General features: G+C 31.4%; 3 protein-coding genes across 3 annotated transcripts in view; 1 reads left to right on the forward strand and 2 right to left on the reverse strand.

Moving 5' to 3' along the window:
• Positions 1 to 25,694: 25,694 nt before the first annotated feature.
• On the forward strand, positions 25,695 to 27,255 carry LOC134696751 (uncharacterized). The gene has a single exon (XM_063558680.1). The coding sequence runs from the start codon at positions 25,703 to 25,705 to the stop codon at positions 26,954 to 26,956; it is 1,254 nt and encodes a 417-aa protein (XP_063414750.1). The 5' UTR covers positions 25,695 to 25,702; the 3' UTR covers positions 26,957 to 27,255.
• Positions 27,256 to 47,361: 20,106 nt separating this feature from the next.
• LOC134695846 (uncharacterized) lies at positions 47,362 to 57,673 on the reverse strand. Its single transcript, XM_063557290.1, has 8 exons — positions 57,562 to 57,673; positions 52,005 to 52,233; positions 51,440 to 51,583; positions 51,013 to 51,200; positions 50,713 to 50,747; positions 49,962 to 50,288; positions 49,564 to 49,617; positions 47,362 to 49,260 (listed from the first exon to the last, which is right to left on the reverse strand). Exons 2-8 carry the CDS (start codon positions 52,212 to 52,214, stop codon positions 49,133 to 49,135), a joined length of 1,086 nt encoding a protein of 361 aa, XP_063413360.1. The 5' UTR covers positions 52,215 to 52,233; positions 57,562 to 57,673; the 3' UTR covers positions 47,362 to 49,132.
• A 9,039-nt stretch (positions 57,674 to 66,712) lies between these two features.
• The window catches only part of LOC134696941 (uncharacterized), a 7,686-nt gene continuing 2,309 nt past the window's right edge, over positions 66,713 to 72,089 (reverse strand). Inside the window, exons 2-8 of the mRNA XM_063558912.1 lie at positions 72,004 to 72,089; positions 71,076 to 71,219; positions 69,565 to 69,752; positions 69,050 to 69,084; positions 68,306 to 68,617; positions 67,671 to 67,730; positions 66,713 to 66,840 (exon numbers count right to left, since the gene is read on the reverse strand). The exon at positions 72,004 to 72,089 is cut by the window's right edge and continues 141 nt beyond it. Coding sequence (XP_063414982.1) covers positions 66,713 to 66,840; positions 67,671 to 67,730; positions 68,306 to 68,617; positions 69,050 to 69,084; positions 69,565 to 69,752; positions 71,076 to 71,219; positions 72,004 to 72,089 — 953 coding nt within the window. The remainder of the gene's footprint in view (positions 66,841 to 67,670; positions 67,731 to 68,305; positions 68,618 to 69,049; positions 69,085 to 69,564; positions 69,753 to 71,075; positions 71,220 to 72,003) is intronic.

Consider the following 72,089-nt stretch of genomic DNA (forward strand, 5'->3'; position numbering starts at 1 on the left):
TATGGTAATACATGTTTCTTGCTATTTTTACAGTCCATTGTGCATGCGATTTTGATTAAATTTCAATTTCATGTACATATTTCCGGTGCTGAACAATTACATTTGCATTATAAATGTGTGCATTTAAAACAATATCATTTCGAAAAACAAACTTAGCAAAATGTTTATTTGAGTCCAAGTTAATTGATTTTAATCACACATATATGTCAAAACGTGAATAGGCTCACGTAGTACAAAAACCGCCTATCTGAAATGAAATAAAATGTTAGGATGATGGCAAGTCTGTTAACATAAAACTTGTCGACCAAGCTTGAAGTGGGAAGCAATATCTATATATGGCATTAGGACGTCATATTTCAAGCAGCATATTGTCAGCTTAGTATTTTGAAATAGTAAAATGGTGTTTAAAAATAATGACTGAATACCTATATTACAGGACTTGGGATTAAAAATCACAGGCATTGATTCATAATCAGTAGCAGAAAATATCTAGATATTTAGACCAAGCGATGTCTGCTTGGCTGGTTTGTGTAATTTCCTCAAACCATCAACTGCACTGGCCTAGAATTAATAGCATAATTGTAAAAGAACAGATAAAGGGAACGCAACGTTTGTCAAGCTTGTTCGTTTTGAAATGTCGATAATTTGCCCTTATACATCAGTGGTTCTGGCCTTATATGCGTTCCACATAATCATAGCGATGTAACCTCAAAAACCCTATTTCCAAGCAAGATCGTGTCTTCATCTTAGAGACATCAGCGTAGTGTTGACAATACAAGATTACAAGATAAAGAAATTCTTACAAAGCTTGTTCGTATTGTCCAATGCCTATGTTATGTTTTTCTTAATTAATTTAAACGAATGTTTTAGTATAACCCGATTAACGAAGTCAGCTATTTATTTCCTATCATTGATTGTGAATTGAAATTGTTCGGTAATATATTGATTCTTGAATGTTAAAACTAACAGGTTAAGCGGTAAAAACGTATAAAACTATTAACAATATAACGTGTCCACTTGATTGATTAAAGGAAATGAGCGTCATCAATTGTGAATACCATTTTTTATATTATGGATAATTGGTGAAGTGCAAATAAGATTACTCATTACATTTTATCAAAGCATAGAGACATGTCTATCACACCTAAGCACAATACCTATAGGACAGAACGTTAGAAATTAATGAAATGCATGCTTTATCAAATCAATGCTAATTCACGGTGTTTTTCTATATATTTGTCCATTACATTGTTATGATATCATTGTCATTTTATATACTACTTTTACTATCCTACTAACTAGTAAATGAGTCAGCGATTTATCAAATGTAAATTGCCGTTTGATTATGAATTTACCAATCAAATATTAATAGAGACGATTCCCTTGGGACACAGGTATTACGTTAGACACAATGTGAAATCTCTTATACTAATATTTGCCATGTAGCTACAAATGAATTAGATCGTTCAATGTTCTGTATTCTTCTATGTAAATCAGATAACTGTATAAGCTTTAATCATGATAACATAATATATATCAAATGAGCAATGGTCATATAACCCATGCTTTATCAAGACTTTTTGTAATGAATAACACGTATAAATCCATCGGCAGTGATGTTACATATCATAACTTGAAATTAATAATGTATAACACAAATCTAGGCAATAAAAATATGTTCTCCCAATGGTATCAAACAAAGGTAGATGCTTGATTGTTTCTTGTAACTTCGTCACAGTTTGTTAACTCAATAATATGTTTTCGTTTGATTTTCAAATGTGTCATACACTATCATGTATCATCGTTATATTTCAAATGTATGTCAGGACGTCGGTCATAAAGTCACTGGGAACAATGGATAACATTCATTGGAATATTGAAATCATATAAAGTAAATGAATGTCACCACATATTGCTTGCAATTTACAAATTTTGATCTTTTTATTTGTTGTTTTTTCTTAGAAACACAAATATAACCATAGTTAAATTATCTATATATATGTTAGCGGCAATATGTAAAATTAGGCATTAAGCTTAAATCCTAGGCAATAAGCAAACGGTTAGGCATTAAGCTTATTGCCTGAAATCTGATGATGATTATTCATCCTATTGCCGAACATAATTTTAGGCAATAAGTAAACTCTGGAATTTATGTATATTGGGTGAATTATTTTTGATATAGTTTCGTTTTTTAATTATAATTTTACATTTATAAATATACATTCATTTAACAGGTTTTCAAATTTAGTAAGTTTAATTTAGTAATTTAGCAGTTGAAAAACAGAATTAACTCATACTTTTTCATATTGTGAGGTATACTTTCACTTCATTAGTCGAGCTGGTTTGAACTGGTCAAAAGTAGACCAAATTAAAATATGATTTTTTTTATCACAACATTTTCCTTTTTTTTATTCCATAAATAAATTGTCTTTGTTAATAATTCCACAATTTAGAATAACAAAATGATTTTTTAATACAAATTTCTCTCAAGTTTTTATATTTCTAAATTAATATTTGATGCATTTTAATATAAATATTTCATAAGTGAATTTATTTCTGGTCTCTTGTGTAGATTTGTCATAATATTGGCAATCATGTCACATCTTCTTTTTTATATTTAGGATGACACTGGGCCCTGAACTTTTGCATCGTTAAAATCGGTGAAATTCGTTTTTTTTCTTCTTGTCATTTTCAAACGTATATTATTTGCAGTAATAAAATACAATAGTTGAAATATTCAGTATTTATATGAAAAATACACAAAATTTTCCTATGAACTTTTAAGTATGAAACCGTGACAGTTCGAATTCAGGTCCCTCAAAGCATAAAATGATTTTACCGATTATGTATTCAATTTTAACTATTTACAATTATTTTGTTCAATTCTAATATAAAACATAGTTATATTTTTTGACTTATATTTTGTTTCAAAGAGTTTAGATCTACAATTATAATATAATTTTTTTTTATAACCTTTCATTTAAAACTAATTGTTATTTTCTAATAATTAACCGGTTTATGAATTACAGTTTTTGGTGGAATTTAATACAATATTTCATTTTGTTTCATTTGCTGTTTTCTTTTACGCCAATACTTAGGACATCCAAACTAATATAATCCTCAGATAGCTTCGATGTGCTGCATGCTGAGAAATGTCGAAAGTCGAACCTAACTATATCATATTTACTGTCCTAAGAATATCTTATAGAACTAATCTTGGGACAGTGTCGATAAACAGGTCGTAGTTATCATAATGTAACAAATGTATTTTTATTTTAATGAATAAATGTCTTTTGTTAACTCGCATTTACATTTTAGGCATTAAGCTTAATGCCTGCACACATTTTTCAGGATTTAAGCTTAAATCCTTGGATTTAAGACTAATGCCTAACATCATTTAGGCAATAGACTTACTGCCTAGGCGTTAGCTTATTGCCTAGGTTTCAGCTTAATGCCTAGTTTTACTTATTGCCGCTAACATATACATGACTACACAAAGGTAAACTTTTAATATTGGATTAATGACTGTTTTTGGATGAGTATTCATGTTCACTAACTTTGGAATAAATTCTACTGCATATGTATGCAATCGTAATGAATAAGTGTGTATTTGTTTATCAAATATTCAGAGATATTGCATAACATTGTCAGAACTGTTTTAACCTGTTATGCAATGAACATTATATATAAATTTTCAAGGTCTCTGAAAACGAATTGTAGGTGCGATTGCAAGATAATCAGCATATACGCATTACGTGTTGCTTTATATAGTACAGTTTCCTACGAGGTCATCATCGTATAACAATTTTTATCAAATATTTTGGTTCGAGGATCACTAATGCAACAACAATTTGTCATGCTACAGCATTACGTGATGTCTAATTGGTATTGACACGACATCCCCTTTGATTCATAATTAACATTGAATAGGAACTTCCCTCTTGTTTTGTCACTCACTTCCTGAAACATATACAGTTACCAAACAAAGGTATTTCTCATGTAGCTTTGATCATACTGTGATTTGTTGGTGTAATATACATATGTATATGTATTTGCGTCTAACTATACTCCACAACTTCAGTACTAGTTGACTTTTTGTCTACATATATTTATAAAACATCTAAAGGAACGAATGAATAAGTGACAATGCGAGATAACATTTTTCGTGACGCTATCGTATTATAGCAGCAGACTTTTAAACCTTCATTACGAATAAATCAATAAATAAAGCAAAAATCTTTTACCTATATGCTGTTTTACATTTTTAACTGTATTAAACACAACTTTTTGGTCCTCAGTGCTCTTCAACTTTGTACTTGCGCGTCTAGCGCATTAAATTATACTCCTGGTACCTTTGATATCTGAGTTGATGCCACTGCTTGTGGAAAGGTTGTCCCCGAGGGTATAACAAGCCCATCAGTCAGCACTTTGGCTTTGACATCAATATCAATTATATGATCATTTTTATAAATTTCCTGTTTACAAAAGTATGAATTTCCCGAAATTCTAAGGATTTTTTTAATCTAAGCCATCAACTACCTTAGCTGTATTTGGCACAACTTTTTGCAATCTTGGGTTTTCAATGCTCTTTAACTTTGTACTTGTTTGACTCTATTACTGTTTTGGTCCTGAACGTCACAGATGAATCTAATATAGACGAAACACGCGTCTGGCGTATTTAATTTAAAGACTGGTACCTTTCAAAACTAATAAGCGTTCAATCAGAAATATATTTTTATTAGAGTAATAGATGATCAATAACAACAACATTTCGCAAATTTCATGCGTTTGCAGTCCTTTTGGGGATTTCTCTGCATTAGTTTATCAATGATGTTATAATAACTTTGAAAGTACCAACTCACTGAATAATGAGTTGATAGTACTCTCGAAATTGACATTGTACTATCAGCGTCATAGACCTAGTGCTAGTAAATATTGGTAGCATTTTATTAAACTTCTAGCGCCCAAATCGCTTTTCTTGATTTACTTTCTTTATAGAAACCCTAGAACCCGAACACAACATTCGAGTTACTTGCATTTGATGTGCATTAGTAATTCTAAGGTAAAATACGTTCATCCCATCTATATTTATACATTCAAGAATCAGACACCGTTGCCACATTTATAGTTAATGGTTAATGCTATTAGAGTTATTCTTTTGATTGTACTACATGCCATCTAAGTGAAAGAAGTTCAAATCAGCAGAGAAAATTTGACACAGATCAGTTCATTCATGCTACATAATCTTAATCTAATGAATTATCGTTCACTTAACACAACGGAAATTTAACCTGAGAATTAATAGAAATTTGCATTATACGATATTAATGAATACCAAAAATCGATGACAGCTATTAATTAAAACATCGCCAAAGCATTACAACTGACCCGTAATGTTGGTCGATCGACCTGCTGTTTTCTATTGTAATAAAACGTTATGTAATCAGTTATGTTGTCGCATGCCAGATCAAACATAAATATCAATATATATTTTTTTCTTAGAAATAACTGTTTAATACTTATTGACCTCTATATGAGATTTTTATATTTGTGTCACTGAATTCCTGTCTCGCCGGACATGTACCACAACATCCCATTTTATTTCGGATCAGTTAATAGTTATCAAAGGTACCAGGATAATAATTAAGTAAGCCAGACATGCGTTTCGTCTACATAAGACTCATCAGTGACGCTCATATCAAAATATTTATAAAGCCAAACAATTACAAAGTTGAAGAGCATTGAGGATCCAAAATTACAAAAAAGTAGTGTCAAATACGGCTAAGAAAATCTATGCCTGGAATGAGAAAATCCTTAGTTTTTCGAAAAATTTATAAACTTTTGTTAACAGGAAATTTAAAAAAAATGACCACATTATTGATATCTATGTCAACACCGAAACACCGAAGTAAAACATTAACGATAACAATTGTATATGCTAGCGATAAACAAGCGGTTAAATTCCATTCCAGTATCAAGACAATATATCGTTCCCAATGTTTATAGAAGTACATTATTTTTACATTACATGTTTATATTTACAAACAATACTTAATGTTTAAACTGCAATTACCTTGAATAACTATTTCAGGACATTAAAATCTTTCAACATTTTTTCTCTCTGTTGATTTCATTTTATCGTTTGCGGATGTGTCTGAAACATTTTTTTCTTATATTTTAATTTCATTTCACGTGTCCTGATCTTGTTTATTATGTAATCACTTCTAAAAAATAATACATCCGGTATTCCCGGAATTTTCTTATCAATCTAATCTGAAATTTACTGTGAATTTTATTAAAGTAGTTGTCATTATAAATTTTTAGAATTTTGATTTGTTTACAAGTCGTGACTTTATTCATAGAACGATCAAAACAATTGATTTGATGGAGTCGATCCTTTATTTTATATTGCAACGATTATCTTATTTGCAATGTTTACTATGGCATAAATTGGCAGTTATTGGGACTAATTATATATTTAAACACATAAACTGCAAGTTATTGCTTTAATATTGACAAGAATCCACAATACTGACAATGAAGTTTTTACATGACATCACTAGATCAGAAACGATAAATTAACAGCTATGTAGTTCTGTTTCATTGATAAGTATTTCTGTTGTGCAATTAACAGTTATTCTCAAAATTAGTGTCACAAATGGGAAATAATTGACGTTTGCGAGGGCAAATTGTTCGTTTAACATATACAAGCCGAAGTCACATAGAGTAAAATCCATTAACAAGCAACAAAATACTCAAAAAAACCTAATTCTCAAAATTAATTATTTTCTAGAAAAAAACAATTATTCAAACAAATAAACCGACCTCATGGATTAACCTTTGAATTAGTTTAAACTTTTAACCGAGATGCAATGTCATTTACTCTCAACCTACTTAGGTCATTTGCTTTTTTTCTAGCTACGATTTCTATTTTCTTTATATATATATTATGACATGATTTGTTACACTTGCAGACTATGCTTTATACGAAATTCTTAACATTACATCATCATGATCCAGACCGTTCATTTTAATATTAATTCTGAATTGTCTATAATAATATTATAGTTCGTTTTTGTGTGTGTGTTACATTTTAACGTTGCGTCGTTTGTTTTCTCTTATTTTGTAGTGTAAATTTACATTGCGATAAGACGTGTCACGGTACTTGTCTATCCCAAATTCATGTATCTGGTTTTCATGTTATATTTGTTATTCTCGTGGGGTTTTGTCTGATGCTCGGTCTGTTTCTGTGTGTGTTACATTTTAATGTCGTTGTTCTCCTCTTATATTTAATGCGTTTCCCTCGGTTTTAGTTTGTTACCCCGATTTTGTTTCTTGTCCATGGATTTATGAGTTTTGAACAGTGGTATACTACTGTTGCCTTTATATATAAAGCGATATATCTGGTCTTACCCTATTCACAGTTTAAAATATTCCAACTCAACTGTTAGAATTTTTTTTGTGTGAGGGCTTACGACCTTTTGACCTGACACTGCTTTAGTATATTCTTTATGAAGAACAAATGGACATTAGGGATATTAATTGAAGACGACTAAAATGTTTTCAAATCTGACCAAATACAATAGTTCTAGAGTGTTACTATTACTCAATTTATTTCACTTGACTGGGCGGAGTTTAACCGTTTCGTTCATAATAAACCATTCTATCTATAGATAGGTGTTTTAGGATAAACTCATCAATGACGTGTCCAGTAAATGTTTTTGTAAATTCCTTTGATGACACTGATAGGTGATTAGAAATCAGTAATAATTATAACGGAAATCATCCTAATCACACACATCTTCAAATAGACTGTCCTTATGCAAATCAAAACGTAAGCTCCGCCCGATCAGTTTAAATGACATTGGTAATATATATTGATAATACCAAATTGTCCATAAACCATATTAGTTCTTTAGCCACAATGGAATGTCCTATGGCTATTATTGGTTATGATTTGATGTAATTGCACATCCGGGAACCTTTTCAGGAGGGAACCATTTATCTCATAGCAAGTGCGTGTATTGTCAGCCACATTCATATGCAGTCTTTTAAAGATAGTTTAATTTAGTAATTACAGTATCAGATATTGTTTAGATTGTCTGTGTCATTTACGTCCTAGCACGTAGAAAATTAATTTATTAACTATCAGACTAAAACCTTATTATGGTCACAATCAAAAACAAATAAGTGTCCAAGTGTTTTTTGTCGAATGGGATAAAGAAAATCGACATTATTACAAAAACACATTGAGTGGTTTCTGCGGTTAAATACAAAACACATGTTTAACTAAATACAATAATAACAAATATTGCCCAAAAACACTGAATGCAAAATCATAGTACATAACTCGGTGATATGAAATCATACCGTCCTTTATCTAATGGTAAATTTTGTATATTTGTCTTAAAGTATTATCCTAGTCTGTATATAACGATCAATAGAGCTTTAAGTTGAATACCGATTAACCTAATACAGACATACATCGGATGCGCCAATTAAATTGCCCTCGACAAACAGTGCTACAAAACATTACAGACACATAATGACGTCCAAGTATTATATGGTTGTCTTATTTAAATCTTATGGTTATGAGAAAAGCGAAAAACAGTGTAAACCATGTCCTAGAATTTTTGTATAACAAATAGTTGACCATTAATGCATTCCTATTATATACAAGTTTGGTTGTAGTTTATAATAAGGACGTTCACACGAACATCATAAGAAGATATGTTGGAAGAATTGTTTTTGACTGTAATGTTTAACTCAGCTATATTATTCTATTGATATCAAAACATTATAAAACACGGTTTTTGCTATAACTTCAAATATAATATATACCGATGTATGCATTGTCTTTTCTGAAGTGCGTAGCGGGTACAATATTCATTTTTGAAGCATTATTATGTTATAAAGGGAATGCATGCGTTATTATGGAATGATTAATCCACCTCACCTACACCTGCTTTGTCATTTAGTTCAATCAAATTGGAATATCATTTATAATAGAATAATAGTATTACTTACTATAAGTAACTAATTGGAAAGATTTACTATAGAGTGCGAGAAAGGGTTTATAATACACAAACCATATCGATGTAAAGTATGTCTAGACAAAGGACAATACCTTGCAACACTATTTACAAATAATGGATAGAGACAATGTCAGATTCATACAGCTAAGCCTAATACTATACTGTTCATGAAGTTATAATAATTGTAAAAAAGTACAAATGAAACTAATGGACATAGTGATTTTACAGTAACTTTCATTACTTACTTTAGTTTACTATTGGAAAAAGTGATTTTACAGTACATTTCATTACTTACTTTAAAATTAAGAATGGGAATGGGGAATGTATCAAAGAGACAACAACCCGAACATAGAAGAAACAACAGCAGAAGGTCACCAACTGGTCTTCAATGTAACGAGAAATTCCCGCACCAGGAGGCGTCATTTAGCTGGCCCCTAAACAAAATATATACTAGTTCAGTGATAAAGAACGCCATACTAATTTTTAGTTTACTATTGGAATAAGTGATTTTACAATACATTTCATGACTCGCTTTAGTTTACTATTGACATGATTTGATAAGCTACAGTTCGAATAATGCATATGATCAAATTTCGTTCTTGTTTCGATTCATTAAAGTTTAGAGACGTACATGAACAATCAAAGGATAATAAACGTTGCACTCAAATTATGTTTGGTTAGCATATAGACAATAAACAACGTAGAAGAATCGTCTATATTGTAAACTAAATATATAATCAGCGTGAACATGCCCTCATCCTCTCCTAAATACATCGAAAAGACCAACAAAAACGTAGATTAAACAACAAAACAAAAGTAAAGTTTCAATCCTATAGATTCGGGTAAATACTTCCTATCGGATTGTCATTATTCATTACAATCACTCAGCTTCGTTACCTGTGCATCTCAAGGTGTATAATATCATATTTATAAACACTTTTTGAAGAACATATAATACAACCGTTCATTTACTGAATATATATGATAAGCCAATGCTGAAAGAATTATTGTTGGTCTAACATTTTAAAGATACCGATATGCTTTAAAATTATCTAAAACAATGTTTAATTACGTTCACCATGTTTATCGTTATTGAATCTTTTATCTGTATACATAAAAACTGGGTAATAATAGATGACGACCTGTCTGTTCTCTGTCTTTATCGTTAACTCATTTACATATCGAACAGCAAACCAATTTGTTTTAATTCATCAAATTGAATATGCGTCAGCTTGTCCTTTAATCACCCTGAACTGACAATATAATTGAAATATGTTTGCTTTGGTACCCTGTAAAATGATCGTCTGTCTAATTGTCTTCGAAAAACGTGCCGATCTTCTAACCTAATAACTTCCGTTAATTGCCGACTTAAGTGATTATCAATACTTTTTACAAGTTTTCTAGAAGTTTAATGTTCTGTATTCTTTGTAGTGGTAGAACGGAGTATAATAACATGGTTTTCTTCTTAAATATTAATTTCATTTCACAGAGGCAAATATAAATTGCATTAAATGATAAAAAATATCCGGATTTTTTTTTTAGATAATATGAAAAAACCCATGATTTAATTTTTAGTTTTTAATAGTGCTACATTACAAGCACATTTTTTTTCAATTTTTCTTATTAGGTCTCGGAACGATACGAATGTGTTGATTCATTCATATTTATTGTAGCATTGTTCGTTGTGTTAGAGTGTCTCACATGCAATTTTCATTATGTGATTTGAAAGGTTTCGTTGTTCAAAATTATATTTTTATAATTATAATTAAATTAATATTTTAAATCAACACGTGCCTAGACTTAGTTCTATTAGTTGATTGACATATTAAGGCGACAGTAGTTTTCTATGTTCAAGTGTTGCAAATCGATTAGGAACAAACAAATCAAGGTACCAAACAAAAAACTGAGCTTATCGCATAAATTCAAAAAGAGCGGGATCAGAACTTCCCTAGGTTCCATAGTCCCTTACAGCGCATGTTTAAAACAAAGGTTTCAGCTCCCTCAGACAAAGTTGGTCATTTGTGTATTTTGCTACTTTATAGGTCCTTTTCAATAGGATAGCTCTTAAAGTGCTTGTCTTCTTATACATTCTAGGCTTTCAAATATGTGGCATTGGGCGTTCCTAAATGGTGATGATAAATCAAACAAGCGCTTCGAACGCATGGAATTTATAACGTGTTGATTTCATTTGTTTAGATACTGATCTGCATTAAAACAGGACTATTCAGCTTTCCGTTTTCCCTTTTTGAACCAATCACGCTTACGTATCAACGCTGATTCAGTATATCAAGGAATGGTCACATTATTGCAATGTTAATAACATGTTAAACTCATGAACTACTGTCAAGAAACTTTTAAAATAACAAAAATACCAAATTCCAAGAAAAATTCAAAACGGACAGTCCATTATCAGAATGCAAAAGCAAAAACTCATACACATCAAGCGAATTGATCAGAATAAACTCATCATAGCGACCAGAATTAAAATATAAATTTGCACCAAAAATGTTTAACCGGTCAAATAAAGTACGAACTTAAAAACAACAGACATATCCTGATTTTGAACAGGCATTTTGTTATATAGATTGATTTATATCTTATGATTTCTCCATTTGACACCCGTTTAAAGTTGGACAACAAAAATCTTTAACAACTTATGACTCTCTTTCCGATTTGTTTCGATGTTTGATAATTTTGTCTACTTTTGTTAACATAGCATTATGTGTGGTATTGTTCTGGTTCTGTTGTCGAAGCGACACGGTCTACGTATGTAAAATCAGATTTGACTAGGACATTGAAAAGTACGAGATGAATACCCTATTGAATCTGCTGTCAACTTTATTTTATTTAGGAAGGTAGATGTTATTGTGATGGGAATACACGGTGTTAAATAAAGTTGTTACAAATGAAACTCATGATTTCCGGGCATTTTGACGCATTTCATGTTTTAACAATATAACCATAATTAATGAAAAGTTTTCAAGCGTCAATAATATTTTCATAGCAGTTCGCCAGACTTTTGAAATGATTCCCTAAAGTACAAAATGAAGATGTCATATGTTATGAATTTTCCATTGTCAATGCCTCCGGTACAATTGATCATTAATATAAGAATAGATGTGATAGTCTTCTGTATGAAGCCAGACATCACTAGAAATTAGGTCAATAATATCAGAAGGAGCATGTAATATGACGGGATCACTTCCTTATGTCAATCGTAATTAATCTGTTGACTTTGAAACTACAATGTCTTCGTTAAACAAGAATCAATTTACTGAAGACTTAAAACTTTGTAATCAATCTGTTCTTGTTTAATGTAAAGCAACAACCGTCATAAATTTAACTGTGTATTTAATTGTGTTTTTGTAGTCAAAAACTGTATGGACAAATTAATGTTGTGTATCATAACGTTGTTTTGAAGTACAAACTTTATATTCGTCCATTTCCAATTTTGAAGTACTTTATTTTCTTGGGATGTTACCCAAACAATACTATGAACAGTTATACATGTTCCTGTCATGTGTACATACTCCTTCGCAAAGGACAAACTTTAGTAAAACTTTTCCCTTTTGATCCTTTTTTCTATTATGGACTCCAGTTTTTCTTTGTGTATTGTATATTTCCTAATTTGTTCCCTGGGAATGTAGCTTTTACAGAACAAAATTAATAGATATATGCTTAATTATGCTGACTGTTTTGTATGTTTTCATTCTACATCTTCTTAGCGTAAGTTACTGTAAATTTTTAAAAAGAATGCGAGCATGTATTAGTTGCAATCTTGTCGTTTTAGACTAAAATGCGATTTTAATTTTTGCGATATTGAGAAAAGTAATGTTTATTCCAAATATACAAAATTTAAAATTGCGAGTTTAAATTATTGCGATTTTGACCTTGTCGCATTTATCGCAATAATTTCTGAATTTACAGTATTATCTGTTACATATTTGTCCAAGTAGATATCATAAGCTTCCATAGTACTAGTCTGAGGAATGTAGAGTTGAATTTCAATTGGCATTTAAAAATAAATCAATTTAATATCCAAAACGTCACAAATGGCATTCGAGCATTAACAATCAATGACACATATTCTTCTAATATCTTCATTATTAATAAGTCACCAATTTTTTTTATATTCTATTCGTGCTCAAGGTGGTATAGGAGTCTAAAATTAAAATGATAGAATCTGTTCATACTTTGCCAAAAGGTAGTATCTATTGATATATGTTGTAATATATAATAAAAATGATAGGTCACCGCGCATTTTCTCAAGCTACAGGACGCGACAAAATGACACATTTTGTAAGGATTATACAGGAAAAAACACCATTTTGTGGTTAGAAACTAAACAAAATGATAGAATTGTTAAATACTTAAGGAAAATATAGCTTTCAGACAATGCTTTGAGAATTTCAAAAGAAAAGATAAGGTCACCGTGAGTTTTTTCCGGCTAAAATACACAATAGGAAAATTCCATGTAGAATCCCTAAGAAATGCACTATTTTAGAGTTACTTCCCCTTAAAATGGCATTTAAAAAAATAAATTAAAAACAAACAAACATAATCAATTTTTGCAAAAATATTAATATGTATAAGGAATCTGATGTACAGTAGTTGTCGTTTGTTTATGTAATATATACGTGTTTCTCGTTTCTCGTTTTGTTTATATAGATTAGACCGTTGGTTTTCCCGTTTGAATGGTTTTACACTAGTAATTTTGGGGCCCTTTATAGCTTGTAATTCGGTGTGAGCCAAGGCTCCGTGTTGAAGGCCGTACTTTAACCTATAATGGTTTAATTTTTAAATTGTTATTTGGATGGAGAGTTGTCTCATTGGCACTCACACCACATCTTCCTATATCTATAAGTTATATTCTTATAAATTGGTTCTTTTAAATAAAAATTCATATTAAATATCTGCATTCCTGCATCAAATTTTGCTAACTTGATAGAAAATATGGACCTTTGGTTCACAGTTTTTTACAATCCAAGATGGAGGAAGACACCCAACCACCTTAATAACTAAATGATTATTTCGCTGTTTTATTGTATAGAATAAATTATTATCCTTCCATTATTGTTCTTCCAATAAAACACTGCAAATATTTCATGTTTTATATCCATAACAGAGGATAGTCCTAAGAGGTCATATCTTCAGACATGGTTTTGTCAAAAAGTATAATACATATTTTGATAATTGCTGTATTTGTTTAAAATCCTTGGAATTTGGTCTTTATTGAAAGTTTTCTCATTAAAATTTATTCTACAATCACTTATTTATAATAACTTTATAAGATTACACGAGAATGGATGCATCTATATTATCTGATATGAAATACGGGTCTCTTCTATAAATCTGCATTGAATAATTTAGAATGAAAGTGCTACCTACCCAAGCAACTAACTATCTTTAACATGTTCTTGTTCTAAATCACTTATACTTTTTTGGTCAATCAATTGTTCTGGCTGTTTGCAAGCCCTGTTCGTGTTCTCAGTGAATATATATCATACATTGCTACTACGTGCACTTGTCTTTCTAATTGGATTAACTTCTTTCGTGTGTTGTCCTAGACATTTGATGTGACTGATTTCGTGACATAGTCTTCTTCATTATAAACAGTCTTAATCTTTAAAATTTGTTTGTTCAATGTTCTTGCATAAAACCACTTATGTTTATTAGTTTAACCGTTTTTGCATGTACGATTGGTTTATTTTGGGAATTTAACAGCTTTTGACATTGCGTGTGTATAGATACTGAGTACTTTTTAATTGATTAATAATCCTACTTATTACAGATACAAACTATTATAAGATACATTTGTTCTCCTTAAGTGGAACGACAAATTAGTGCTCCAGGACGTACCATGGCTTAAAACCTAATTAGCTACTATAAAGATAAGGATATTAAATCTATTTTGGAAGAATATTGTAAACGTATTGATGTAAGCAAATATTAGTAAAACTATATGTTTAATCAAAGATTATAAAATCTTTTAAAGGTAACCACGAGGGTGATACATTCAATGCTCTAAAATGATTTCGAAAATTTATAACAGCGAATTTTAATTTACAGTCTATCTTTAGAGGAATTGACATAGTGGTAATAACAAAATTAACTGTACCAATTTTACTGCTTCTAATGGCAGTAGTTTAAAAACGTGAGACGTGTCTTTTGTTTCTCGTGAATTGTGCAATGCAACTATCGTATCAATTTGTTTGATGTGTTTGAGCTTTTGATTTTGGCATATGAGTAAAGTAAATACGTTCAGAATTTTCCTCGAAGTTCCTGCACAAGGAAAGGGAAACAACTCCCACAGTAATTGAAGAAATAGTGATTCAGTTTACTATTGTGTGACAGTTGGATAATACTAGAGACACATTTCAATAATACATACATCCTCAGTGATATATGAATACCTAACACTTAATGTAAACGTTCAAGACCTGAGTTACCAACAAGAACCAAACCAGGACAATAATTCAGAGCTATTTATGAGGGAGATATAATCATTAATTTAAAATGATAACGACTACATCAAATATAAATAGAACAATATCCGTATATTCATGGCAGTACCGAAGTATGATCTGATTCTAAGGGGTGATAATCCAAAACCATTTGAAGCATTTTATTGAAATTGAAAAATCAGGAGATAAACTAATTTTTAAGCTATTTTCATAACATACAAAAACATTTGAAATTATCATTTTAGATCTGAAAAAAGAAAAAAAAATCTACAAAAAAATGGATTTTTGAACAAATATTTTTAAAATCCGTCAAGATATGATTAAATTAGTGCCACATCAGATTGTTTTGTGAGAGTTGCTTCTTACAAGAAAGCTATTAAGCCAAAGGTTCCAGGTTGTAAAGTTGAAGTAATTCCTTCGAAAATTGTAAGGACGCCATTGAGAATTTTTTAATCGTTATAAATATCTGTTTCCTGGATGACGACGGTAATATTTTAATGCTAGTAACCATATTAGCATTCTGTTTAAACGTTTGTGTCATCACTGAATAAGAATACAACACAACGCGTGCCTAATGTTGAACATGGTATATTCAAGAACCTTCTCTGAAATAATTTCTAGTTTTTGGTGGTAAACCTGTTGCATAGACTTTAGTTATCTATGTAGTTCGAACAACTGATTAACTTGAACCAAACATAAGCATGGAGTGAACTCAACAGCAACAATAGGGTCGGTTTGTAATTGCCTGCGATACATGTTTCACTAGTGTTTCATAGATATTTTTTGTACATTATGAAAATAGCTTAAAAATTAGTTTATCTTCCAATTTTTCAATATCAAGGTAATCGAATTCGTGATTGTAACCATAATATTAATTACAAACATGTGTCTCTATAACTGTCTTGGTTCAGCTTTGTGTCAGTAGCACACCTCTGGTGATTAAATCCGTATTATTGTGAACATACACGAGCGTTACGTATCAAAAGAGGGACTTAAGATACCAGGGAGACAGTCAAAGATGTATCTATTCATCATACGAACTAATTTATATCGTTTGTTGTTTTTGTTATGGCCGTCTCTATGCTTGTGAGTCTTTCGGTTATGTCAAACATTTTTTCTGTGTTATTCCATAGTGTACAGTTGAAACCGTTTATGTTGTTATTCGTTCCCTTTATAATAACGAATCGTTTAAATTACGAGAGGAAAGCAACTACTAATCTATATAGCATTGGTTCTATTCTACAATTAAAACTTGAAGACACATACGGTCACCGGATAAATTGATGTCGTGTTAACTTTATTCATTTTATTTGTAGATCACTACTACAATGCGTCTCGTGTCAGTCTCTTAACATGAAACAAGAATTATATCTCCATTGAGGGATTGTTTATTGCGTAAATCTTTTTTGGCCTAGTTGTTTGTTTTTCTCGGCAAATGGCTATAAAACACAATTTGATTAAGTAGGTAAAAATTTTTAAGTTGTGGACGAAAATATAAAACTTTTAACATTTATAGTCAGTAATCACTATTGGTATATCAAATTGACATATTATGTCTGGCGTACACGGTACGTAAATAGAATCAATGATTAAATCTATTGTAAGATTGAGCGTATAATGGTGATGTCTTTTCTGTAAATAAATTGGTAAAACGCAATGTTACAGATATAGATTTATTTTAACAAATGATTTGTAACCAAGAAAACTCAAATAAGCAAAACCAAATAGACAAAAGAATCAAAATTTGGACAAATAAGCATCTGATGTTGAAGTTTTCAGTAAGATACTTGATTGTTTACGTCAACAGAGTTGATTCTGTAATTTTGATTACATGTACTAGTATAAACTTTCTTTTCTTTCATTCGAACATTTATCAACGTAACCTTTGTATTGTCTTTTTCTCGTAAAAAATAATTCGGTTTTTTGTTAAATCGTATGTGACGTAATAACTGCAATAGTATAAATTGTTCATATCTGATCTTTGGTCCATTAACTTGTTACTGTACCAATATAACACTATAATTATCTGTTAATGACTAGGGTTATGGCATTATACCTACTGAGTAATAGTATAATAGGTTTACAATGTATTAATTATATTTATCATCATAAAGACTATTGTTTATCTGTGTTTCAGACACGCACCTGTCAAGGCAAATATGTGAAATGAAAACGTGTAGAAAAAGGTTAGTACCATTCTACTTAATTCAATCTTATATACTAGATTTGACTCGCTATGTTTACAATCTACTTAATTCAATCTTATATACTAGATTTGACTCTTAATGTTTACAAAACATTTCTTCTTTATTATATTTGTTAAATTATTTGTATTTTTACGTTTGACGTATGTTTATTTGATCTGCAGTAGTTTGTATTGTATGTAGTAATTAGTCTGCAGGTGTTAAACTTTGAGTATTGAAAAATGTACAGAAAAACCGTATATCAATTCTGTGATTTGGACTAGCCTGGAAATTTGACAAGGCTTGGTGACATCGTTTTCTGTCGCTGTAATTACAGTTTTCATACACCTTCATTGTATACTTGAAGTTATACCCTGCTTAGATGGGAGCGTAAATTGAACGATCGTTTCTTGCTCGTAATTGATTTTTTATTTGTCTGTGGATCATGAATATGGACAGCCATTAACGAGTTGTAAGTTTTGTTAGTGAATATGCAGTTGTACAGGTATTTTCATGAAGCAGGTGCGATATTGTCATTTTTATCACTTCTAAAAATAAAATGTACAATCGTTTGAAATAGAGAGATTTTTTATGAACAAAGTTTAACATGTTTCATCAAAAGTTATGGAAAAGAATTCAAGCTGGTTAAATTGTATTACGTCAAATTTGATCACGATATAACTTAAATTTGTGAGGAAAGGGTACACTCGCTTTTATTTTAAAAATATTCGATAAAGTAACATCATAAGTGCCCGGTATTGTACGAAACGTTAAGAGTTGTTTCAACTTTAATATCATCTCGCCCATTCATAATTCTATATTGAATGTTGTAACGACTTCCTTCTAAAAAGAACTGTTACATGTATAAATAGGACAGTGTGTTCCGCAAACATATCCAAGAAGTATATATTGAAAAACATTGATTAAGTATTTCTTACTTATCATGAACGCAGATCACAATAACAAATATGTAGAAATTCATGGCGGAAAAAGAAAAGTTTGAACTCGATAGTACTTGGGTACTGTTCGTTGTTAAGGTCAAACAGTGCCATGATGAGTTTATTTACAACCACTGGGTTGATGCCACTGATGGTGGAGATGTATTTCCCCGAGGGTATCACAAGCCGTGCAGTCAACACTGTTTGTGCTGACATGAATTATCATTGATATGGTTATATTTATAAATTAACTGTTTACAAAATTTGGAATTATTTGAAATTCTAAGGCTGTTCTACCCCAGGCATATATTACCTTTGCTGTATTTGGCAAAATATTTAGGAATTTAGGTCCTCAATGCTCTTCAACTTCGTACTTTATTTGGCCTTTTGAATTTTTTAGGATTCGAGCGTCACTGATGAGTCTTTTGTAGACGAAACGCGCGTCTGGCGTATAATCAAAATTTAGTCCTGGTATCCATGATGAGTCTATTTATTGCCAAACATACCTTTTTTTGGCATCTAGTGAACAGGTTTTAGATTAATAATCATAGCTCATATTCCCATTTTATATGCAAATAATAATATAAAAAAAGGCAACAAAACCAGCGATGAACTTGAATGACCCTAGTTGCTCCAATACTGACATGTCATTTTATCGGCTGTCATTTAATTACCTTAAATATATATGCCTTATTTAAAATTTGTACTTCTGCTTTTTATCTCAAATAAATTACTATCTGCGGTGGTAACATGAAGCTTAAGTCTCAGTGGAATGGTAATTTGCAGATGGGTTCAATCTGTTTGTACTCTTCAACGATACGTTTCGATGTTTCTATGAAGTGAAAAGATTGTTATGTTTTTTTTAATTGTCATTACAATATGATAACTAGTACCTCGTTTTGTGGCATATTCACGAAAATTTGCTTATCTTGAAAAGCATATTTTCTAATACTTCTGATTACTTAGTAGGTGAAAACATATATGATAGTGACATTTTATAATTGTGTTTAACTTATATCACCAGATACCCTCTTTGTAAATTCTCATTTTTAATCAATAAGTATTTTTATGTTTGTCGAAATTAAATGTCGTTTTTGTAGAAGGTTGTTTGGTTTTTTTCTTGATAGAACAAATTATGTTTTATTTTGATAAACTAGTGGCTATCAAATGTAAAAACTGTTCTGTTGCTTAACTTGAGGTTCCTTTAGGTTTTATTAGTTCTCTGCCTTTCATTAAGAAATATATATGTTTTACCTCGACTTTACAGGCGTAAAATTAGCTGTAGAAATCGCACCTGATGTAGTTAAAATTGGCACCGTTAACAGTATTGTACATCAAGTACATGTGACTAATCTGATTCGTGATATAGATTTCATCTATGTCTGGTGTTTCAAGAATCTACACGAGTCATTCGAAATATTACATGTCTTGGCCTAAAAGGCATACTTTCAAATTAATGACATTCATTTTCCGATGAAAGTACATGGTAGTGTTAATCTACAACTGTGTTCTTTTTTTCTGTCTATTATTAATTTTGTTATTACAATTATTATAACTCACGTGTGATATACATATAATTTTCAACAATGTATAAAACCAGTACGACAACGAAAAGACAACGAAGATGATAATGACGATTTTCTCATTATGGACAGAAGGCATCGGGTTTGAATACATATTATAAACACCTACATGCAATTGTGTTTAGTAAAGCTAAATATATATACATGAAGAAGGAATTCTAAAGTAAAATGACAAAAAATAATCAATACTGTATACGTACATTGCACTTTCCATTTAACTTCATTTATGTGATTTACTGTCAAGTCTGATACTACATTACCCAATATTTGTTCAGTTTATAGCTCCTTCTTATACAATCGTGTTATAAAACAGCAGATTAATGGCTATAAAAGAATACTGTTTCCATCAACTATTCTCAAATGGCAGAAAGGAAACCCATGCAAAGTTCAAATTGAATGAGCTTGTTTCTGGTACTGTAGTATATCGCAGCGATTTATAACAAAACAGATTTATAAAGGTTTTATCTTTTTTTATATATATATTCTTCTTTGAATACTTTTATTTCTGCTGATAAAACGTAAAACATTGTATGGTTTTGCATTTGCTTACAGTAAAAAGTAAACATGATATTAACACAACTGCAACCATTATAACAAACAACACTCTGAAACTAAGAACGCCGACCAAAAGTGACAGGACAAGGCCCATTGTCTTTCATCTAAGACACGTCACACAATGAACAACAAAAACACACACAGCAGCATATAATAGTATCAACAAAACACACACAACAGTGTATAATAGTATCAACAAAACACACACAACAATATAATAGTATCAACAAAACACACACAACAGTGTATAATAGTATCAACAAAACACACACAACAGTGTATAATAGTATCAACAAAACACACACAACAGTGTATAATAGTATCAACAAAACACACACAACAATATAATAGTATCAACAAAACACACACAACAATATAATAGTATCAACAAAACACACACAACAGTGTATAATAGTATCAACAAAACACACACAACAGTGTATAATAGTATCAACAAAACACACACAACAGTATATAATAGTATCAACAAAACACACACAACAGTGTATAATAGTATCAACAAAACACACACAACAGTGTATAATAGTATCAACAAAACACACACAACAATATAATATTATCAACAAAACACACACAACAATATAATATTATCAACAAAACACACACACAACAGTGTATAATAGTATCAACAAAACACACACAACAGTGTATAATAGTATCAACAAAACACATACAACAGTGTATAATAGTATCAACAAAACACACACAACAGTGTATAATAGTATCAACAAAACACACACAACAATATAATAGTATCAACAAAACACACACAACAGTGTATAATAGTATCAACAAAACACACACAACAGTGTATAATAGTATCAACAAAACACACACAACAGTGTATAATAGTATCAACAAAACACACACAACAGTATATAATAGTATCAACAAAACACACACAACAGTGTATAATAGTATCAACAAAACACACACAACAGTGTATAATAGTATCAACAAAACACACACAACAATATAATATTATCAACAAAACACACACACAACAGTGTATAATAGTATCAACAAAACACACACAACAGTGTATAATAGTATCAACAAAACACACACAACAGTGTATAATAGTATCAACAAAACACACACAACAGCGTATAATAGTATCAACAAAACACACACAACAGTGTATAATAGTATCAACAAAACACACACAACAGTGTATAATAGTATCAACAAAACACACACAACAGTATATAATAGTATCAACAAAACACACACAACAGTGTATAATAGTATCAACAAAACACACACAACAGTGTATAATAGTATCAACAAAACACACACAACAATATAATATTATCAACAAAACACACACACAACAGTGTATAATAGTATCAACAAAACACACACAACATCGTATAATAGTATCAACAAAACACACACAACAGTGTATAATAGTATCAACAAAACACACACAACAGTGTATAATAGTATCAACAAAACACACACAACAGTGTTTAATAGTATCAACAAAACACACACAACAATATAATAGTATCAACAAAACACACACAACAATATAATAGTATCAACAAAACACACACAACAGAGTATAATAGTATCAACAAAACACACACAACAGTGTATAATAGTATCAACAAAACACACACAACAGTATATAATAGTATCAACAAAACACACACAACAGTGTATAATAGTATCAACAAAACACACACAACAGTGTATAATAGTATCAACAAAACACACACAACAATATAATATTATCAACAAAACACACACACAACAGTGTATAATAGTATCAACAAAACACACACAACAGTGTATAATAGTATCAACAAAACACATACAACAGTGTATAATAGTATCAACAAAACACACACAACAGTGTATAATAGTATCAACAAAACACACACAACAATATAATAGTATCAACAAAACACACACAACAGTGTATAATAGTATCAACAAAACACACACAACAGTGTATAATAGTATCAACAAAACACACACAACAGTGTATAATAGTATCAACAAAACACATACAACAGTGTATAATAGTATCAACAAAACACACACAACAGTGTATAATAGTATCAACAAAACACACACAACAGTGTATAATAGTATCAACAAAACACACACAACAGTGTATAATAGTATCAACAAAACACACACAACAGTGTATAATAGTATCAACAAAACACACACAACAGTGTATAATAGTATCAACAAAACACACACAACAGTATATAATAGTATCAACAAAACACACACAACAGTGTATAATAGTATCAACAAAACACACACAACAGCATATAATAGTATCAACAAAACACACACAACAGCGTATAATAGTATCAACAAAACACACACAACAATATAATAGTATCAACAAAACACACACAACAGTGTATAATATTATCAACAAATCACACACAACAGTGTATAATAGTATCAACAAAACACACACACAACAGCATATAATAGTATCAACAAAACACACACAACAGTGTATAATAGTATCAACAAAACACACACAACAGCGTATAATAATATCAACAAAACACACACAACAGTGTATAATAGTATCAACAAAACACACACAACAGTGTATAATAGTATCAACAAAACACACACACAACAGTGTATAATAGTATCAACAAAACACACACAACAGTATATAATAGTATCAACAAAACACACACAACAGTGTATAATAGTATCAACAAAACACACACAACAGTGTATAATAGTATCAACAAAACACACACAACAGTGTATAATAGTGTCAACAAAACACACACAACAGTGTATGATAGTATCAACAAAACACACACAACAGTGTATAATAGTATCAACAAAACACACACAATTGTGCATAATAGTCTCAACAAAACACACACAACAGCATATAATAGTATCAACAAAACACACACAGCAGCATATAATAGTATCAACAAAACACACACAACAGTGTATAATAGTATCAACAAAACACACACAACAGTGCATAATAGTCTCAACAAAACACACACAACAGCATATAATAGTATCAACAAAACACACACAGCAGCATATAATAGTATCAACAAAACACACACAACAGTGTATAATAGTATCAACAAAACACACACAACAGTGCATAATAGTCTCAACAAAACACACACAACAGCATATAATAGTCTCAACAAAACACACACAACAGTGTATAATAGTATCAACAAAACACACACAACAGTGTATAATAGTATCAACAAAACGCACACAACAGTGTATAATAGTATCAACAAAACACACACAACAGTGTATAATAGTATCAACAAAAAACACACAACAGTGTATAATAGTATCAACAAAACACACACAACAGTGTATAATAGTATCAACAAAACACACACAACAGTGTATAATAGTATCAACAAAACACACACAACAGTGTATAATAGTATCAACAAAACACACACAACAGTGTATAATAGTATCAACAAAACTAAGGACTGAGCAACAAGAACACTATCATAATAAAAACTAAAAAAAGAATATTGTTTATTGTAGTTATTTGGGTGAATTGCAAATAGGAAAATTGTCCCGAAATCAAACAAATTTAATGTTAAAAGCAAAGAAAATTCGGGGAACCAGTTTACTGTGTCGTCCTGCAACCAAGTTTAGTATTGCACGCATATGCGTCTTGGTGCATGAAAGTTCTGTGGCGTAATTTTGCATTGGGCCTGATTCTGTGGTATACGCAGAATTGATCAGAAATGTCGTACTTGGACAAGACAGTAATCGTGAAGATCAAAACAAAGTGCTATATGCATTGTTATCTTGTTTCACTGTCACGTGTTGTATGGCCTTCATACATTCCACGAATGTCGTGTGTTGCTGTTCGTTTTATTCTGTTTTGGAAAGCCTACATCATAATTTGGTGTCTCCTTTGTTATCCTAGGGCACTTTTAAAGTCTACCGTACATGATTTGTTAGTGCTCATTGTTGACATCCGTATGGTGGCTTTCAGAAGTTCAGACAACAGTCCTTTTTTCTTTGGCGAAAAGCTATTCTATTGTCACGCATACCACATCTCCTTACATTGTATTTTGCCACCCAATCTGCTGTCATCAGGGAAGTTCCATCTGATAAGCTTTAGATTAGTATGAGTTTAGTTACATTAATTGCTGTATTTAATCCAATTTCTGGTTTAATATGTCAATTATTGCTTTTCTATTTATTAGAGTCTTATCAAATCACTCCGGAATTCACCACATGTTTCCTCCGTCATTCGGTTCTAAAAATCAATTGTTCCTCCAATACTCATCGCCAGTAGACTAGTTAATTGTTGGATAGCAAATCTTTCAAATGCTTGTTTTTGTTCTAATCAATTAAAGTAATGCAATTATTTCCATATTTTATTGACCAAAGTTAAGGCCTTTCTTCCTGTAAGAAATTGTGATGTCTTGTTTTGATTATTTACCATTTAGTTAAGGATTCTTTTTATATGATATAATAATAGATTTTATGATTTACAGAGACTATGCATCTTCATAAGAACTTTGAAATATTTTATTGACTTTGGTAATTGCCAACAAATCCAAAAATATTTTGAGGTGATTAATTCGTTATATTTTGTGTAACGTCATATATATTGTTTGAATATAATAGTCTTGCTGTAATGACGGACAGACCAATTATTCCTATATAAGTACATACATTTGTCGTAACAATTGGCATGAGTTATGACAGCATTTTTTTCTCTTCGAATCCTCATTAAAAAAACTGTTTTATGCGAATAGTTGAGAAACTAGAAACGGGGAAAATCGTGACATTCTTTTCTCACCAGTGGGTATTTAAATGTCTTAATGTGAAACATGTCTTTTGTAACTTAGAATATCAACATTACTATGGAAACGTATTTTATAACTTGAATTCTTTTATTTTCAGCCTCATGACGAAATGAGAAGAGATGTTGTGCCTAAAAGCACAGTTCCATCTTCAATAATTTTATCGAATAATCTTGAGATTATTAACAATACATCAAGTATTAATACGAACTTACATGATTCTGACATAACAGATCAGAGATATCTACTTGAAAAGGAATTTTACAAGACTTATGATCCTAACGTGGGATTTAATACAGCACTAGTGCTCGGAGTTATGTTGAGTGCTTTACTTCTATACGTTATTTATAGAACAAAAATTAGAAAACCGCTTCTTGCATTTGTTAAGCGTCAATTTTACGAGTTTCGTCACCGTGGTATGCCACGAGAGGTAGCGTCGTTAGTTGATATAGAGGTTCGTGACAATGTGGATAATAATGACAACGATGCGGGTGATACCGCCGACGGTAATGACGAAGTGTTCTACGATGAAGTAGAAAAAACACATCATGATAAAACTTATCATTTATTGCCGACTTTTTCTATTTCTGATGACGATAAACAACTTCCAATCGTTGTTATGGATATGAAATCTGCTACGGCTGACTGGGTACAACAACAACATAACTTTTTGGAACCAGGAACTTTCATACTAAAAGTCAAGTCCGATACAATATGTCCTCAGGGAAAAGAAATTAATCCGTCCAAAGTACACACGACGTCAAATATTCCTGGTGCTAGGTCTCAGCATTGTTTGTCACACGCAAGGACACACAGACAGTATATTCATAATTGTAAATATTCAAATGCATTAAACCAAAGTCTACCTACATTAAAAACGCAAGATTCAATTCGTTCGTCGGAAAGTGACGTAAAGCCTTCGAAAAAGACTCGGCTGAAAAATACAAAGCACCAAAGTATGTCTTCAGAACCTAAATCGCCTATGCCTCATTCTCATATCAGTAAGCCAGTGCATCTGACACCCATTATTAAAATTCAAAATTACGATAAATCACAACGAACTACAATTGACAAAAGGGAGGACCGAGATTCCGTAAGCAGCAGTTCCTCGGACGATCCTCAAATCCTTCGTATCACAGCTGATAACTGGAATAAAAATAAACAGCTTAAGATGTGCAGCTCACAAAGTGTAGATAGACGGGACGACACTTGTCCCTATTGTGAAACAACAAGTAAAATACCAGTTCTTAAGCAATTTAGTTTGGATATTCCGAATGATAAACATAATATTCTTGTGCCAGTGATAGACTATACAGGGACGTCCAGATCTTGTCAAAATATCACGTCAATGGAGACAACATTATGATATACGATCAGGGGCTGTGAAACAATTGTGATATGTTTTGCAAGTGTACGAAATATTTTTGTATCCATATCATTGTGTAATTATATAAGTTTCATCCATTCCAAGTTGTTTTTGTAGATTGTAAGTTAACATATTCATTACCAAACATGATGAATAATTCAGTCAGTGGTTAACCATCATAAGATTATCTCAGAGTTATACAATGACTGTAAGGCATACACGGGATCGAAAAACAATTTACCTTGCATATTTCCATCATAGGTGGATTATGTATATGCTTTCCGTCTGGCTAACATCAAATGTTTAACATCATGCTATTTGGGATGGGATTTCTAATACAAAAGTAGATTAAATATGTGTATCTGAATTGCAAAAGAGGTAATCACGAAATGGGTTATTCACAGCAGCAGCACTGTATCGATTTAATATAATATGTTTGAAAACTTGATATAATCAACTTTTTGCAATGTACCCGATTTTTATCCAGATGGAAAAGTTTAATTTAAATTGAAAAAAGTAGATGTGCTATTATTGCCAATAAGACAAATGTATTTCAAGCAGCGACCAAAATAACTTATTAATATGAAAAATCGAAATCAATTCAAATAGCAAACTATTCAAGGCCCTGACATGACAATTGTAAAATAATGCAAACAAGATATACGTACAAAACAGAATAAATGACAACCACTAAATTAAAATTTGATGAGACTGTCATCAAAGTGAGAGGTTTAGCGCTATAAAACCAGGTTTAATCCACCGTTTTCTACATTTCAAAATGCCTGTACCAAGTCAGGAATATGACAGTTTTTGTCCATTTGTTTTTTATGTGTTTGGTTATTTGATTTTGCCATGTAATTATGAACTTTCCGAATTGATTTTCCTCTAAATTCAGTTTTTTTGTGATTTTACTTTTTACAGTTTTCAAACCTGGCTCAGTGTTGAACCAGGCAACAGGAGAACAATTTTGAAGTTAACTATTAAAGTCGGTCGAAAAGGGCTAAACTCATTAGATCTATAAAAAGTGTAGAAACAACAAACAAAACACTAGACATAACTTGTCATAAGATACAGATCTGAGAGTACTTGTAGTTTCTGAAAGCTAATTGATATCAAATATTAACTAATACAATTCATATATCGAAGACAACCAATTAGTTTACTGACAATGGAATAAATATACAGAACTCATTAACTGCCAAGGGAAACATGAACTTGACCTGCAGTGCCTACATATAGGTATCGGACTGAATGTAGGAGCTTTAATGTTTAAGGCTATATACTGTTTCGATGGGTTTTCGTTTTGTCTTTCGTCGCCCAGGAAATTAGCAATTCTCATATATAGATATAGGAAGATGTGGTGAGACAGCCAATGAGACAACTTTATATCCAAGTAACAATTTATAAAAGTAAACCATTATAGGCCAATGTACTGCCTTGCATGTATCTCAAACTGATATCGTTGTCTTGTATCGCGTATCAATACAGAACGTCCCTCGAGTCCGGTAAAAAAAACTTTATGTGAAAATTTCAGTACTGAAAGAATACAATTTTCCAATTCAATCATAAACGAGTTACTCTTATTATACTTTCTAGGGCGTGAAGTAATCTGTTCAGGATGTAATGAGAAACTTGAATAATATATATTCCAGGAAAATATAGTTCAATATTGATATTTATTAATATGATTGCTTAGTTTATGTTGGGTAGATCTCGAACACGTTCTCTTGTTGGTCTATGCCACTATTATTCAGATGAAAAAAAACATGATAATTAACCGATACTTTTCAATATGTTAAAGTATTGCCTTCCTTGACTTTATCAGACAAATTGATATTTAATCTCGCTATTGTTATTGACGCTGACTACATTTTTTTTTAATTCTTGGTTAATAAAGTGTTACATTTTGAGAATGCGTACCACCATCTACCCATCTCAAACATACCAATAAGAAAGGAAAAAAACCTTTTACTCAAATACTCTTCTTTCTCGTCATTTTAAGTTGTATAACGCATTAAGAATAAAGATGAATAGACGACAGTTCCTACCCTAATATAGATAGTTTAACTTCTAACTAGCTTCTGTATGGTGAAGAAAATCAATATCGTAGAATGGAAGAGACAACATGTTACTGATTTTAAAAGAAATGAAGTCATTAATACCAACAATAAAGATGTCGAATTCACTTCCACGATTACTGCTGAGGAAGCGGCACACATTTTTTTCTGTTTAAAGAAAGAAGATTATATGTTATACGTACATGTAAAATTGAGAATGGAAATGGGGAATGTGTCAAAGAGACAACAACCCGACCAAAATAAAAAAAAAAACACAACAGCAGAAGGTCACCAACAGGTCTTCAATGTAGCGAGAAATTCCCGCACCCGGAGGCGTCCTTCAGCTGGCCCCTAAACAAATATATACTAGTTCAGTGATAATGAACGCCATACTAATTTCCAAATTGTACACAAGAAACTAAAATTTAAAAAATACAAGACTAACAAAGGCCAGAGGCTCCTGACTTGGGACAGGCGCAAAAATGCGGCGGGTTAAACATGTTTGTGAGATCTCAACCCTCCCCCTATACCTCTAACCAGTGTAGAAAAGTAAAAGCATAACAATACGCACATTAAAATTCAGTTCAAGAGAAGTCCGAGTCTGATGTCAGAAGATGTAACCAAAGAAAATAAACAAAATGACAATAATACATAAATAACAACAGACTACTAGCAGTTAACTGACATGCCAGCTCCAGACTTCAATTAAACTGACTGAAAGATTATGATTTCATCATATGAACATCAGGCACAATCCTTCCCGTAAGGGGTTTAGTATCATACCATCATAACATATATGAGAAGAACATAACCCGTGTCATGCCAACAACTGTTTTTAGAATAAATGTGTTTAGTTCCGATGCAAAGACCTTATCAGTGACTCAATATTAACGCCAAAATATGCAATCTTTAATGACTTGACAACAGTATCGTAATTATATCCCTTCTTAATAAGTCTATTCAAAGGTTTTGTAAGTTTATGAGGTGACATTTTAACAATCTACCCTAGGGTATCGATTCACGGACACTTTTTATTTAAAGTCAAAATACATGTACATCAGAATCAAACGCCTTACTAAAAAATAATCTGTGACGTTTGTGGTCAGGAAAATTGAAATAAGACCACTAAAATTAAATTAGGTGTCATACGACCAATTACTCCCTCAAATTTAGAACGTGAAAGTAGGCCTACTCGGACAAAAAATAGTGCATTTGATGTCCTTTTTTACTTAGACTAACCGACAAATTGGCAAAAATGAAACTTTTGGTGAAAGAGAAATATATTAAGACCATTTTGAGCTAAAATTTACTTGTTTATGAGTTTGCATTCAAATTTTTTTTTTTATCAAAAGCTGAATGTTATTCAAATCTTTTATTTAAAACGCTTTCTGAGCTCACTACATTTTGTGGATAATTGGTCATACTGTTATGGCCGAAACGCCTATATACAGACAGAGTGCTGTCAAACGCATATTTCTAAAATGTCAAAATTAAAATTGCAGAATGTGTCAAAGAAACAACAGCCCGACCAAAGGGAAGTAAACAGCCGATATTGTAGGGATAATTAATATACATGAATGGTGTCTGTTGCATCAATTCTATATGACAATCCTCACAGACATGAATCTTGTTTTCGTGGTAAAACTCGTATAAACTTGTTCCTTATCCGAATAGTTGAATGAAACTTTTCTGTAATGGGAAGGATTCAAGACGGATCACAATGTCTGACGCATGTCTGTAAATAACATTGTAGAAGATAAAACAGAGATTTCGTTTCGTTTTATATTCAGACTTTAAGAACTATAGATAGATTCCTTTGTATGTAATTTTCTAAAATCAGATATTTATCTTACCAAAAGAAAAGAAAAATGATAAAATTGGTTATAACGCAATTGTATATCATGGTTGATTTATGTGTTTTTTTTATCAATATAATGATAGTAATTATTATTGATAGAAAAATGGTAAAAAATAGAAATACTTTAGTACCAAGATTCAAACTGATCCACAGCTTGTGGTTATCTGTAGGTTTTTTTTTTATTTTTGTTGCGAAATACTCGAAAAACAGTGGGATAAAAAAGGTGTAAGATCCTTCAAAAGTGTGTAGGGATATAGAAAGCTGTTTTGTTAACTAAAATTCATTGTAAGACTTTGCAAAGTAAAATCAATAAAAATAATAGTTCCGATTTAGTACTTTTCTCCCAATAAATTAAGACTTTTCTTTGGCATAATCCAAATTTGAAATGAAACTTATTTAAATGCATGTTCTGTCTGTATTTGTTCTACGTCTACAGGATGACTCACAAGAACGTACTCAGTTGTTGTATCCTAATTTTAAGAAATGTCTACCTGGCTGGTAAACATTACAGTGCTTGAATACTTCAAGAAAATCTGTCAACCTTTAAACGGATAAAGGTCAAGGAGAAAACTTCACCATGACAACAACAGTTAACCCAACTACACAGAAAAATATGTAGTGTATGTATCCTAGGACCAAAGTGGTTATATTATTTATGATACCATGTCCTTAGTAAATACTTCCATGAATGTGCCAGGCAGAATCCAATAGTAGAAAAGTATACAAGACAAAAGCATAGCACCATAAAATTGAGAATGGAAATGGGGAATGTGTCAAAGAGACAACAACCCGACCAAATAAAAACAACAGCAGAAGGTCACCAACAGGTCTTCAATGAAGCGAGAAATTCCCGCACCGGGAGGCGTCCTTCAGCTGGCCCCTAAACAAATATATACTAGTCCAGTGGTAATGAACGCCATACTAATTTCCAAATTGTACACAAGAAACTAAAATTGAAGTAATACAAGACTAACAAAGGCCAGAGGCTCCTGACTTGGGACAGGCGCAAAAATGCGGCGGGGTTAAACATGTTTGTGAGATCTCAACCCTACCCCAATACTTCTAGCCAATGTAGAAAAGTAAACGCATAACAATACGCACATTAAAATTCAGTTCAAGAGAATTCCGAGTATGATGTCAGAAGATGTAACCAAAGAAAATAAACAAAATGACAATAATACATAAATAACAACAGACTACTAGCAGTTAACTGACATGCCAGCTCCAGACTTCAATCAAACTGACTGACAGATTATGATTTCATCATATGAACATCAGGCACAATCCTTCCAGTTAGGAAGGATTGCATATTTTGGCGTTAATATTGAGTCACTGATAAGGTCTTTGCATCGGAACTAAACACATTTATTCTAAAAACAGTTGTTGGCATGACACGGGTTATGTTCTTCTCATATATGTTATGATGGTATGATACTAAACCCCTTACGGGAAGGATTGTGCCTGATGTTCATATGATGAAATCATAATCTTTCAGTCAGTTTAATTGAAGTCTGGAGCTGGCATGTCAGTTAACTGCTAGTAGTCTGTTGTTATTTATGTATTATTGTCATTTTGTTTATTTTCTTTGGTTACATCTTCTGACATCAGACTCGGACTTCTCTTGAACTGAATTTTAATGTGCGTATTGTTATGCTTTTACTTTTCTACACTGGTTAGAGGTATAGGGGGAGGGTTGAGATCTCACAAACATGTTTAACCCGCCGCATTTTTGCGCCTGTCCCAAGTCTGTTTTTTTTTTATCAAAAGCTGAATGTTATTCAAATCTTTTATTTAAAACGCTTTCTGAGCTCACTACATTTTGTGGATAATTGGTCATACTGTTATGGCCGAAACGCCTATATACAGACAGAGTGCTGTCAAACGCATATTTCTAAAATGTCAAAATTAAAATTGCAGAATGTGTCAAAGAAACAACAGCCCGACCAAAGGGAAGTAAACAGCCGATATTGTAGGGATAATTAATATACATGAATGGTGTCTGTTGCATCAATTCTATATGACAATCCTCACAGACATGAATCTTGTTTTCGTGGTAAAACTCGTATAAACTTGTTCCTTATCCGAATAGTTGAATGAAACTTTTCTGTAATGGGAAGGATTCAAGACGGATCACAATGTCTGACGCATGTCTGTAAATAACATTGTAGAAGATAAAACAGAGATTTCGTTTCGTTTTATATTCAGACTTTAAGAACTATAGATAGATTCCTTTGTATGTAATTTTCTAAAATCAGATATTTATCTTACCAAAAGAAAAGAAAAATGATAAAATTGGTTATAACGCAATTGTATATCATGGTTGATTTATGTGTTTTTTTTATCAATATAATGATAGTAATTATTATTGATAGAAAAATGGTAAAAAATAGAAATACTTTAGTACCAAGATTCAAACTGATCCACAGCTTGTGGTTATCTGTAGGTTTTTTTTTTATTTTTGTTGCGAAATACTCGAAAAACAGTGGGATAAAAAAGGTGTAAGATCCTTCAAAAGTGTGTAGGGATATAGAAAGCTGTTTTGTTAACTAAAATTCATTGTAAGACTTTGCAAAGTAAAATCAATAAAAATAATAGTTCCGATTTAGTACTTTTCTCCCAATAAATTAAGACTTTTCTTTGGCATAATCCAAATTTGAAATGAAACTTATTTAAATGCATGTTCTGTCTGTATTTGTTCTACGTCTACAGGATGACTCACAAGAACGTACTCAGTTGTTGTATCCTAATTTTAAGAAATGTCTACCTGGCTGGTAAACATTACAGTGCTTGAATACTTCAAGAAAATCTGTCAACCTTTAAACGGATAAAGGTCAAGGAGAAAACTTCACCATGACAACAACAGTTAACCCAACTACACAGAAAAATATGTAGTGTATGTATCCTAGGACCAAAGTGGTTATATTATTTATGATACCATGTCCTTAGTAAATACTTCCATGAATGTGCCAGGCAGAATCCAATAGTAGAAAAGTATACAAGACAAAAGCATAGCACCATAAAATTGAGAATGGAAATGGGGAATGTGTCAAAGAGACAACAACCCGACCAAATAAAAACAACAGCAGAAGGTCACCAACAGGTCTTCAATGTAGCGAGAAATTCCCGCACCGGGAGGCGTCCTTCAGCTGGCCCCTAAACAAATATATACTAGTCCAGTGGTAATGAACGCCATACTAATTTCCAAATTGTACACAAGAAACTAAAATTGAAGTAATACAAGACTAACAAAGGCCAGAGGCTCCTGACTTGGGACAGGCGCAAAAATGCGGCGGGGTTAAACATGTTTGTGAGATCTCAACCCTACCCCAATACTTCTAGCCAATGTAGAAAAGTAAACGCATAACAATACGCACATTAAAATTCAATTCAAGAGAATTCCGAGTATGATGTCAGAAGATGTAACCAAAGAAAATAAACAAAATGACAATAATACATAAATAACAACAGACTACTAGCAGTTAACTGACATGCCAGCTCCAGACTTCAATCAAACTGACTGACAGATTATGATTTCATCATATGAACATCAGGCACAATCCTTCCAGTTAGGGGTTTAGTATCATACCATCATAACATATATGAGAAGAACATAACCCGTGTCATGCCAACAACTGTTTTTAGAATAGATGTGTTTAGTTCCGTTGCAAATACTTTATCAGTGACTCAATATTAACGCCAAAATATGCAATCTTTAATGACCATCATATAAACATCAGGCACAATCCTTCCCGTTAGACCATGTATGCACTATGATTTGAGGGTACAAAATGTATAACTCAGTCTGGCTTGAGTAAAATCACACAAAAACAGTAGTCGATAGTCGGTAGTTGTCATACATAAGACTTAATGATTAGCGATATTTAGAGAATTGGGTTAATGCCTAATCTTTGATTGCTTCTTATAGATTTATTTACAACTTTAATAGACTCGGGAAGATTTAGTATTTAATGTTCACCTATCCTTTGTAGAATATTACGGGTTGCCCTCTAGATAATGGCATTTGTGATTGTTGTCGTTAGTTTGCTGTGACATTAAAATGTATGTATACTCCACACCTTCTCTTATTTGTGTTTTATTTTGAACGGCATTTTCGATTACATTTTTTGTTAAACCTTAATCCCTACCTTAGGAACAGAAATTGCACATATGCAACCTTTGAATTAGAACCGAATCAAATTTTGAATGTATAGGTATCATTAAAAAAAATAAACAATGACGTTTTCAAGAGCTTCATACATATTTTAATTTCTATCTTATGTAAAAGTTTACTCCTTCAACATGTTCAGATTAGTTATATAGGATATAGATTCAGATCATTCAAAGGGGATTCTTTTTGCTCAGTCTTTAGTTTTCTATGTTGCGTTTTGCAGACAGTTGTTTGCATTTTCTTCACGCTTTGGTTTTTGCAATTGTCTTCGACTTCACCTTGGTATACGTCTCCCTCTCGTGTGATGTGAGAAACACCAATGTCAAATTCCGTTCAAAGGTACTAATCACATTATTCGTTTTCCTATGTATAAAATTGAGAATGGATATGGGGAATGTGTCAAAGAGACAACAACCCGACCAAAATAAAAAAATACAACAGCAGAAGGTCACCAACAGGTCTTCAATGTAGCGAGAAATTCCCGCACCCGGAGGCGTCCTTCAGCTGGCCCCTAAACAAATATATACTAGTTCAGTGATAATGAACGCCATACTAATTTCCAAATTGTACACAAGAAACTAAAATTTAAATAATACAAGACTAACAAAGGCCAGAGGCTCCTGACTTGGGACAGGCGCAAAAATGCGGCGGGGTTAAACATGTTTGTGAGATCTCAACCCTCCCCCTATACCTCTAACCAGTGTAGAAATGTATCTATCTCCTCGATTAACTTTTAGTGGAGAAAAGTAACTAGCCAAACGTGAAATGTCAAACCGAACATAAACAAAGCGTCAGATACATGAGGAACGTAGGATCAAACTAAAGAAATGAAATGAATATGTAAACTCGAACTATAACAAAGCGTCCAGTAATGTAAACCCGAACTATAACAAAGCGTCGAGGAATGTAGGATCAAACTTTAACAGAGAGTCACCTTCACACTCATAAAAAACACAGACAGGTTACACATAGCAGTATAGTCTGCATGTTGCATGCATTGTGGTTTTATGGAACATTAACATTATCACTCAACACAGAAGTCTGTAGCATGTTATACAGACCAGATGGAACAAGCTGACTTATTTCTCACCAGGTTATGTGAGTCATAAAGAAAGAAAATGTATATTACATAACCTTAATTAACCTTATCTGATGTTTATCTGTTAATGATAGGTACCGTACAGATGTAGTATATGATATGGTGCACCGGTAATAGGATCACAAATTACCTAACACTATCATCGGATCACCTGTAAAACTTACTAAGATGAAACGCATGATTTGTATGTGTGTGTGTTTTATGATTGTTTTCTTATAACTATAATGTACTTGTGAATGGGGAGTGCATGATCAATCATCAACTATTATACAACAAAGGTATATGTCTCAATAATTCAATAATAACAGTACAGATAATGATTTTTTTTGAATTTCAATATATAGCTGTCTATTTTCAGTCCCTAGAAATTAGAAAAAGATATATAAAAAATTAATTGAAAACATATTTGTTTTACTTTATTTATTCCAAGTGCAATCTATGATCTTTTTGTCTGATGTATAAAACATATTATAACAAAATGAGATAATTAAAATACTTATATGACAGTGTGACAAAATAAACCTACATGCGAGCCACCGATTATATTCTCAAATAGTTTCCGCCAACGATTAAATTTAAAATTTGAAAAGTAATCTTTACATGGAAATTGATATTTTTCTTTTGATTTTACCATATTTTGCTAATTTTATCAATATAATGATAGTAATTATTATATAATAATTATATAGCAAAAAGTCACGAAAACAATAAACTTTATGCAATTTTTGCGACTACATGTATCTTGAAAAAACTTATTAATTTGCTATTGAGCAGGAGTTACATGTCGTTTCTGTGTGTCTACTTTTCTATTGTTTTACATAAAATGTTCAGATAACTTCTCAACCAAAGATGAAAAAAGAACAAACGAACTCACACATTGAAGCGCTTTAAAAACTTTTCATTCAACTGACTTCTACAGGACTCAATTTGTTAACATCATAATATTTTTTGTTTGATATTTGTATAATTTGTGTTCTTCCCTGGTTTGTGGTGTGATGCTACAAGGAGGATTACTTTTTTATAACAGTTATTTTGGCCAGTTTTGTTTGTGTTTCTTTGAATAACGGTGCTTTATTGACGTGTATTCGTATAAATACATTGTCGTTATTTTCTTGCGTGCTGTCGTTTTATCACAGCACTGAATAAATTATTGCTCACAAAGTAAGGAAAGAAAGTCAATTGTTAATCCTGTATGTTTATTTTATCTAACTTTATTCATGGATCTATGTGATTTTTTTCGTAGTCTACCGCTTATCGATCACTAAGATTTTTACTTGAACTTTAAATATGGCTATGCATACAATGAGGTGTAAGGCATAATACGTCCATGAGACAGCAACGAATCAATACAAAATAAAATAATTTTAACTTCACCTTATTGGTTTGTTCAGTCCGGCGACGAGTGTTAAAACAATATTCCCAGCTTCAAATTGCACAGAATATACGAGAGAATATATAATAAACACGTTGTAAAATAAATTTATCAGAAATTATCCTTCTACAAACACCAAATTGGCGTAAATACCATCATATGCAGGCGCTGCTAGAATGTTGCTACATACAAATGAAAAGTTCACATGAATGTTGTATGATTATGACAACCTCGTGTAACGCGTATGAAACATTTTTGAAAAATGCATTTAAATGAAACAATTGTTAAAATGGCACAGTCGGCTCTCGTTTTCTCAAAGTTGGACTGATTCGCAGAAAAATAATAACTGAGATGTCAAGATAAAATTTGATGCAAATCTGCATTTTACTTTGAGATGGAAGTAAATTAATGTTAAGATCAAATTAGATTGTGTTGACAATACTTTCACTCGTGAAACTGCTTATAAATGTAATATACAATGACATCTGATTGATTTATATATGTATTTTTTATATAGTTCACAACTTCTCATTCATTTCTGTAGCTTTGTTGTCGTAAGCATGAACCATGTTGATATCTGTAAAATCACCATTACTATCGCTTTTAATGTTCTTTCTCTTGTTGTATCGACAGGTCCAGAGGAAACACGAACCGCCTAGCAAAACGAACATGACAGCTGCTGCGATTCCACCTATTTTCGCATTTTCTGTATATTTCGCCAAGAGGTCGCCATAGTAAGGTCCGTCAACATTTAATCCTTTACGTATAACATTTATGGAGTTATTGTTCATCAAGATGACACAATAATAGACACCGAAGTCTTCGTCATTGATACGTTTGATAGTTACGTTAAAACCCGAAGCATCCATTTCCCAACATTTTTCCCGCCTACAGATTGGAGCACTGTTGTCATTTTCATAAAGTTTTCCTGAAGGAAAAATCCACTGTCTTGTATTAATGTTAGACGGATCAATTTTTGTAGCATTTACAGATGTGTCCTGGCATTCTAAAGTGACTTGTTTAAAGTAGGGTTCTTTGATATCATTGGCTTCAATACAGATTATTATACAGACTAAAAGTACAGTTAGGTAAGAACTGAATGACATCGTGGTGCTGAAATAGAAAAAAAAGGGTGAAACTCAATGATATTGCCATCAAATCAAACGACATAAAGATAACAAAAATATTATTAAAACATGAATGTTATTCTCCGACTTTTCAAGCTATCAATACTGCTTGAATTCTATTTCAATTTCTGGAATTAATTCAAACTGATTGTTTTATACACAAATAACTGGTCTTTTCTAAAGTAAAATATTAGTTTAATGACTATTTTTATGTTATTTTTGCTCAGTATTTTAAGAATTATGTGTCAACGACTGATTTTGTTTTTTATTTATAACTTTTCACAATTCTAGACGATTCAGATGTTGACATAATGTATAGACATGTTGCTATTGTAGATGACTATAACAGATAACTAGATATCGTCTACATGTCTTGCGCTTTTTTGTATTGTTTGGTTGGTATCAAATCAACATATTCCTCACGTTTTCTTCTATTCATAAATAAGATATTAGCAATCTGTCAAAAAGACAAAAACAAATATATTGTTCTGTTGCACCACTGTCCTAGGATTAGAGGAGGATTGGGCGTCCACTTAAATGTTTAACCCTGTCATGTTATCTATGTGCCTGTAATTCAGTGGTTGTCGTTTGGTGCTGTGTTATTTATTTGTTTTTGGTTTATTATTTTGTATATGAATTAGGCACTAAGCTTTTTCATTTGAATTGTTTACAACCTTAAATAGCCGATTATGTGGTATGGTTTCGCTCATTGTCAAAGGCCGTACTTTGGCCTATATATATGAATATCTGTTTATTTGATCTCTTTTTGAATATTTGTCATTGGCAATCATATCACATCTTTTTTATATCAACAAACATGCAGAAACATGTTTGAGTGTTTTTCTGTTATTGCATATTGTGTCCACAGTTTCGGATCCGGGGGAAGGGGGGTCTGGGGGTGGAACACCCTTTTTTGGGCGATTAATGCATTTTGGGGACATATAGTTGGAACCCCCTTTGTCCTGGGTTGGGAACCCCCTTTTTAAGATGGCTTGATCCGTCCCAACCTAACATGTTTTTTTAACCATTCTCAGCACAAGTTTGTTTTCTTCAAACAATGACAAAACTAAGACCCTCTCCACCGAGAACCTCCTTACCCCGGGAGTTACAGCTTTAATTTAAAGTAATTGTACAAAAAATAAAAATAAAACAAATAACGTAACACATAAACAAACGACAACCACTGAGTTACAGGCTCCAGCTGACTTGGGTCAGGCACATACATACAGAATGTGGCGGGGTTAAACATGATTGCGGGATCCCAACCCTCCCCTAACCTGGGACAGTGGTTATAACCATAACGCTACAACATAAGAACGAACTATACAAATCAGTTGAAAAAGGCTCAACTCATCATCTGGACAAAAATACAAGTCGAGAATTGACAAAAGGGAAATAACTATAATTTAGTCAAGGAAAATTCCTGAAATGTTAGAATATTGGATCTGAGCATCGAAACTATAATGGTACTCGATACTGTAGCCAATTCGGTTATTGTATCCCCAATAATCATCCGTAAATTTTAGCATTTAAACAAAACTCCGTATGTATTCTGTTGGTAGTATTAGTGTGTTTCAGATAAATTTCCGATTATACATATGTTTGCCGAGAAAGTTGTCTGAACATTTCGCTTACATTGGGACCCCTGACCATTATTTATCTACCAGCGATATTATGTTCTGTTATAAAAAAAAAAAAGGTAGACTTGATAAATTTTAGTAACTTTCAACATTATATACCATGAAAAACTCACCTGAGAAAGAATAAAAATCCACAAAAAAGATTGTAAACACTTATTTCATTATCTTTACATGTACATGTACCTGTTGCCGAACTACAAAATATCAGTTGAGAATATTTAAGTAAAGGTAAGGGACTATTTACAAAGTACTTTGTCAAGTTTTATTTAGTGTATGCAGAGTCATATCTCATTATAACTGATAATATGGATAATGCGTTCTAGATAACATAGTACGGCCAGTATATACCATGATCAAACATTTACCTTTATTTATCTAACTTATCCATGCATATATTATAACTATTCGAAAGTAAGTTATGTATGTGAATACAGTACACTGTCATAAATCAAAAGACAAAATTTGCACATATACATTACATAAAAAGGAATATGCAGTTTGTCTAAAGTCTTCAAGATTGTACTTTTTGTTTGAAATACTCTTGATCTGAAGTCCGAAGTACAAATATCAATATAATAAATGAAACAATCGAAACACAGTGTTCAAAATATTTATTTCGTATAACATCTGTAATGGTTTATATATATATATATATATATTATTTAGAAAACAACCCCTTTACATCGGGGGCACCAGTCATCAGGGTAGAAGTGATGGTGCGTCTATACTATATTATTTACAATTAAATACATTATAGTTAACGGTTTCATTATAAAATGTCTTTGAAACAATAACATACATGGCACATTAATACGACATAATTAAAGATTTCTAAAATACATAATCATAATAAAAAAAGACAATTTAAAGAATGTTAAAATATATATGTAATTTAAAACACTCATAGACAAATATAACCATGCAGCATGTATAAAGCATAAAAACTAAGATCAATCAATATATAATAGTACATACGAGTAAGTTAACTAAAGGGTTATTTTGGTTCAACCATAGTTTGACGTAATCTAAATAATTCTAAGAGATACATTCTTCCATAAAACTTACATTTCTATTATTAAAAGAGGCAAATAAGGTGAAAATTTTAGACCTGGTTTGTTCAAGAGATGTACACCCGAGCAGAAAATGTTCTTAATCTTCTAAATCCCCTAAATCACAGGACATAGGTTGTCTTCGGACATTTGCATTCTAAAAAGAAACTGCTTTAATGACAAATAATTTGTTCTTGCGAGCAGTTTAAGACGAGATGAATTAAAATCGCTTATGACCTCTAAGTATAACTGGCTACCTGTCTTAATATAGCAGTGCTGATACAAATCAAGGCTACTTTTAGTAGTAACATTAATAATTAAACTTTCCCTTATGGCATTACCATACTGACAGTTGAAATTACCAGACCCAATACTTTCCGTGTAGGTGTTCATCTCTTGAACATATTTCCAGACACTTTCGTTAAATTGAACCATTTCACTAAAGACTCGCTTGCACAGTCTATCGGCTGGTAGGTTATTAAACTTTTTAAAGTACGCAACTTTTTGGCGGGTGATACATGCAGATGCGGGTTCCCATCCAAGCTCGAGAAGGACAGCGGAACGGGGAAAATTAATTTTGGTGTTCATAATGATCTTAGCTGCGCGGTATTGCCAACTGTCGATGATCGATATATTTGTAGCTGAAAGTGGCATCCAGACGGCGCATGCGTGTGTTAAAGAAGGCCAGAGCACTGAGTTCCAAATGGCGTCTCCAAATTTTACACGGTTAAAACTTCCATGCTCACCGAGAGCACGTAACAAATAGTTCAGCATATTATCCATCTTATCTTTGGTTTAATTTAGGTGTTCGGAGATTGATTCTAACCCGGCTTAAAGATAATAAACTAACTAATTCTTCACCTTTTGATGTTCAAAGAAAAAATATATAATTGAGAGAGACATATGTACAATCATCCTAATAAAATTGAGAATGGAAATCGGGAGTGTGTCAAAGAGACAACAAACCGAACATACATCAGTTAACAGCAGAAGGTCAATAAACAGGTCTTCAACATAGCAAGAAATTCCCACACCCGGCGTCCTTAGTTTAAACATATTTTATTGTCCAAAAACATTGACAATAGGATTAGACACAAGTTTTGCAACTTAGAACGTCTTCACCCGGCGTCCTGCAGCTGGCCCCTAAACAAATATACATACTAGTTCAGTGATAACGAACGCCATACTAATTTCCAAATTGTACATAAGCATGCTACATGAATATCTACTACTGTCTATATCTTTATACAAGATCTACAGTATCTATCATTAATATATATTTAAGAATTAGTCTTGCAGTTAAATTGCACCAATGGACCTCCAACAGTTCGTAAACATCAGCACCGATCTTGTGGTAGGTTAATCTCGTGTATGTTCTTTTAACTGAAAGATAAATTTTGGCAACCGAATAAATATTGAAACGCACTTTTGTTTTAAATATTGTTCTATTATTGCTCTATCAAAATAAATCGATAAAAATGCGAATGGAAATGGGGAATGTGTCAAAGCGACAACAACCCGACCAGCCGAAGGCAACCAATGGGTCTTCAATGTAGTGAGAAACTCTTGCACCCGGAATCAAACTTCAGCTGGCCACTTAAAAATATGTATACTAGTTCAGTGATTATGTCATATACAGTCATATGCGAGTATATTATAATATTAGTTTCCTATATGCAGAAGTATTCCTAGAGGGGTAAATTCAGTAAAAAAAATCTCCCATTGCCATTAATGCTAATCTATGTGTGGAAATAAATTTATACCTGATTTACCTTTAGAAATTAAAATCTTTCATATATCATTCATGAAAGTACAAATGTAGCCCTATCTTATGCAACAATAAAAACATAGGGTCATGCGGCATTTTTGGGCATTCACATGGCCTTGTTTACAAACAATGTAGATTCGCACTGAATTCCCATACTGACCCCCATTACTTTTCAACCCTGAAGGGAAAAAAATTAGTACATTCAGCATTTATTTTTTATTTTTTTTCAACTCTAGTTTTGATCCATCTACCAAAAAATATTTATTACAAACATTATCTGCCAATCAGAAGACCATATAACTTCAGTGTTATACAGAAAGCTCTCCCCTAAATGGGCGGTCCCTGATGACGTATATTTATTTACTGAATTTACCCCTAGAGCATTCCTTCACCAACTATTTAGCATACAGTTTTGGGGTCGCAATTACTCTCCATTGCGACAAATATTCATAAAGACAAACAAAAAAAATTAAAAAAAAGCAAAGAGGTTAAGAACTTCAGGTCACATTTTTTCATAGTTAACATAACATGAACCATAATCCAAAGAATCGAAAGAAAGGAATAAGAGTATACTAGTAGTGTAAAATATATCCCCATATAAACTTATACACACCTTAATTTCATCACTGTTGAGCTGCTGTCCATATACCTAAAGATTCTGTTTTGTAGTAGAATAGAAATACGTGCCGAAAATCTAAAAGTTTATTTATCATTTGGAACAATCGGAAAAGCAAAATTTAGATATCCAAGAGTTACTAAAAATTCTTTAACGTTACATATCACCACTGTTCCCTTCTAATTATTTTGTGGTAACAACATCCCTTACTTCATCATTTACCAGTTTTATGATGTTTACGTTTATTGAAACAAGTCTGTATAGACATGACCATGTACCAACACACTGAGCCAGATTTTTAACGTGCTAGTTCATTAGGTAACATGCAATTGAGAATGGAAATGGGGAATGTGTCAACGAGACAACAACCCGATCAAAGAGCAGAAAACAGCCGATGGCCATTAGGGTTTTTCAACACAGTGAGAAAATATTGCATCCTGACGCGTGATTTGACTGGCACCTTACATAAATGTGTACTATTTCAGTGATAATGAACGTCATACTAAACTCCGAAATATATAAATGAACTAAATTAAAAAATCATACAAGACTAACAAAGGCGAGAGGCTCCTGACTTGTGACAGGCGCAAAATGCAGTGTGGTTTAACATGTTGTGTGAGATCTCAGCCCTCCCCTATACGTCTATCCAATGTTAAAACACAGCAATACGCTCAGTAAAACTCAATTTAAAAGACGTCCGAGTCCTATGTCAGATAAGTTAACGAAAGAAACTAAACAAGATGACAATTGTACATAAATTGACTTTAGATGAATTTGGCTATTTTATTAGATACTTTTGACATATAGCTCTTCAACGGTTTCGGTACTTATACATCTTAGGGTTTCAAATGTTTGGCTTTAAGCGTTCCTGATGAAAATCCAGAAAACCGCGTCGGACGCAAGACATTATTTAACGTGTTGTTTTCAATTTTTTAACAAGGGACTACTAGCAGTATTTACCAAGTCAGGAATATGACAGTTGTTATCCATTCGTTTGATGTGTTTGAGCTTTTGATTTTGCCATTTGATCCAGGTCCTTCTTTTTCGAATTTTCCTCGGAGTTCGGCATTTTTTTTATTTTACTTTTTATTGACAATGCTAGCTCCAGACCTTAATTAAACTGATTGAAATAGTATGTCTTTATCATATCAATATCAAGCATAATCCCTTCCGTTAGGAGTTAAGTATCATACCATCATAAAATATATGAAAAGAACATAAGAATGATTTTACACAAATGATTTTTGGGGCCCTTTATAGCTTGCTATTCGGTATGAGCCTAGGCTCCGTGTTGAGAACCTTAAATTAATCTATAAAGGTTTACATTAAAAGAACACAGTGGAATTGCATTCTTTTTATGTGTAATAAATTCTCATTGATATGTTCATAATTATAAATTAACAGTTAACAAAACTTTGAATGTTTGAAATACTAAGGCTTTTCTACCATAGGAATAGATTACCTTAGCTGTATTTGGCAAACATTTAAGAAACTTTGGGTCCTTAATGTTCTTCAACTTCGGATTTTATTTGGCCTTTTTAACATTTTTTTTATTCGAGCGTCATTGACACAACATAGAAAACTAAAGAATAAACAACACGAACCCCACCAAAAACTAGGGGTGATCTCAGGTGCTCTGGAGGGGTAAGCAGGATCTGCTTACCCCTCCGGAGCACCTGAGACCTTCCTGGTGTTTTGTGGGGTTCGTGTTGTTTATTCTTAAGTTTTCTATGTTGTGTCATGTGTACTATTGTGTGTCTGTTTGTCCTTTTTATTTTTAGCAATATCGTTTTTAGTTTATTTTCGATTTTTCAGTTTGACTGTCCCTCTGGTATCTTTCGTCCCTCCTTTAGTAAATCTGAAAAGCCAATGTATTTGCTGCAACTCATTCACAGCCGTCTTCTCTAACGAAAATAAAATGAACATGTTAGGTAAACTAACTGTTGGTGTGATGCCATAATTGAAGCTGTTAATGTTCTCCTTAATAATATAATATCAATGTACATTTCGGCAATAAAGTTTATCGTCAGAAAGTGTGGATTCATATGGGCACCAAATACGCCCATCAAATAGGAGACTTGGTAACACTTATAGTTATCTTGAGGATATTTTTCGTTAAATATTCAAGAATTGTTCTAATTATACTTCCAAAATGTAATCAAAGGAACATACATTTCAAATAAAAAAATAACCACTGATAACTGTCCTTTCGTAGAATTAGATAATTCAGATTAACTCGGGGAAACTCTACAATAAAATTAAAACAAAATCTTCCCTAATTGTTAATGTTCCTTTTTTTGTACATTGGTGTTGCTTTGGCACCTTCTTGCGATGTTTCTATATCACTACTAGTTCGCTATGCCTGTGTCTTTTATATCGTTTTGGATTTCAATGAATACCAAGTCAGGAGCCTCTGGCCTTTGTTAGTTTTGTATTATTTTAACTTTTAGTTTCTTGTGTGCTTTGGCGTTCATTATCACTGAACTAGTAGATATTTGTTTAGGGGCCAGTTAAAGGACGCCTCCGGGTGCGGGAATTTCTCGTTGCATTGAGGACCTGTTGGTGACCTTCTGCTGTTGTCTGCTCTTTGGTCGGGTTGTCTCTTTGGCACATTCCCCATACCCATTCTCAATTTTATTACTGGTAAATTAAAGTCACGGATTTCGTTAACTTTATTTTTAATGGGAAAGCACATCCTAGTGTTTACGAAAATATTGTTTACAGAGTTTTTGTTAGATGCATTTCTGCTTTGTATCGATCTGGTGAGTTAAGCCGATGGGACTAACACAAAGGTTCCTGGTTCGATTCCCGTTTGGGATGAAAATTTCAGGAACTCAATTTTCGGCTCTCCCTTAACACCATTTGCGAGTATGGTCTTGAGGAAACGATGATAGTCCGTCGGAAGGGGACGATAAATGGCTGACCCGTGTTAAGACAGAGCCATTTCTCTTGCACGTTAAAGTCATCCTTGTAGATTTCGAAAAAGAGTAGGCTAATGCCGCTACAAGGCAGCACTCGCACCCGCAAAGTGGAAAGGGATTAATATAAGTTGCAAAACTTGTTTCACAATCCACTCTAAATAAATATGTTTAAACTAAGCCGATGGTAACTGATTTTTATCATTTGTTCGTATGTAGTGCTATTAACCACTGTCCAAGGATTAGATGAGGGTTGAGTACTCACAAACATGATAAGCTCCTCTAAATTCTGTACACACGCATTGAATGCACATAATGTTGTGTTCCTTCACACATAATATAATGTTCGATTTTGTCGCTCGAGTTTTTTTTTAATTAGTACATATTTGGTGAACAACTTACACAATTTATGTTTCAATTTTATTAACATGTCAATGATTTATTCATGTAAAAAATTATAAAAATAAAACAAGTAAACAAAATGATCATGTCTTCATAACAATTCTTAATTAAGATGACATAACAATAACACAAACACTTCATTTAATACATCTACAACAAACTAATGCATTGAGATAAATAATATGGCAGTAAACAGATAGAGAAGCAATCTTACAGATCAAGCCATGTATCTGAAAGATTTTGAAAATTATATGAACAAACAATGATGTTTCAATATTAATATTTAATTAAAAGGTGCATTTCAAAGTGGTCGAATTATGTTAAAAAAAAACTAAAATGTAGTTTTGATACTTTTTTTTATAAGGAACCATTTCATAAAGTAAACAAAAGATATTCGTGTTCATGGAAATGAAACTGCATGTATGCCACACCAACAGCGAACCACCTATACAATATCTGATTTCCTCACGACATTTCAATTTGTAAAACTAATAGTAACTAGTAATTACTATAGTTGTTGTTGGCCTTGTGGTTTTATACCCAACATTTAATAGTTTTGTTTCATTTGTATAGTTTTAGTTAGATATTTGCATATTAACAGAATAATGTACGCTACGTTATAAAAAGCTAGATTATGTGTAAAATGATATATGCAACATATTCTCGTATGCTTGTATACCCAATGGTAAAGAGTATATTTAATGAACTTACGTTTATAAAAATAAGCTCACATTGTTAAAAACAAATTAGATACACAGTATCATTATTTAAGAGAAACACTTATCCATCCACTTAATACAGCTAGTTCAGAAAATACAACTTAGAGACGGTACTACGATGTACATGTATATTACTTGCTTTTAAAATATGTTTGCCCGCTCCCAGCGTTCGAGTATTTAAATGAAATATCACAGTTCAAATCTTATTACAAATGTTTGGAGTAGCAGTATAAAATACAGATACTATATTTTTTGCTTAAAAACATATCAAATAATTATAATTTTCCCTGAAAAAAATGAAGTTTCGGCAAGGATATACAATTAATATAAAACGAACAAAGATACATATTTAATGGCTTAATTAACAACAGTTGTTCATGGTTAAAATTTATCGAAACTGCCAGAAAAATTAAATTGAAAACATTATCTTGATTGTATGCTTGAGATTCTGGTATAAAAATAAATTGATACAAATGTGATACGCTTGCGAGTGTATATGTATGTGTAAAAAAATCTATTGGTTTTAACCATATGAATAATGTGCAGTCTAAATAAGGATAAATAAATAGAAATGAAATGCAAGTACGCTGCATAATGTATAATGAAATGTTACAGGAATCACATATTTGATTTGAAGCAAAAATACTGAAAATTATATATAAACAAGTCAGCAATTGATTTTATATGTTTCACATAATAGTAAAAAAAAGTAAGTAATGTAATAACAAAAATACTTATTTCATAAGCAAAACAATATATAAAAAAGGGACAAACACATTTCCTGACACACGAGCTTTTTGTTCGACAAAACTGCAATATTTTACTCTGATGCCGCATTTTCAGCTTTAACGGATATATGTTTCTGGAATAAACATATGCATACACACCGGAACAAATGGTATAGAGGACAAATGCAATGAAAAAAACATATGTGAGCATCGAAATCAAATTAAACTTAACAGAACAGCTAAAACAATTGATATTGGCTCAACTTTGCCTAAATGAGTTTAACTTGAGTACTGTTACATTATTTGTTAATTGAAAACGTAGTTTGAAATTTAAAGGCAGAAGTACTTGTTTCTATGCAAATTGTTCTGTCCTCCTTTATGTTAAGACAGTTTTTAACTAAGAGCAGTATATCCTGTTTCTAAATAAATATTACGCTGATTTTAAATTGATTATGCCATTTCAGTCACTGTGAATATGTGTTAATTCATAAGAATTGATGAGCAAAATAACTTGATATTGTCTTACAAAATACAAAACAAAATATTGCATTTAGGATTTTTCTCTAGCTTGGAGATTTTCTGAGATCTAGTTATATTTAATATCAAACAATACATACATATTTACTGTCAAAAATATTCTATTTTGTACGAAACATCAAGATGTTGAACTTGGCAGTGTGTCAATGTGCACAGAATTACAGTCACCTTTCTGGTAAACAATGTACACATTTTTATCATCTGACATTCTCCGCACATTCTTTTGTCGATCTCCAGCCAACAAACCTACAATATGAAAATATTGGATTAACAATGATCCGACTCGAGAACATACAACTCACTTTAACAAACTGAATCGCTAACTGCAAACTAATGATTTATAATTTATTCCTCTAACTTAAACTTTGTAGTTAATCTGTATAAAACAAATTGATATGAGTAGTAAACATAAGCATGGTATTACAATAAATAATGCAAAACAGTGTATATTGTCGTCTAAAGAGATGAAAACTGTAATGAGTTTTGTATGATAGCACATATGTACCATGTTCTGCATGACAGCAGATTTGTTGCATATTTTTCACTTACCATCACATTCAAGTTGTGGATCTTCATTTTGTTCGAAGTCTGTACTTTCTGAAACTGTATTCAAAAACCAATTGTAGTAATAGTTATCAATATTTGACTGACGTGTTAAATTCGGAAATTTTAGGGGGGGGGGGGGGGGGAACAAGGCTCAGTTATATAAGTATTTCAAAATATATCCTATGGTAGAAGATGTACATCATGTATCATTTACTAAATACTTTATGATATCCCACATACGTAGTGTTTTACATGTACATTATCTTACGTTATAAAATAAATGCAAGCTTTATTACCGTCAGACTAATTAAATAGGTTATAATTATATAGTATACATAAATAAAGTCAACTCGTGTCCCTTATGCATCAATTAAAACTAGCTATGTCATTCAAAAACTTACGTAAAGCATTCACAATAGTCTGTGTAGAACCAACATGCACATGTCCTGGCGGGTTATCGTTCTTGTTCACTGATGACTTTGACTGGGCGAGTGTGCCCGCAGAGGTGGAAGCTGATACATCATGATACCCAATACTACAGCATGATGAATGTTTGATGACATAGTACACCAGGAAGATAATACAGAATGCAGAGAATGTTGAAATCATCAATATGACGACTAGTATGGTTTGAGATGTCTTGACATGTCCATTGTCTACTGCCAGCAGATTTGTTGTGCCTGGAGTTGAACTGAGAATTAGAACAACTGTTGTTGTTTCAATTTTCACTTAAATATAAAATAACATGTATTTAATGCAAGCAATGGAGATCGACTAGTCAGAAATATGTTATTCCATAAGACAAAAGCTGTTCTTTAAAGTTTCAACGTTTTGCTTTTTAACAATGAATGTTATCTCCAAAGGAATTAATAGCTTGTAAGTAATTTCAAAATTTAGTGTTTATTTTGCGTAACTTATTTATATCATTTTTTAGGGGAAGCTATTTCTACTTTTTTGTCGGGTTGTTGTCTGTTTGACACATTCCCCGTTTTCATTCTCTATTCTTTTCTCATGATTGCCTTCGAAATCTACCTACATGTAATTGCTAAACGCATACAAGTTAAATTTGATGCACGGAAACTGAATATAATTACATAATAAAAATTTTAAATAAAATGTGATATATTTTTTTAAACAAAATAAATCTCTTACCACATGCAGCATGTTCCATCCAGGATTTTGTGTACCTGAAGTGGAAAAATACATATTCATTCACCATACATTATTAGTATTAGATGCTTTAAAGAAAGAACAAAAGTAAAAATTGATAAAGATATCAAATCATACTTGTACATGATAAATAGAAAAGTCAAGACAAAACATTAAAATTATAGGTTAAACCTGCAATGGATGCAGTTCAAAGCATCAGGGTTTAAACAGTATGAATACATATATACTGATTCAAATCTAAATCTGGAGTTAATTGAAAGACAGAAGATTTTACAACCTTACCCTATTAGGCAGTCACCACATTCTGAATCTGTGTTCTGTGTACAGTTAGTTTTGAACTGTTTATTCTGTCCATGACAGTCAAGGCACTCAGTGCACTGGTGATGTGTCAAGGCATTACCAAAGTATCCAGGATCACAAATACATGGATAACAATCAAATGCTCCATGAAATTCATCGGTTGGTATTTCCTGTAATAATAATATTTTGTTATCACGAATTTAGTTCCCGTTTGTATTAAAGTCAGTTCAAAGTTAAACAACTTGCATATGTTGTTATACAATGTTAATTCGTTAATTGTATGAGTATATATTCATGCTCAATGTAAAAGTTTCTGCAAAATACGCACTAATTAATAATCTTTTTTAAAGGTATTAGAAATATATTACATTTATCTCATGAATAAATGATCAACTTTGTTGCTACTAACCTTGCTTTTATTTATATGTCCATGTGTATTACAGATAGGACACTCACTGCATCTGTCAGAATAATCGTTTTTAAACTTTACACCCAGCTTGCAGTAACAAGGAAAGCAGTCTAATGCACCGAGTTGTGGACGGATTCTGAAATTCTAAAAATGTTAAAAAGTATGATTAATAAAGGCAACTGTAGTATTCCGCTGTTCGAAATTTATAAATCGATTGAGAAAAAAACAAATCTACAAACTAAAACCGAGCAAAACGTACAAATATATGTATGATATTAAGATCCGTGGTATTTATTGTGCTAAACATTAATATGGATAATTTACTTCTTTGAGTTATTTAGCTCGAAGAAGTAGTGTGTTTTGTAAATGGTATGTTAATGGTATTTTGCATTGTTGTATTTCATATCTATATAGTTTGAATTAAAACAAAAAATGGCACTTTTAGGTTTTTTTCCATAAAGATAAATCGTAGTAGCTCTTTATTTCTATAAACTTTTTTATATTCTTTTTAAGTACTATCCTGTTGGTCCTATAACTTGTAATGTTTCATGAACAAACAACTTACAAACTGCAAATAGTTGGTAGCCTTTCTACAACGTGGACATCTTCGACATTTTTCTTGATCGAAGTCGTAGTATTGTTTGCCCTTGACACATCCAGAGGAACCTACACTTCTAACGACCAGTGTACTGTTTACATCTGTCGGAGTCGTTGGGGCTACCAGTTGGTGCAGTATATGCAGAGTAAATAATGGTAGTAGAAATAGTTCTACCATCTAACTTTATCCAGTGGATCTGAAATTGGAAATAAAAAACAGTTTGTTTAATTACTCTTCTTGAGTGGATAATAATATTGTTTTACTTTTTATACGCACGTTTACGAGACGTATTTTTGTCATGATACTGTTGACCGTCCGTCTGTTGACATTAGGTCCTTATCGATATCTTTTAATTTTTGAGTTAACGTTTCCTAGTAACAGGATTAAATTTAAAAAAATGTGTTTTTTTCAGTTTTTTGACAATATCCTTAAAGCACTTTCACCAGATTTCCTGACATTTTGGTGACTGATTTATAGGTGTTATATGTGGTAATTTTTAATAGCAATCTTATTTTAGACTTTTTTGGCTATTTATTTTACCAACTTTATTCAGTATAATTTTATTTTGATTCATTGATATATATGTTACAGTAAATAGGTGAAATTAGGAATTACACGTAATTACTAAACATTTCAGTAAATACCTGTAATTACTAGCCAATTTAGTAATTACATGTATTTACTAGTTGTTTCAGTGATTACTGGTAATTACTGATTTTTTTTGTCATTTTTACAGCTATTTACTAACTTGGTGTTTTTGATTTAAAATTAAAAACATAATTCAAGATACCAAATAAAAAAGTAAAGGGGTAGGGATTTTAAGGGAGCTTACTTTAGGATGTAGGAATATAAGGCACATCAAAAGTGCATACTCTTTAGTGTTTGTGAATTGAAACTGGCAAATGGTTGTTTTATAGGCCTTGAAACTCGGTAAATATATGCATGCAAGACAATGATATCAATCCAAAATTGATTTTTATAATTTTGTTAAACTAAATCTCAATCATTCACTGTGGTTTAACACTTTAAAATAACTTTCTCCAAATATCCTGGATTTCTACCAAATTTGGACAGAAGCGAAATGTTTATGAATATAAGATAATATCCGAAAGTAAAGTTTGTAAAAAAAAATCCTTTTTTTCCCTATTTTCCTTATAAACATGATAAATGAACTAGTTTTTCCAAGTTAACATTACATACACTCTGCAGTTAAAGTTTTTAAAACTTAAATTTTATAAACCATCCTGGATTTTTACCCGATTTTGACAGAAGCTTCTTATAGTACTAGTCATGAGGAAAATTTTAATACTTTTTCCTCATTTTTGTTGAGCCTGCGATTATCAGCAAAAGTAGACGAGACTATTTGTTCTGCAAAACCCTTACAATTTTAATAGCTTAATACATCGATAACCCATCTCCAGGACTAGGGTTGAATTGGAGGAGTCACAAGAATACGTATTCAATGAGGTTCAAATATTCACTCGCAAGTGCACAACTCATCAACCTTGTTTCTCAGCTAATTTAACAGAATAGAACCAGATTGGCTGCTAACAGTGAATTATAATTTCACTATATCGTTTATTTTTTTTTATATGTCAAAGCTAATGCACATAACAGTTCATTCCAGTTCTTATCCTACATAACGTTATCTTATCTTTATAAGGTAATAAGTCTAAATATTCTTCAAACTCAAGGTTTGTTTTAAAAAGTTAAAACATAATGCTTTGCGAGAATTTTCCATTTCTGATTTCCATGTCTGCTGAAATTGGTCAAAAAGTGACTCTGATTTAACCAAATATTTGAAAGTCAATATTTATTCAAGATATTTTAAATACAAATCAACCATTCAATATTTTAAGAGTACTAACTCACTTCTAGTTAGTTTTACCATAACTTTTGATCATCTGACCAAATTACAACATTGTTTTAGCAGTCAGTAAATAGGTGTAAAAATTCATTTTAAAATTAGTGATTACTGGTAATAACTGGGCCGTTTCAGGAAATACTTGTATTAACTAAGTGCATCGGGAATTACCTGTAATTCCTAAATTTTAGTAATTACATGTAATTCCTAATTTCACCTATTTACTGTAACATATATATTCCACTTTTTCGTTAAAATTTCCACATTATTAATCCTTTTATCTAGAAAAGTTTTAACACTTAAATATTTATTTTGTGTGTTCATGTTTTATATTTTTATCACTGTCTGTGTGTATATTTCGTTTTACATGTGATGTAAAGCACTTTGAGTAATATTGTTTTAGATTTAGAGCTATAGAAAAATTGTAATAATAATTATAATACCCTCCTTTTAGTTTTGTTTTATATTTATTTCTGATATGACATGTATGATATTAAGAAATTATTGAAATTCTAATTTATTCTTTGGAAAAACGACGGTCGTATCATGGCGCAACTGTTTGTTATCTTTTGTTTTGAATCTTCCCGTTTTTTTCATACCTCAATTGAACACTGATCAATACTGCTCTTGTAATCAGAAAGACAAGATATAGGAAGTGTTCGATTATACAGGTTGGAGAATTTCGAACAAATGATTCTTTGAACGTATGAAAATAAACTGATCTTTTCATATTTTCTTTCGAATGTTTAAACTCCGAAGATTGGAAATGAATTTATCATGATTTCGAGCAATTTCTTGCAATATAATTTGCTAATTTTGTCCTAATATATTTCAGTGCAGTTTTTTATGAAGTCAATTCGAATTATCTCCCTTTTATAACTAACTTTATATAAAAGAAGTCCTAATTTTTTCATTTTTCTTTTGACTGATACTAGTATTGTCCTTAATAATAATTAATAATTTAAATTATATTTTAACAATATTTTTAAACAACACATAAGTGGTGTGATAACACATTCATAATAAATTTGCTACACATAGTGAAATGGTCCTAATACGGAATATATCGGGTCAATAAAATTTATGTCAGAATAAGAATAAAATTATTTATTATTCCAATCAATGGCCCTTGATGGGCAGCAAAACATGTACACATAAAATAATACATCATGATTTGCAACAGAAAAACATTTTTATATAATAAAATGAAACAGTAAAAAAAAGTACAGACATATGTAGTTATCTTCATTCTATAAAAATCATATACATTTAATTCCAAGCAGGATCAAAACCATAAGATCATTACAATTATCATTGTTATTACATACATTAATTAACATTTCGTCTAAAATCTAGACATGTAATAATATAGCTCCCTAAATATTTAAGTGCAGAATTTTTTCATAAGTAAATAACCAAACAAATTTTGCCTCATTTGAAAGATGATCTATACAATGCTATATAAGGTGTTGCTTCGTCTAAACCGATATAAATTAATTGTAATGACCCGATAAATTCCCGTATACGGAGCATAGCACAGATCATTGCACACTGTGTAACGACCAATTTATAATGGATGAAGGAACGATTACAAGAGAAAATCAAACCAAAACAAAAACGAAACTTCGAACAATTTAGAGGAACCTTAGGTTGTACAATACAAATGGCACCAATAAGCGCGAAGGTTGAAAACTTCTGTTCCGTAAAAGTACGCGTTATTCGATCCATCAGTGGAAGCCGTGGTGTCGATCATAACAAATACTAAACTCATAAGATTTTTTTGAGTTTATATCAAATATTAGAGGCAACAATAAATTACCGATGTTGTAATCTAGTAAATTCAGAATATACATATCAAGATAACATAAAACAAACCGAAGGAATAACATAAACTCCGAATTACAGCAAGACCCATGAGATGTTTTAGCTAAGCCTGCATAACCCGCCATGTGAATCAAAACTTTGTACATGTATCTGGTTGTTTTCTTAATTCTATTTTCATTCGAACGCTTTTTGCAAATGGTGTTTTATATAACGGGAGACGGAAAACACTTTGAATTATAACAAAAACACGCATCTGGCATCAGTACAGCAGTGCAACACAGCTATTTACTGAAATTAAGATATATTAAGAATTTAAATCTTTTTACACTTTATTATACATTTCTACTGGGGAGTAAGACAGTTCTCATTTCCACTGCGACCACCGCTGTTTATTAAGGTCAAATTACAGTAAATAGGCTATGTCACAGATTTCAGTAAAATTTGGCATACGACTCTGGCTCGATGAAATTCGTTTTTACGGTATTCATCATTCAAAGTTGCGTTCTTTGTGAAAAAATCCAACAAAACGTCGAAATAATCGTAACGTTATCGCGTTGCAGGCCGTTGATTTATGACGTTTTTCACTACCAACAAGGAAACAAAATTGATTATTAGACAAAAAACGAAGTATGTGACCCTATGATTATTTTATATCATTAAAACCGAAATTTATGTGTCAACAATATATAGTTTTTTAAGAAAAAATCTATGGAGTAGAATTAGAGATTTGACGATTTTAAGACAAATTTAAGAAGGTTTTTCGACGATTTTATGTGCTTTCTATACAAATATTTACCCATATTAAAAGAAATCAATGTGCAATTTTTCAGATAATAAAAGAGATAAATGTTTAATTTTTTCGATTTTCAGTTGTAGTTCAACGAGCCAAGGTTTTATGCAAATTTTTAGCAAAATCTGCGACATAGCCCATTTACTGTTCCTTGACTTTAAATATAAACAAAAATGCTTATATGACTTATGTAATTGTAAATTGTACTTAGTTCTATATTTTACAATTTTATTCATGTCTTCAGCATTGTTTTCGGTTATAAATCAACAATTCTGTGAAGACGTCATGCTCTAGTAAACACAGACATAAATAAAGTAGTATCTATTTATAAACATCACATGACTTGTAATTTTCCATTTTAATCATTTTAACAAAGTAGTTGAAGTTCAGTCGATGGAAAAATTCAACATGAAACATAATATGTAAAAAAAATGTTTTTTTTTATATATTTACTAATAAAAAACGTAACTGTCGTAAGGCAATGTGGTCAGTGGACACTGGGACAAATTGGTTCAGTTGTTATGGAAATGACTATGTCACCATTATCAATAAAATAGCAAATGTCAGATTTTAATCAAGGTAAACTTAAAAGATTTTGAAGAACTACGATAAAAATGTGTTTGTTCAAAAATAAAGAAAACATCGGCAAAAATAAATAAAGAAAACATTCAGTATTTCATTCATAAATTCGAGAAGCACCTCATGTCACGTGGGTAGTTTGTTTGTAAACAAAAGAATTTCACTTATGGTCCTTCCATTAAATGTATTATCATACTATTCATTTATATCGAAAATGTATTGTTATCAAGATATATAAAGTGACCATCGTATAAACAATCATAATTACCGTAGCTCTTTATTATTTATCAAGATGTAGTACTACGTGAATGACCTAATTTTAATAATAACATTCAGTCTCCCGTTGCTTGTTGTGCGATTTTGTCATATTATTGTCAACCCTTACATGTTAAAATCGTTATTATAAAACATTTAACTATTTACAAGAAAATAATTCATTTTAATACATAGTAAATACGACATCTTACCGAATATAATGAAGAATTTCTCCTGAACAGACAATAACACTCATGATTGAACTTGACATTGAACGTTTCTCATGTGATCTCGGCTTAAACATCACTGTAGGCACAATGTGAATCGTACAATTATCCATTGTTGTACACAATGAGCAACCGAGTAACATTAGATATTAATAATAATTTGATGCATGTACATGTGTTACTGAAAAGGCATACGTTGTTTGTTTTATTTACTTAGATCTACTTGGAACATAAAAACTAAAAAGTACATAGTAAATTAAGTCCAGCAATGTCATTCTTATTTAAGGTAGATTGATGGTATACCGCCATCTTGGATTGTACAATCACAGTACAACATCGGTCTAGTTATTTGCCTAAATCTGCAAATTTGGAGACAGATTTGCAATTCAATTGTTAAATTTTTTTTCTATTTAAAGAGAATTTGTTAATTAACTGTATTATACAAAATATTTTAACAAATACCATTTTCTTTAGTTTAAAATCATTTTTTTCAAATGAGCCATTTAAGGGGAGATAACTCTTTTAGTACAAAATTTATACTGGGCTAATAGGGAAATTTTTTATATTTACTTGTAGCAAGAAAACAAGTTCGGTGACACCGTGTTTTCTTTTTATTTTCTTAAAACATATTATGAAACCTTTCTTCTCACAATTTATTTCAAAATTCTATCTCATAGAATTTTTTTTATGCACACTAATGTGTTTTTTCATGAACAAACTAACCAAATTTTGGCAATTTTCAACGACGCATAGTTTGAAAAATAGCACGGTGACCCATACTTTTTATTAAATGTTTGAAAAGAGCATAGTAAAATCTTCATTTTGGCAAATTATAAAAAAATTCTGTCTCAAAAAATATATACTGGTGATCTACCTTAACTCGGAGATTTACAGTTGGACTATATGAATGTGTTGAAGGGTAAGGGCAATAAAATTGAGTCACTATGGACTCACAAAACAAATATCTTATACTGTCACAGTTGTTGTAAGGTTTAGTTCTTATTTAATTTAGGTGTAATTCGAGGTATTTAACATCCTTTGCTATATCATTGGTAGCTTTATTCACGTATTATACAACAACTAAAGACTTTCGTGGATTTGAAACTGACAATTGACATATTGGGTTGGTCCTATCACATGAAATATGTTTTAATCTGTAGAAAGTTGTAGTCGTCATTTGTCTAGTGATGTTCAATGTGTCTGAACAGACCTAGTTTACCTATGTCGGCCCAATTCTACGGTGCACGTGTACGGCGGTCGTCTGTTTAAGATATAGGAATGCTAATATCTTTACTGATTGCCCCTCATTTCACTGTCGAAACTTGAAATCTCATCTAAGTGAAATATAGATCCTGTGTGCACGTTTGCCTTAAAATACAAATCTTGTGTCCACGCTATGGAACAAGATTGGTATTTTTAATCAAACACAGTCATGTTCATGGAACTCTAAGCATAAATCTGTAATTTTGAATTCTATTTTTTCTGGATTTTCTGTTCAGATGATGGAAGTGTTTTAAGAACTTGACTGGCTCATTTCCGTGCAAGCAAGGCTGTATAAAGGTCATTAAAAAACTTCTATTATCTGAACAAAAAATTCTGAGAAATAGAGTTTAATAAAAATTTCTGTGGACTATTTAAGTGTTCATGAGAAATGCTTCATTACTTCATTGATTATTTTTTTATGGATACATACTCATACTTTTAAACGGACAAAAGTTAAACTCGTATTATGCATTCGAAGTATTCTTAGAAAAAATACATAAATGTTTGAATATCAATAACCTTAAATAGGCTTGAACAGGAAGACAAAAGACATGAATGTTGAATAAACAACACAAAACCTGTTGCGCCTCCTTTCTTTTATTGAAAACATTATCTTAATTTAAAATTGCACAAAATATGAAGAAAAGAGATACACAATCATTTATTAGTAAACATCGTGCGTATTGCTTGAACCAGACTTGAAGACAGTTATTAGTTGAATCATTTTGATAATTTCTTTCATAAACAGATTTTTTGGCGTATTATGTACTTCATATTTAAAACAAAAAGTACATTTATCTTCATTTTCTTCAGTTTCGACGGGAAAATATGTTGTGTTAAGACGATAGTCCATCGGGTTGTCGTTCGGAATCATTTTCCCTATTGTTATATTGCTCCCTGTGTTCTATTGGAATGTGGGACTTCCCATAGTTTTACAGTGTATATTTATACTTGTGCACTTTAATTCATTTTGGCCAAAGTTGTTTCCTACACTTTATGTAAATATTGAAAAATATAAAGATAAATATTATTTCCATAATCATTTAGTTTAAGTATTAAAAACACTCGTGTAACAACATAATTAAATAAGTGGACACGGTTTAATTATGACGATTGTAAACAGTCAATGCTTAAATGGAAGCGTTTTAAGGAACTTGTCCTATGATTTGTCAATTTATCAATGTTTACACTCTCTTCGCAGATATCCTAATTGTTAGCAATATATGAATAAAAACCTAGGCGCAGATTGAAAGCTGAAATTATTTGTTACAATCTGTTCTAACATCATGTCAATATGGTCAATGTGACTTGTCAGCCTAATTGTGCCTTAATTAGTCCCTTTATAGTTTAATTTTGACCAAACTTATTATCCCTTTTCCTTAAAATAATGTATATAACATGTAGGCGTATTAATTTGTTTACAAACTCACCATGATAAAACATATCGTATGACTATCTTAATGCACAATAACATGAGTCCTAAACTTTTGTCATTTCCTATTCATTTTCTTCACGTTACCAATCTACACTTCTTGGATCGATTATCTATGTGTTTGTGCTATTCATTGCTTACTTATTATTTTTCTTTTATGTTCTTCTATAAATTCAAGTTTATATTCTTATTAACTTTTCTGTTTTTTTTCAACTTTGATAAACTGGAGGGATTATATAAACTCCAAAACGAACAAATTCGCACTGTTAACTTGGAGATTATATGTTCAATTCTAGATCAGACAATTCTGTACCAAGTTAGGAACATGACAAGTTTTATGCATTCGTTTGATGTATTTGACCTTTTCATTACCATTTAGTTAGGAACTTACAGGTTTTAATGTTTCCCTGAGTTCAGTATTTGTCTTATTTTACTTTTTTTAAGTACATTATCTTTTGAGCATGTACACTTGCCGTATGTATCCTTACAAAAATGTCGAAAGTTGGAAACCAACACAATTAAAGATTTTTTTGTTTTAAAAGATATTAGACGTCAAAAAAATATTGCTTTAAATTGAGAAATATTCACAACCTATTTCAAAAGTCATAAAGAAACCACGTTGTTGACTGTACCTTTACCCGGGTTTTTAACAATTCTATCTTGACTCGAACAATTTACAACTGACGGTTAATTTGAAATATGGTTGCTTCTTTAAACCATTGACTTGAAGTAAGTTTAAATGTACAGCGGAGAGCGATAGTCCTGAAAATTGCAAATTATTGGGTATTGGAACTGCAATTCAACAATATGTTGTTTATATGACGGGTGCCACACGTGGAGAAAGATCTGCTTACCATTTCGGGGCATCAGTATTTGGTGGGGTTCGTGTTGCTTAGTTTTTAGTTTTCTATGTTGTGTCTGCTGTACTATTATTTGTCTGTTTGTCTTTTAATTTTTAGCCATGTCGTTGTCAGTTTATTTTCAATCTATGAGTTTGACTGTCCTTCTGGTATCTTTCGTCCCTCTTTAATATGAAATACACAAGGCATTACTACATTAATTGTAATTATATATTCCCAATTTGAATAGTTTATCAATTTACTGATGGCTGGGATTATCTTTGCACTAATTGATAGTACATGTTTAAACCAGCACATAAATATTACTGAAATATAATTACTGTATTTAAAGTTTATTACATAGTTTTTTAATTTTAAAATACATATATAAGAAATCACGTCAATATAATTTTGTTCCTATGTTGTACTGGTATACCACTGTCCCAGGTTAGGGGAGGGTTTGGGATCCCGCTAACATTTTTAACCCCGCCACATCATTTATGTATGTGCCTTTCCAAAGTCAGGAGCCTGTAATTCAGTGATTGTCGTTTGTTAATGTGTTACATATTTGTTTTTCGTTCATTTTTCTACATAAATAAGGACGTTAGTTTTCTCGTTTGAATTGTTTTACATTGTCTTATCGGTGCCTTTTATCGCTGACTATGCGGTATGGGCTTTGCGCAAACCCCATCTTCTTTTTTATATGTTGTTGTGTCTTAATCAGCAAAGTGTCGACGTCATGATCTAGTAAGCACAGACGAAAATAAAGTCGTATCGATTTTTATATATCACAAGCCTTGTAATTTTCCATTTACTGGTAGTTCAAATTAATACCTACAATGACCTGTGTTAATGGAAAAATTTAAAATGTATTTACAAATTTAATAAAGATTATTATAATTCTTTGATTCATTATTTAGTTACGTGAGGCAATATTCATTAACATTGTATGAAACAAAATAACAAAAGTACCACACTCTGTGCTATTGATTTTGCTTTTTGATAAATAAGGTTTTTCAATTTGAGTTTTCCTCTATTAATCAGATGGCAAAATCAAAAACTTGGTACAGGTATTTTCTTAGTAAAAAATGATGAAACAGATACAGTTTTAACAGTTTTGATAGTACAAATAGAAGAATTATCAAGCAATTGCATATACTTGATATACTAAATAATATGAGATTACAAGATTTTCTAGAAAATATGGTATAAATTATTCAATCGAAAATTCTGAAAAACATTAATAGAAATAGCATTCCTTCATTCATTCATAAATCCAATTTACATCACATATCAGATCATTTCACGTGAATAGTTTGTTTATAAACAAACAAATGTTTCCCATAATAAACACATGCAAACCTTGATCATAATTTTTATCGAATTTATATTCTTATTAAAGTTTAAACTGATATATTTATATAAACGATTGCCTGACAAACAGCAGTAATGCCATATATCTTATATTTGATATTAAATGCAAGTATTAACATGATGAAGAAAACCCACTACATAAATGTTGTACGCATGTGTATGACCGATATTGTTGTCATTTAACCTGCTGTTTGTGTTTCGATTTTGTTGAAATTTTCGTCACCCCATCATATACAAATCGTCAGTAATTTTACTTCTAATTATTTTTAAACAGTCTTCATTTTCAGTCATAGTAATTAAGACAACTTATCAATGAAAACATGGAAAATGAAGAATATCCCCTGAATTAAAAACAGCGACAACATTAATTTATTATGTGATCCATTATTTTGTCAATGTAGACGCATTGTTAATCAAATTATTATCAACTGTTGTACATAATGCAACTAAATATTTGCTTAACTGAAACTTATAAAACTTATTAAAAGTCTTCATCAGTTCATTGTCACATTATACTTGATTGTTTTTCTTTTCTGGGCAGTAAGAGTTATTCTTCGTTCCATATAAACAATGTAGGCAACTTACTCTCCTCATAATTTGTATCTGTGTTTTTATCTGTATTTTATTTTTCAATTACATTTTGTACTGTTAAATCAATCATCTTTAATCAGAACGATAGTTGTATGTGTGAGCGTGTGCGAATGGGAGAGAAAGGCTTTTTTACATGCTTGATGTGAGCCCTATCTGGCCTATTAATAGGAAATAAAATATCTTTATCATAATATATACCATCAAGACATGTGTAGAAAGTGTTATTGAAGTTAATAAATGTATATTTGATGAAGATCACATGTTATGTTTTTTAACATTTACCTTGGAACATTAACAAAAAGATACTAAGGAGAAGTATTGTAACTGTAGGGTAATCAGACAACCTTATCAATGCTTATATAGAGAAAAGTCGAGAAAAATACGAAAGAAAAGTTATATAAATACTGTTAAAACTACATACAAACATAAAGACTGAGGATCAATACGACACAAAAAAAGTGAACAAGTTGAACTGATCGTACACTCGTCTGACCTGATGTGTAAACATTGTGCAGGACAAAATCAGTAAAAAATACGTTGATAAGTCGTTTTCATTGAAAATGTATAAAAGGTAACACCCTTTTTACTATTGTTAGACAAATTTAAGAATATATAAACTTAATGAGGCTAACAGGAAAAAGGAAACTACTTGTTTCTACTATAAACATAGTGGACGCAACACTTTATATACTCAAGTTTCAAAATCTTAATAAGATCAATAAAAAAAACAAGACTTCTCTGACACACTTGATAGTTAGTTAAATATCCCTTTCTACCTATTTATTCACTTCAACAATTCATTCTCAAAACATTCTATTGGATAATTTGAAGTAAAGTCATTATATTTCCTTATTAAAGTCACATATTAAGTTTGAAACTGTTCAAAAACTGTCATTTCATAGCACCGGTTTTGTACTCTGGCAAATGGTTTGTTCTTTACATTGAAAATGCCAAGCAGTTTTCTGCATTTTGATCTTACAAATCAAAGGGAAGTGTAGCGTGTACCTTTGTACATGTGGCAGCCCTGTTAAAGGCTTATCACGTTTTAATTAAGTGTTATACGTTTCGAGAGGTGCGTAGACAATATAGCAACATCATGTGGTTTTTTATTTCCTCCTTTCACAGTTGAAATTAATTCTGGTTTTTTTATAAATATCAAAGCCGGCAGACGTGCCTACACCTTTGTTTTTGAAATCAAAACAAAATTTCGGGTAGTTTATTCAAATTCAATTTATGGACTCAATATTGTTCTGGGTCGCTTATTTACACCACTGCCCCTATTGCACAAGCGACGACACATGGGACCATAGATAAACACAGAAAGATAAAATATATCTGAATACCATATAGAGCTACTCTGCATCAGCTATTATCGTGTGTGCGTCATTCAATATTAAATGCGACCAATGGGACAATTATTCATGAAGATTAATATGTAAATGTGAAAAATCAAGAGCCGCTGTTCGCCAATAAAAATGGACAAATCTACAGTGTGCGCTTTAGTCAAAACCATTTATGAAAATAATAAACAACCCATCAACACCAAATCGGATTCAAAATTTTTAACATAAGAAAAAGCCTGTACAAGTCAGGAATATAACAATTGTTATCCATTTGTTTGATGTGTTTGAGCTTTTGATTTTGCCATTTGTTTATGGACTGTCTGTTTTGAACTTTCCTCAGGGGTCAGTATTTTAGTGAATTTACTATTTAGATATTTGATTGATATACTGGTTCTCAATTATGACGGTTTCAGTTTGTACAAAGATGTGTCATGGCAAACTGACGTTAAATATGACTGATACTATCAAAGAACACTGCCATTTCGTAGATCTTGATATCTTTATCTTTAACGGGAAGCCTTATTCAAACAAATACGATTTAAAAGGAATGTGTTTTCCTTTTCTTTTGTGAATCTTCCATATTTATATTAGCTCGTGACGTTTTTTAACGAAAGAAATCAATGAACTGAATAATAACCCTGAATAAAACACACTGGGTTTTGAGGTCTGCAATTGCATACAGTTGCCTTTTTTAACGGATGAGATTCTCACTTGAAATCCGACCAGTCATGTTTTTTGTATTGCATTTTAGTAGAGGTTTACAGGCTAAAGAAATAAACAAAATATTTGGTTCATTAGTTTACGGACCCTATTTTTCATTAGTGTTATTTAATTCACATGGTAAGACAATGTGAATGAAGGCACAACACAAAAAAAATCTGTACAGGTTAACAAGATAAGAACAAAAGGTACAGCGCTGTTATTGTTGCTCTCCGGTGCAAAGTGATCATTATTTGATGTAAACGTTCGACACGTTTCGATCAAATTCAGATGGTGGTACCTTTCCTGTTCGTTAAAGAATACCAGAAAATATGTACTATATAATGACAAAAACAAGAGTATATTGATTCAAATTATATTAGCAATGTTTATTTTCTCGTTAACTGTAAACTTATAAATATAAAACAAGTAAGAATATAATAATTATGCGTTCACAGAATATTGTTCAAATATAAATATCTATTTGAATACAATTTTTAATTTACAAAAATACGATTCTACAAAACTTAATTAAAACATATTCATATTTTATGGCACAGAAATACTGAAAATTTTAGTAACTCCTCTACCAAAATGTCTTTAATGATAGTGTACAAGTTACAATTCATCACATGTATGCGACAAGTGTGACACTTCAATTGTACACCGCAATTATCACATGTATGGAAATGCACAACGAAGAAAGAACGGTAGTTTTTCTTTTTTTCATTAAAAAATAAAACACATATTTTCAAACGTTATGCTTTCACAGTTGTTGTATCAGTAATTGTTCCATTGATTGTATGCTGAAACTACCTATCTGTATCTGATAGAATCATTCTGCGGCATATGCTATTTTATTTTATTAAAATCAAATTATGCAATAAAATATACAACATAAAATTTTTATAACTTGTTCTTTTATCCAAGTTAATATGACAGAAATCAACAAACGACAACCACTGAACTACAGGTTCCTAACTAATAACAGGCACATATTACGTGGCAGAGTAAAATTTCACTTGCAATACGCCTAGAGTAGACACATACACATACATACTTCTTTATCCTGATAGTTTATTTAATTACAGGAAACTTTAAAGTAGATGCAATGATAAGTTATAAATCTACTAACAAATATATTCACCATTCACACAAACCAATATAGCCTTAATACATGTAACATCACATTAATGGAATAATTTTATATATTTAAAGATTGATCACCAGAATGCGAAATTTTGTTTACAATTTCAATTTTTAACATTTCAAATTTTACTTAATTCTAATGCTTTCATATTTGGATTTCTTCAATTGCCATTTCGATAGTCGTATAAGAGATCGAAAGTTAATACAAGTATGATAATTTGAAAGTTAACAAAACACGCTTCATTTTGATCAACAAGAACAAATGTACCTAAAACGATAGTTATTTTGAAAAGAACTATTGTATTCTTATTTTTATTTTAAGAATAGATGACGGAAAGTGAAATACAAGAGCCTACGATATCTTTCAGACAAACGATTCCAGTGTGAACCATTAACATTTATAATTAGTATTTAGTTAAAACCATAAACTATTTTAGTTCGAAATATCAAGATGGCGACTCTTGTGGGTTGTTAATATGAACTGAACAGCTATCACCTTTCTGGTATATGACGACAACATTTCTTTCATCTATGGTTTCCATCACATTTTCTATCTGGTTACTGCTGAGCAAACCTAAAAATATTAAGCGAAGTTTTAATAAATATTTCTTTTCAAACATTATTGTTCTGAAAACTCCCACATTAGACGCACTCATCAAATTAACAGTTATGTTTTCTGTCTGTTGAGTATTGTCAGTTCAAACTACTTTGACAATGTTTTATAGTGCATGCACTGTCAACGAATATATACAAAAAAGCAAACGGCAATTTATTCGTCAGTATGTTAACAGTACACATTCACCTCTGACTGCAGTATAGACATGTAAACAACGGCATTCATGTAAAATTTTAAAACAATTTGTCACATTGTAATGTCCAGGATTAGAAAAAGACAGCATCTTATTTTGTTTAACAAATGTTTTTCAAGAGACACAATGAACTCGTAGTGAGTAATAACATTTTGAAAAAGAAGCGAAACTGACATAGACGATTATTTTTTCTCGAAATATTTGTTAGTCAAAACATTTCATTTCCTGTTTTTCTTATATTTTTACTTTAAAAGTTAGTCGATTTGCCAAAATTTTAAGCTGATAAATAGTATGCATGTATACGCTAAGACAAATAAACTAAAAATATCAATAAAATAATAGATAAAATTTTTCGGATAGGTTAGAGAATATTACACATCGATCTCGGCAGTAAAGTAGACGTTCGGAAACCAGTCCAAAAGCTTTTAAAAAATTAGACTGTCCCATCATTCAAACTAGCGGACTTCATTCACACTGATGATAGAAGTAATGTGTTTTATGACATTTTTAAAACTTCTTTCGACAGACACTTAAAAAAACAATTATACATTTTAAACATTTAAAATACATATAAACTATTGCATACAGTATTTACCATCAGATTCAAGTTGTTCTTCAACTTCATCATTTTGTTCTAGGTCTATGTTTCCTGAAACTATATAAAGAACGGTATTGTTTTAGATAATTTGATCTATGTACGTCAAGGTTAGTATAACATAGTACTAAACAAAAAAGGGCTATGCAAGCATGTGTTAATCTTCACATTATGCAATGGTTAACTAAGTTTCAAAGTTAACTAAAACATTATGATATTAAAATATTATAATATAAAGTAAAGTAATTTTCTATATACATGTATTTCATTTCTAAGTTGTTTTATTTATTTCTTTAATTGTATGTGATTGTATTTTGTAATTTACCTCTTGTTTCACATGTCAATGTGACTGAGTGTTTTTAAAATAAAGCATATTGTATTGTTAAAATAGATTCAAAGGAGAAGCATCTTTTTTGTGGCGAGGTGACTTAAAAACAAATGCTAATAAAACTAGTGAAACAGAGCAAATCTAACAAAATGGTACCCTTGCATTTAATTTTTTTAATGTAATCACAATGTTAAAAATCGCAACCTAAGGAGACAACTGAATGTGAAACAAGTCAATAGTGTTTCACAGAATTGACCAAATATACTAAGAAAATATGCGAACGGAAGCAAAATGTTGTAGAACTTACGTAGAGGGATGGCAGCCGCCGTGGATCCCACATTCAACTGTCCCTGTCGATTATTGTTCTTCATTGCAGATGTTGTTGAGATGAGTGTTGTAGCAGATACAGGGGGAGTCACATCATTAGTGAAATTACAACAGGATGGATGGTTTATAATACGATAAACTATGCAGATGATACAGGCGGCAGTGAATGTTACCATGACCAAAATAACTATCAGTATAGTATGGGATCTCACCACTCCATTGTGACCACTATTTGAGATCGTTGTTGTTGTCGGTGAGCCGAGGTTTAGTGCTACCGTTGATTTGATTTTAACTAAAATTTAAAATCTTGATTATTTAATTGACAATGTTTGAAACATTACACAAATCATCACACTTTTAAAGTTAATAAATTTTATTAAAAACCAATCTTAAATATATGTGGAGACGATACTTGCTTATTGTGCTATTTTACCAATTATGTATTTTTTTCCCTTAAATTTGCGCTGCATTAGCATGAATATATGTATTAAGTTAATGAATTATTACACTCCCTGAGGCATACTTGAACTTAAACGGATTTCTTATTAGGGTATGCCCCTAGTAGAAATGAAGCACTTGACCAGTTTCGAATCTTATTCATCTTTGACTTTTGACTTTTTGCTTTGGCCGTTCCTGATAAATTTATGATCTAGGAAAGCGCTTCGAACAAGTAGCAAATTTATCAAGTTTTGTTTTTACAACAACAAAAAATATATGAACTTACCACATGCAGCATTTTCGATTCCAAGATTCGTATACCTATGTTGAAAAATATTTCAAGATTATAACATATTAAGCATAAAACCTTACTTCATAATGTATTAATGTATTAGATTAATGAAATACTATAATTGTTTTTATAAATTACAAATGTAGTTTTGCAGCAGTGTTACAAAAGTGTATACCAAGAAAAACATCAACTACCTAATCAAATACAAATCTATTTGAAGACTGGATTTACCCATTGAAAAAGGCCTAATGTGACCTATAATGGTTTTCTTTTTGTGTCATTTTGGTCTTTTGTGGAGAGTTGTCTTATTGCCGATTATACTCTTATTTTTATGATTAAAGTCATATAAAAATTATAATATCATCATAATGGTATAATTTGTCTTGATATCCTTATTTCAATAGTACTTTTTACCATTACAAATATGATAAAATTGAGAATGGAATGATACATTTTTTTCAGTTAAGACTATATACTAGTAGGCGATTTTTATTTAACTGTTGACTTACCCTACAAGACAGTTACCACATTCTGAATCCGTGTCTTGTGTACAGGGAGTTATAAACTCTCTATTCTGTCCTTGACAGTCATAACACTCTGCACACTGGAGATGTGTCAAAGCATTAGCAAAGTATCCAGAAGTACATACACATTGGCTACAATTGAGGGCTCCATAAAACTCATCAATATGGATTTCCTGTTGTAACAAATCATTTGTAATCAGTAATATATATTATTATGCTCATAGTTTTGAAGACATCAAGAGAAGTGAAATGCCTACAGTTTGCTCGTGCATGTGACCTAGCTCGAACTCAATGATAACTTTAGTGTTCTATTGTTCCTTTGTTTTCCCTTAATAGTTTATTTCATTTCCTCGGTTTTAATTTCTTATCCAGATTTGTTTTCTCTTGCTCGATGTATGACTTTATAACACCGGTATAATACTGTTGCCATTATTTTGCAATGTTTTTGTTTTCCTTTTTAATTATTCTGTAATTCATATACTCCGTTAAATAAACGTTTTGGACATCTTTTTTAATCTTGTATGTTTTATCGTTTATACAATTACATCAAATGTCTGATATTTAGTCTCAGTCTTCATTTTCACATATTGAGTTTGATTTTTTGTTTTTTATTCTTGAGTTTTGCGTTGTCAGTTTAAGTTCGAATAACGTAAGAATGACCCTTTGGTATGGTTCGCCTATATATATCTGGCGTTACAGAGACTGTGTACGTTATGGTATTTCATAAATCTGGGCATTTCTATTAGATATGAGATATTTCTAACGAAATTCTTCCCTCAGATGATTGAGATAAATTGCTTATGATTTCGTATAAATTGATAAAATATTATTACTACTTTATACATTCTTTTTTTATTTTTAACTAAAGGAGTAGGTCCGGTAAGAGCCCTTTTTTGCCCCAAAATTTAGCAGTTTTATGAAATTGTTAAAATGTAAACTTTTAGTTTTTTATTGGATAGAAGAATGGTTCTGCTACATAAATATCGGCTGTTTTTGAACAATACAATGCACATATATTGAGTACTGGCACCGTTAAGTCATGCTAAATTACTGAAATCTTCACAATTCCAGCATTTTAGTTAAATTTTAGACGGTTTCCGTGTAAAAGGAAAGTGGCCGCATTCGTGTTCATCCAAAATATTGAAATGGAAGTTGTATTTGATGATAATACATAACATATATAAAGATTTAGGATGAACACGGATGCGGCCACTTTCATTTTTGACAAAAACTATCTGAAAAGTGACATTTTTCGCATATTTGGTAGATTTTTCTTATTTTAGCTTAAATCGGATCGTTTTTAATGACTAAAAGAGTTAAAATCTTTCACAAACAATAATTGAATCAAATGAAATAGACACTTAAGTGTTTAAAAAGTTGTCAAAATCTTTCGTCAGATGAAACTGAAATTTGAGGCCAAAATCGGTCCTTACCGGACCTACTCCTTTGCGTAAAATAAAATTGTACAAAAATGGATCTAACATTGTACTAATTACCTCACTAGTGTTTATGTAACCATACATATTACAGGTAGGGCATGTACTACATTTTTCAGAATATTCGTCATACAATTGTTCACCTGGTTTGCAGTAACATGGATAGCAGTCTAAAGCTCCAACCTCCTGACTGATTCTTATTTTCTGAAAGGAGAGGGGCGTTGATCACATTTATAAACTTATTCTTTAAATCAGCCCATACCATAATGTCGTAAACCGATCGAGAGTGTATCATGATTCCGATATTTCTATGCATAAAAATATGAAAACGTTCAATGTTAAAAACGACATACACTGTTTTATCGTACATTCTTATAGTTATTTATAAAAAAAATGAAGATGTTGTATGATTGCCAATGAGACAACTATCCACAAAAGACCAAAATGACACAGACATTAACAACTATAGGTAACCGTACGGCCTTCAACAATGAGAAAAGCCAATCCCGCAAAGTCAGCTATAAAAGGCCCTTATAAGACAATATAAAACAATTCAAACGATATTATCAACTAGGTCTTTTATAATGCATGGGTAACTTGATGATCGCCGACATAATACTACATTTACGTGAGCAATCGTAAGCTGCTTTGTGGTACATCAGATACAAAACAGGAAAATCCCGCAGGATTGTTGACATGGTGTTGACGATTTTTTCAAGGTATCACTATAGACACAAACTGATCATTTTACTTTTGTGTCTCCCTTTTAGGTTATATAAAACAGAATATTGTATGCTATTGATAGTCATACATGTAATAATTTGATCGTAGCAAACTGAATTATTGATAATGAAATGGCAACTGACACGATTTTATTTGACCATCCACAAATTGTGGACATTAACACTATTTTCTAGTGTCAAAATAACTAGAATATTTTCATTAGAAAATTGCTCAGTCAAATAACCATAGTAAATATATAACTTACAAATTGCAAATAATTGGAAGCTTTTCTACAACGCGGACATCGTCTGCACTTGTTCTGATCCACGTCGAAGTATTGTTCGCCCTTTA

The sequence above is a fragment of the Mytilus trossulus genome, chromosome 14 (assembly GCF_036588685.1).
Source record: "Mytilus trossulus isolate FHL-02 chromosome 14, PNRI_Mtr1.1.1.hap1, whole genome shotgun sequence".
NCBI classification, from domain to species: Eukaryota; Metazoa; Mollusca; class Bivalvia; order Mytilida; family Mytilidae; genus Mytilus; species Mytilus trossulus.

Coding starts and splice junctions, on each gene's coding strand:
- LOC134695846 (XM_063557290.1), bottom strand. CDS start 52,214: ATGGTAGAACTATTTCTACTACCATTATTTACTCTGCATATACTGCAC. Junction 51,584..52,004: donor CTACCAACTATTTGCAGTTT/GTAAGTTGTTTG, acceptor TAACATTTTTAG/AATTTCAGAATCCGTCCACA. Junction 50,289..50,712: donor GATGGAACATGCTGCATGTG/GTAAGAGATTTA, acceptor TTTATATTTAAG/TGAAAATTGAAACAACAACA.
- LOC134696751 (XM_063558680.1), top strand. CDS start 25,703: ATGAGAAGAGATGTTGTGCCTAAAAGCACAGTTCCATCTTCAATAATT.